Source organism: Strix aluco, chromosome 5 (genome assembly GCF_031877795.1).
Source record: "Strix aluco isolate bStrAlu1 chromosome 5, bStrAlu1.hap1, whole genome shotgun sequence".
Lineage (NCBI taxonomy): Eukaryota > Metazoa > Chordata > Aves > Strigiformes > Strigidae > Strix > Strix aluco.
In genome coordinates this window covers 3,489,365-3,555,665 of record NC_133935.1, presented here as the reverse complement: position 1 = coordinate 3,555,665, position 66,301 = coordinate 3,489,365, and the positions used below count along the sequence as shown (strand labels likewise).

Below are 66,301 nucleotides of genomic sequence, written 5' to 3'. Positions count from 1 at the left end.
TTTCAACAGATAGACCCGTCTTTGCGGCCACTGCCTGAGGAAAGCAGAGGCTAAAGCTCGGGTCAAGACACTCGAGACAGCCTACGAGGGCAGCCAGGGAGGAGGAGGAGGAGGGCGGGTGACTTGGGCTAGTCCTGTCAGCTCGTAGCAGAGGGAAAGGGAAGAGCGAGGCAATGGATGAGGATGGAAAAGGGAGAGGAGAGAGGAGAACGCCAATTTTGGTTCACGAGAGGCCTCACTGGCAATTTCAGGGCGAGAGAGAGGGAGAGAGTGATCAGAGGAGCGGCTGGATAGGTGACTTTGACCGGAGGGGAGTTCAGCCTCCCTGCCTGTCATCCAAGGGAATGGCCCGCAGCCAGGGAGACTCCTCTGTGTCAGAGGACTATGGCACAGGAACCTTTGTGACCAGAAGGAGGGAAGGCTTTGGCTGCCCTGGGAGGACACTAGTTTTATATGCCAGGGCCTGAAGTAAGCGCAGATTTCAGTGGTCACAGCTACCACTGTGAGAGATAAAGACACATTTCACTCTTAGATAGCATCTTACAAGCGGTAATTAAATTTTTACAACACCCATGTGAGGTAAGTGTGTAATTATTGCTCTATTTTAAAGCTGGGACAGGAGAGAGGGCGAGTGGCTTGCCAAAGGCCAGGTGGTGAGTCAGTGGTGGTGCCACCATCACCAACCAGGAGCTCCCAGTTCCCAGGCCGGCCTGCGAACCACCGCAGCGGCAGCATGGCAGCCTCCCTGCTGAGAGATGAAAGTGAGCTGATTTCTTGAGTGCTTTGATGAGAGAAGGAAGGTTAGAAATAGCCTACGGCTGTTTCTAGAGAAAGTGTCAAGGCTGAGGGAGAATTTCAGAGGAGGGGAGAGGGAAAGGGGATGGTGGTGAAGTAACTGTTGATACAAACGGCTACAAAGGGAAGGGAGCCAACAAACCAGAACCCAACAACAGGGGAGGAAAATGGGTCAATAGAGAAGGTAGATTTTCTTGAAAAAGGCCTAGGGGAGAGGAGGGGAGGCAGCAAGAAAGGAGAGAGTGGTGAGAAGGGTATGGAGAAGGAGAAAAAAATCCAGCGAGAGTGTGCATGGCAGTGTTTGAAAGATGTTGTGTTAGGAGGCAGACAAAGAAATGCCACCGAGCATGGGGTCTTACAGTGTCTGGGCAATTATAATCATGCTATTGTCTCTTGCACGGCAGCTGGAGATCTTGGAGCCCTTCGCAGAGTGGGGTAAGCATAATTACCTCTGTTTCACCTACGGGAGAACCAAGGCTCAGAGCAGCAAAGCCACTTGCCTATGGTCACACGGCAAGGCCAACACATTATTCTGGTTTAAACTATTACAATAAATGCAACTTGAAACAGGAGTAGGACAGACTGCAACACACAGGTCTCAGTGGCGTAGAAGAGAAAAAGAGAAGAAATGACTGATGTTAACAGCCCAAATCTTTTTTTTATATCTCTGGAATACATAATGCCAAGTAAAATGACAGGTGGAGGCTGTGAGCTTTGGATCCTCTGCACTTTAAACTACAAACTAAGGAATACTACAGGTAGACAGACCACAAATACGTGTGCACACAGTAGCTCTGACACTAGCATTGGTGTGGTCTGTCCCCTTAAACAAGTTATTTCCTCAGTTTTCCTCCTTTCAGCAAAATTAACGTAACAATTTGTATGTACAGCTACAAAATGGAGACACACCTATACTTCAGAAGACTTTCACAACACCAAGTATTCTTAGATTCCCAAAGTGCTTTGAGATAGAATAGGATAGAATATTTTAATTGGAAGGGACCTACACTTGTCTGGATGCTGCACATGATCACACCATCCTGGCAGGGTCATTTGTTTGTGGTCGTTGTGTGCCACAGGGCAGAAACTACATGTCTGACAGCCTGTGGCTGCCACACCAGAAGGAGCATCATCTGAAAAAGCAGAAGCCCAGAAAATAGCCACCTGTGTTACCGGTGGATTGCGCTGTCTGAAGTAGCATGGTGTTTTTAGGGCTTAAGGAGGTGAGATGCTTTTGTAGAAGCTCCTCTTAATTTCAAAAACCACATTTCCTCACCTCTTCTTCCTGCTTTTCCTCACAAGAAATGAAGAAGCCACAGCTATTTTTACCTTAGTTTGAGGAGGGCGGAGAAGCATCCTCCAGTATAAACCAGTGTAACACATCTGCTGAAGGAATCAGGAAAGAGCAGTATAAAAGATAAGGCCTGGTTTTAGTAACACTCTTTTGGTCTTCAAGTTCCCACCATTTATTCCAACTTCATCACCTCTTCTTCTTCCTCAGGTACTCAGGAGCATCAGAGGCTCCCTCACCCCACACCTCCCTCCTGCTGGTGCAGAGGGCCGTGGCATTTCAGCTGTGCAGTGCTACCACCCTCTGGCCACCGCCAACACCACAGTCCTCCATCTACACGAGCTCCCTGAACTCAATCATCTCCCTCGTACATCTTCTCTGTGAGATAAATGCCGCTTTCAGTGTACCCTGTAAAGAGCGACAGTGATTTACACCTGTTTTGGCCGCTTGCTTTTGCAAAGAGACTTCACCTGGGGAGGATGCAAAGGTTGACACTTCCAAATGTGTTGGTCCTCCACCGGTCCAGTGCATGTGGCCAGTGCGTTCATCTCCTCATGACTCCTTGTAAGGATGCACCATCTGTAATAGAATGGTGGCTGATTCCTACTTTGTGGGATGAGACATTCCTGGGTCATTTTGAGATTAAAGCGTTAGAATTGAACTTCCCATGGTACCATTTATCCCATGGTACACTTTATCTTTCAGCACCTCAGCTGCACAGCTGTAAAATGGAGGATGTAGACTTTAGCTCTTGCACGTGGATGATGCTACGATGAATTCACGAATGGTCTTGATTACATGGGCATGAGGAAATAAAAATGCCAAGCTGTGTAGCAGTCTGTCCATGTCGTTTTGTACCGACACTACCGACGCCGAGACTGCTGCAGAGATATTTGTCAGTGGGGGCACCTTCTGCCCATTGGAAGTTGCACTGAGACCACCAGCTCATTTCCCAAGGAGCCACAAGAAGTTATGGGGTGGGAAGGACTGGAAGAGTAAAAAAGAATTTGTGACCAAAGTCCAAAGTACTTGGATATGAGAGCTATTTTGTATACTTCTACTACATCAGGAGACTGAACTTGTTTTGCTGAAAAATTCCAACTTTTCATATTTTATACAAGAAAGTATGCAATGAAAACAGGCATAGAGAGAAAACCAGTGTCATAAGGAAACAGGTGGCTTCAAAATTCAAAGGGCACATTCCAACACAATGCTTTTTTGTGGCAAGCAAACTACGGTTTCTATCAACCATTAGAAGACAAGGAAGTGTGAGGAACATAAGTGAGAAAGGGCTTTCCTGTGGAATCATACCAGCTTTACAACTCTTTAGGAGTGATGGAGGATCACTCTGGCCATGCCCTGTTTGAAGGAGCAGTGAAAGCGTCCATTGTTCATTATCATTTCCTTGTTAGAGCCTCTCTTTACAGGTGACAGGTTGGCACACCCTTTCCTACAAGTGTTGTGGGTAAGGCTACAAGGAGGGCTTAGACTGTGTAGTGCTCCCTGTGACTTCACCCAAACTTCTCACCTGCTCTCCAAAACCTCTTTGAAGATGCTGTTAGGTTTGTGACAGCAGCATACAGGTGGGAGACAAGTGGAAGCATACAGGGTCACATCTTGGTAACCCTGTAAGGAACCTGGTTCAGTAAGATGTCAGAAATGGCCATTTCAGTCAGGTAAGAATTATCTGCCCCACTAAGTCGTTTAAGCCTATATGTAGATTTTTCTGTTGGTAGAACAATTCATGCTGGAAGTGGGTTTTGGTTTTTTTTTTTTCCCCTTGATGCAATAGCATTATGGTACAACCTTTTGTGTGGACAGTAAGTGTATCCATAGCATATGGTCTATTTTTTGCCTGATAACAGCTATATTGGCATTAGTACTTTTATACAGGTGTTTGCAAATCCATATTAAAGGTTAAACTACTGTCCCAGCAGCAGGGTAGTTAAAGTCCTACAATTTTTATGTGTAGACAACCCCTGAGTGCCAGCAATGCTATTTCATTTCTTCGGTTCAAAGTGGGAGGACTGTTTAGAGCTCCGTGGTATCTTATGATCAGTGTCTCATTTTGTAGCAGTTGAGATGTCCTTGGCAAAGGGAACTATCCTGTGTTCCCCACCCTGAATTCCCCACCAGAAATGGGTCTGATCCAAACAGCTGACAAAAAAAAAAAAAAAGATCAGATCTGGGGTTGCTAGTACCGTAAGTTCTTACTGATCAAGAATCTCTTTGTTTAGAGAGCGTCTGTGTAGCCCTGTGGGCCTGGCATTAGAAAGAAATGGAAATGGGGACTGGTTTGTTACATTCCCCTTCTAGGCCTAGGAAAGTCTCAGAAAGCAAAAGTTCCCAAGCAGCCAATTTCCATGTGGTCACATTCAGACATCACACTTGCCGGTGGTGTGGCGCTCTAAGTCTTCCTCAAAAGGAATATAAAAACGTAAAAATGACTATACTGACTCAAACCAAGGATCCACCTAGTGCAGCATCTTATTTCCAAGAGTGTCCATGAGCAGACACCTAGGGAAGAGTAATAACAGATGAAGCACATACGATGTTTCTCCCAAGTTACTTCCCAGGCCTTGACTATTTTTAGCTCACAGCATCTTCCGAACCTCATGTCATTTGTCAGTAACCCTCAATGGATTTTTCTTCCAAGTAATTGGCTAATTGCTTCTTGAGCTCCTGTAAGGCTTTTGCATGCATCACATGCTTTAGCAAGGAGTGCCACAGGTTTACCAACACCTGCATGACTGCCATTTGTTTGTTCCCAGCCTGGCTCCTAAAAGCATCATCTGATGGCCCCTGGCTCTTCTAATGGAAAAGGTAATTAAGAGTAGCTTTATTCACTCTGTCAACTGCCTTCATGGTTAGTATAGACCTCTATTATACCCCCCTGCCCTTTCCAGGGGCACCAGAAATACTTCCCAGTCTGCCAGGAGTGGGTCTCGTTAAAGCTCGCTCAGCTGATGAGACAACACAAACACCAGCTCATCATTTGTGGCTTCCACACTGGGCAACCGCTTGCACTGTGGGAAGCAAACCTATCCAAATGCCACGACAGTTTTATGTACAGTTGCTCTTCACTGTACCAAGGCCCCTGTACCATACATACGTTATCCCATATATAACAGTGTGTATCTGGGTAGGTCCGTAGTTTCCAACAGGTGGATGTGGGTACACTGGAGACCAACACCAGGACCACTTTTTACAAATTTGGATCACTCCACAAGGAGTATGGAGACTCTGGCCACCTGTGACACATACAGACATAAATTATTTCTTTCTTTAAAAATCCATTTCTCTTTCCTCCTCTTCCAGAGGAGGGCCCTTGTACAGATGTGTAAATTTTTATGCTAGGCTGACATTAAAAAAAATGCTGGACACAAATGTATGTAAACGAATCTCTGTCCATATCTGAATGCTAAACAGCTCACAAATTTTTCCCCTTTGAAAAAAAAGAGAAAAGTCCAGTAGCATCTCTAACACTTCTCAAAAATAAACTACCCCTTCTTTTCCTCTCATCCACCCTCCTGTCCGTAACCAAGTGCTCATTTATTTAAACAACAAAAACAAACAGAAGAAAAACCACATCTACTAAGCTCACCATTTTGCTATGGAAATGTGCTTCACAAAATTAAAACCAAACAACTTTCAAAGCAGCAGCTCTTGACACATCAGAACTCGTCTTTCCCTTTTTCACCTCCACCCACAAAGAGATCCTGGCTACCTGCCCAGCTGAAGAAGGAGCCATGGCAAACGGAGGCATCTTGCATCACGCTTTTCAACGGCCAAAACTGGCATGTGCAAAGGAACGAATTTCAAAGTTGAAGGAACTTTCTACTGTATTTTACCTTTGGTTCCTCTCTGGGGAACCAACAGAAAATGTGTGTCTTCAGGTGACAATATTTGTGGCAAGTAAATCTATTGGCTTTCCATGCCATGGTTTGACTCTGGGGGCAGTGCTGCTTAAGCCATTTTCTAACATGGATGACATGATGCCTTAAATAATAAAAAAAACAAAAAAAAATCCACAAATTAATCATCCAATAAAGAAGATTAAGTTCACCAGTAAAAGATTTCCCATGCTGCAGCGTATTTTCTCAGATGACGTGTGTTCCTTTTGGGAGACAGATGCTCTACTTCATTTGTTACATTTGATGGAAATTACAACACCTACTTGTAACCAAGATAAGGGATTGGATTCCCTTGCTCTGTGACTTTAAATCTCTCACTAGCTGAGTGGTTTAAAAACATGCATAAGCCTGAATGACGCATCCTTGTGCTTCACAGGTAGATATGTTTTCCATCAAAACCTGCCCAGACAGCAGAGGTGAAGAGGGCACGTCCTAGATGTCCCTCCTTGACACAGCTTCCCACAGATGAATCTCCCAAGACAGAGAGTCCTTTCTCAAACTTCCTTACAAGCTGGAAAGCTTCAGAATATCTTTGCAACAGAAATAACACGGTTTTGTTAGGTTTTTTCCCCTCAGCAACTTGTGTCGTTTCTACAATACCTTTGTCTCTGAAGATCCCAAATCAACAGGCTGGTTCCCTTATTGTTTATTGAGCCTCAAATCCTTTAGCTGCCCACCAGCCAGCAAGTCTGACCAACACAGCATAGAAGAAAGGATGGGGAAAATCAGTAAGTATTACAGCTTAAAGATACCAAATCTGTAATGAGGAAAGTGAGGAAAATCACAAGTCCAGACTTCCTCCCTGAAAACACTTGCCACCAGCTGGCTCTATTTAAAATGCCTTGTTTGATGCCAAGTGCCACATAATTATACAAAGAAGAAGCTAATTGAAAGGTTGCTTCCTAGTTTGTGCGAGACAGAACTCAAATCATCTAAAATTCTAGAGGTCAGTGCCATGAGTTCTTGATGAGTGACAAGATTTTTTGCAGTTTGCTTAAGAAAATTTATTTTTACGGATATGTGTGTGTGCTCAAGCAAGAAAAAAAAAGTTTCACTCCAAATGAAAATAAAAATCAGAAGCTGACTTTTATGAGATTTTTCACCTCTTTTTCCAATCAAAAAAGATGAAAGGAAGAAAGTGGGTGGGAAAAGCCCCAACTTAAAAATATTTATTGATTTAATTTAACCAAAAACATCAAGTGATTTAAATCAGTTGTGAAAAATTTGCCAATATTATCAGAAGAGTAAGAATATCAGAATAAAATTTAGCTGCTCTTTTATGAAATAGCACTTCAACTTCTTCCAGAGGCTAAATGGCTGGCACCAAGACCAGCAGAGTCCTACTGGACTCCCAGGGAGAAATAACATTTAATTGTACATACAGGTTGCTGCAACGAGTGGATCTGTATGACAATATAGAACAAGCTTCTTTCATAATTTGACATTTTAAATTACAGATTGTCTATAAATCCTCAGTTTATAGATAGTTCAGTGACAGCAAATGGAAAAGAAGTTACCTCAAGCTGTTTGTAAAAAAGTAAGTTATGTGGATCCATGAAGGTGTACAGGAAGAGATTTCTCTGTGTGCTAAAACTATTATGAATTACATTTGTCTTTGGGAATGAGAGATAGCTTATAAAGGAAAAAATCTTATGTCATTTTCTAGAGAAGGAAGATTGAAACAGCTGATCTTGTCAAGGTATTTTAATCTATTTTGCATATGAGTCTAATTCAATGGACCTCCTTTAATAAATTTAATATTAGTATTCAGTCATTTAAATCATGATCCTTGCCTGTTTACTCTCTAGTCTCCTCCCTCCCTCCTTCATGGATGTGATATTAGCTTTCTTGTGGCAAAGGCCCAGAGCCAAATGGGAATAAATGTTCAGGCAAGAGCCACGGGCATAATGGCCCCAGAGGTGATGTCCTTCAGTAGCCAGATCTTCTGATCTCTTGAGCCTACAGTCACCAAAGTCACGTTCCTGGCCACATGACAGGGCAGGACCCGAGTCTCTCCACGGTGGGTCACTTTGGACCCGAGGAGGGTTTCTCATCATCCCGTCCCCACTGTGGGTCTGCAACTGCCCTGAACAGCTTCAGAGCCCACAGGCCACGCGTCGGGGGTCAGCAGGTCTGTGGTCACCAAGCACACCACGAGGTAGCCCCTGGGCAAGAAGCAGAGAATCAGCTGCTAGAGGGACTGATGAAACAGGGGCATGAATTCCACACGTGAATTGTGAGACTTGGCAGGTCTCTGTCCTTGAACCAGGCCAGAGCCTTGAATTAATTGCCACGGCTCTCCCAACACTAACCTCGGTATTTGCCGAGGCCCTAACTGGATTGCAACATGATGGATATACACATACCCTGATTCTACAGATAAGATAATTAGGAGATAGATCAGGCATGTGCATGTTTCATGTTCCAGCAGTGTTTATGCTGAAACATGCCTATCTGTGGGAGGACCTCCTTGGCCTCTTTGCACCAGGTGATCTGAGCTCCAGGAGCTGAAGCAAAGCGTGTGCTGATGCGGTGTGATGAGGATAGACAGATCCATGTGTCTGACAATTCTATAAAAAAAAGTATCATTATTACCTGGATGCAGTAAGCCACAGCGGGTGTGCCCAGACAGGCAATTGTCCTCCAAATGGCAATGGATGATAAAAAAGATGGGAACAGCTCCTTGGTCCTTTCAACTAGGCACATGATTTTAAATCAAAGCTGCCACTTTGCCCACTGCTGATCATAAATTTGTCCAATGTGCTTGGGGACATTGGTCAACCTCAGAGTGCCAGGCTATACAACTGTCACAGTGTCATCAGCAGCGTGATATGACAATGCCATCCTTACTTCCATGGTCCCAGAAAACTCAAAAGCTTGGAGTTTAGCACCTTGCTGGGGGAATCTGTGCATGTGAGTTCACCTCTCTCTTACAGCTGCCTCACAAAACATAAGGGAGAATAGTGGTAAAGCAGCTGAGCACGTATGGAGGAAAAAGACAGCACGGGAGCTAGATATTATCATTGCGTAGGAGAAGAGGCTTATTTTGTCACTTAATTTACCACCCTCAGAGACACAAATTCAGAACACACATAAGCTATAATACAACCAGGTCACGTGATTTGAAAGGTGAACGTGTTTTTATGGATCTGACAGGTGTTAATGATGGCTTTCAATTGAAAAAGGAATCCTGGAAGAGAAATTGCTAGTTAAACAAGTCTAACAGCATTAATGTTTTCTAACAGCATTACTTTCTGGAGCCAGCTGTTGCAAAATATAGTGTCTTGCTGCCTTTATTTAGGGGAAGATCCTTATGAATGTGGTAATCTTTTAAGGTCCAATTTTATCATATAATATGCTTCAACCCATGTTTCCTATGTATGGTTCATAATGAGATTAGTGGAGTGTAAATCTTCATGCAATTTAAATAAACAGTCTCTCGAGTGTCTGGCATTAGAAATATATTGTTCTGTATTTCCCTACAGGCACTGATGTTGCATCCCATAATTGTAAAGTATTTATCTGTGTCATATTACAAGGCATTTGATTTAATTTTAAATGTGAGGGTTTCATCTTTTCTGTGTTTTGACCATCCTATATTTTGATTAATTACAATTTGTTGGATATTTTTTTCCATTTGCCACAAAAAGGACAAAGTCTTTCATTTAGTATCTCAAAATTAGCCCATATGGAGTGGCCATTGGCACAGTGCATGGAGCAGCCACTGACCCAGTAGAGAGATCACTGTTGTAATGTCAAGTTTACCCCATTAATCTTGTCTTTCCAGATTTCAATTTATATATCCCATTCACACAATCTGAGTGGTTAATCCCCATATTAATATTCTTACCTGTTTGTTCCGACACCTGGATATTTTCTAAGTTTCCTAACTCTATTGGCTCATTCAGTACTGGTCAGTTCTTAATAATTCAAAGTAGAAAAAAAAAACCAAAATCCAGATGCCCTTTTCTTCCTCAAATGGGGTTTAATTCTGATGTCACCCTTACTGGTGGACACCAAGAAGAAAACATTCATTGAAATCTATAGAGCTGGGGGTCCAACTCAGTTGTTCCCCTATCGCTTTGTGGCACTGAGAGGGAAAGATCTTCCTTTAGTGACTGGAAATTCATCTCATCCTACCACAGGTGTCTGAAATGGGTCAGAGGAACAGGCGAATTATCTCTCTCCACTGACTGTAGCAGGAGTTTAGGGAATTAGCCAAAGTCATGCAAACATATATTCTAGGCTGTCCCATTTGTGCTTGCAGTGTATTTGCCTTTGCTTCATGTTATTCTGGCAGGTCCATCACAGCACCAAGGCTAAAAATATATCCAGCGGAGGAAGCGGTGCTGTCTGGCTCCCTCTGAGGTACAAACAGTTACAGGATCATGGTATCTATTGTAATAAGGCCAGTGGCTTAGCATAGAAGGATTGATATCAGCATAAAACTGGAATAATCTCCAATAACAACTTTGTCAATCCCTACCTTTGTTGTGATTATCCTGTCCACCCCAATGCATTTCACAGGATGGATAGATTTGCCTTAATAATTCCTGCACCAGGCTCCAACAGCTTGAGGCTCAAAAAGACCAACTTCTTCAGAAAATTAATATCCCTTCAAAGCCCCCCCGGTGTGAGTTAAGTCTTCCACATCCAAAGTAAGAGTCTCCTATAGCTGGTTGCCCCACTATTAGACATCGTAATAGTATCATCTTGATCCCCAGTAATATCCTGCTGGTGAAAGAAACAGGCGTAAAGTTTTTTGCTAGAATTCATTGTTAATATTGAAGTTACTACAAGTAAACAGGAACTGCAAAGGTGTTTCGCATTACAGAAAGTATTTTTTGCTAAGGCACCACCATGATGGGTTTAAAGGTGTTAACCATCCCTGTGATTATCAATTATGATAGTGGTTGATCAATGGTGAAGGGTTTGCTCCCCATGTAGACACTTCACTCAAAACCAGCAAGCTCTAAAACACCACCAGCAAAATTTACTTCGTGATGTGGCTTTGCCAAATGAGGGATCTGCGATTAACCTGCCCTTCCCTGTCTCCTGCTGCCTGCTTTAAGTGCTCGGAACTCTCCAGTTCAAAGCCCAACGTGACAGCCTGCCTCTGCCTGCGCTGGAGCCAGATGAGGTGATGCAGCTGGGGGAGAGGAGGAGGAAGAGACCTTCCTCTTTGCTTAACTGGATGGCCTGGCCTTCGGCACGTGGCCTGGCAGTGAGGACGATGTTTCCCTTCCTCGTCGTATGACCAGACCTGGCATGGGCCCTTGTCACATGAACTGACACAGACGTTGTTCCTCATCAGATGATCTGGTGTGGGGACGTGTCACCCAGGATATGGCCCTGTCAGCTGTCATCCTCCCCCACTTCACATCCATGCATCTGCCCCTGCTTTTTTTTTTAAAAAAAAACTTTCTCGGTTTGCCTGTTAGAATGAGTATTTCCATGCCTTTATACACAGCTGTTATTATAATTTCTTTTAAAGCAAAACCCAAGTTTCTCAGGTAATTACTGGGCTGTAGGACCTGAGGCTTTAAGAAAAATGAATAACCATGGCAACTGATTGACAACAGATCCACGTCTTCTTTTACCACCGTTAAAGAAATATAACCAAAGCCTTAGAGGGTTTTTTTTTTGTTTTCTGACTCCTCATCTAACCCACTTGTAAATTCTCCAGAGCAACGCCACAAAGGCACTGACCTCTTGAAGCACAGCAAGTTCATTTCCCCTGTGAGAAAAAAGGAATACACACCCGGGAGGACCAGCTGGGGCTGGCACAAGTGGCAAAGGAGGGGGACGGTTTGGGTGGCAAACTTACAGGGATCTGTGCCCAAATAAGATCAGATAGCCAGGGCTGAGGAGCTTGTCTGCATGTGACTCCTCCTTGGCTGGAAAAGGCAGATGCTAAGGAGACTTTGCTAATTTCCCCTGCCTGGAAACCTGTAATGAGCTCAGAGCAGAACAGCAAAAGGGCACATCTGTTAGTTTCTCCTAAGCTAGAAAGGGCTGAAAGCCAAGAGAGATGTCTAGGGGCTAATTTGCTGGCCTGTCTACAGCATAGGAGAAAGTCTGAGCCCTGGAGAAAGCCCGGTGTGCTCTGTCTGAGACCAGAGAAAGCTGGCGAGTGTCACGAGGAGCTTAAGGGTGATACAGCTTATGGGACAGGAGAAAGGTTTGTTTCCTTCATTCATGCAAATGAAGAACTCCAGCCGATCATATCATGCACATTGAGTGCTGCAAGAGCCTATGTTTGTCCACGGATGGGATGCTAAAAAATATGCTACCGTAGCACATGGTGCCAGTCATGAGGGAAATTGCTGGATGCAAAAACCTTCCTGCCCACTGACAGGCAGAAACAATCTGCGTCTGGACGGTGCCTGTCGTGATGGGACATCTAGACATACCCAGGGCACTGCAGGTAATGGAGGTGCTGCAACCTTGTTAGGGCAGTGATTTAACTGGGATAATATCTCCCCTTTCCCAACAAGGTTAATTAGCCAGTGCATCCAGGCTGTATCTGGTACTCTCAGGTAATGTAGTAAATATATAGTATATAGTAATCGTAGCATCCCTGAGACAGTTCTTTGGCCCTGCTGCCAACTGGCAAGGGACAGCCAACAACCTCGCTGTTAAGCTGACCCCTCCAAATCAGCCTGATCGCTCCCAAACCTTCCTTGAGGAATAGTTCCTGACCCACATGAACTCCTGAACCATGCCCAGGCTTTGTTCAGGAGCGTGCTGGTAGGTACAAACCAAAAGGACCGCTCTAACGACAGAGTGGGGTAGGTGACGGTGTCCCCATGGCTGCAGATGTTCCCTGACACTGTTTAAATTTCTACTATCAGCGTAGCCAAGGCGGCTGGTCTTTGTAGTGCTAATAGGTGTTGAACTGACTTAACGGCTGAGCCTCTGATCCTGAACAGCCCTGCTGCTTAGGCGCTACTCACGACAGACAACAAGCGAGGACACCTTTCCACTTAGCCACAGGATGCTCACAGCTGTGGGAAAGGGCTGTGTAAGATTTGCAAAACAGCTAAAAGCTCTTGAAAACAACTCCAAGTATGTCTTCAGATATTTAGGTATATAAACCTGTCCAAGGGATGACCAATTCCAAAGAAAAATTGCAGGAAAACTAAAAACTTCAAATGCTGGTTCTGATTTTGTGCCGCAATCCTAATCCGTTCTACATTACGCTGGCTTGGTGATTTTGTTTATGCCTGAAAACACCACTGTCTTTTAGTCCAGAGTGAATGCTGCCATCATCTTGACGTTGTATTCTTCTCTTTCAGCTTTCTGTACATTCTAACATATGTTCCTACATTAATTTGCATATTTACATTTCCTATCATTTCAGCCTCCGAAGAAGAGAGCGTTGGTAATATTTTTCAGGTAAAATGCTGATTGCTGCTGCATCATCCTCGGATCAAGTTTCTGCATTTTAGAACTGTCAAGAGGTTTCCAGGACTGGTTTACAATTACCACAGTCTTGCTCTCCATCAGTCACTACAGTGTAGAAGTCTGGGCCGCGCTGGAGGGAAGTTAGTGCAGGCAGAAGAATGCAAGGATGAAGACAAGGCCAGCAAAATAAGGCTGGCAAAAACACACAAGAGAGCAGATAAGTGAGAAACATCTGTGGTCAGCAAAAGCACACAAGTCTGAGCAAAACAGGGTATGAGATAAGGGAGTTTTTGGCATGTTTTGGGCTTTATGTACTAATTGCAATTAACCAATGCAAATACTTGTAGGGTGCATGAACAGCGCGTGCAGATAACCTGTAGCCTATTAGAAGATTGATGAGCGTGTGTACGGAACTTAGTAGAATATAAATGTAACCAGGATTGGGAAATAAAGGTGAATGATCTGATCATATTATTGGTGTTGTGTCGTTCCTATTCCCGCATGGAGAAGTAAGAACCCCAGCTAATGGTGACCCCGACACTACAGCATAGTAAAATTTGTGTGCCACCTTTCATTTTTTTTGATGATAACCAATTCAGACCAAAGCTTCCAGTTTTGTCTTTGTTAGTCAACCATACTTCATATTTTATGAGAGAAAGATTTGGAGCTTTAAGGGTTTTTTAGTCTTGATACAGTGATCTAAGGTAGTTTCTTCTATTCATCTTGCTGTTCATTCAGCCTTTAGGGAAGTACTGAGCTCCTCTGTGATACTGTCACTCCCTGGCCGTACAGCACACCAATGATGCAAGGCTTTTCACTTGAAACATCACTCATCTACATGCAAAGATCTGACTCTTAAGATGTTGTTGGCCTCATAACATTAATGTGGAATAGGGTGGAAATTTGCCTCCAGAAAGAGAGACCCGCTTCTAAGCACCTGGCAGTCTCTGTGTGAGACCTAACTAGCCTGAGATAACAGGGTTTTGAAGACATCTGCCTGGGACTGGTGGATGTGGCACAAGGTCTGTGGGAGACCCAGTGACCTTCTGTAGCGATGCTGGAAAGCGGGCGGATAAGGCATGACATCTCAGATGGCCCTAGGTGCCTGGGATTGAGAAACCGAATTGCAGCCCTAGTCAATACAGTCAAAGGAGCCTAGAGAGCAGCTCATCTCACCCTAAAGAAGTCACTTCGTGGCTGATCAGATGAGTCACCTTCTGGGACCCTTCAGCTGTAGCATCTAGAACTATAACTGACTATGGAAACCAGGGAACCACAGCCACCATGCACACCTCCTTGAACTCGGTCCCACCAACACAGTCTTGTCACTGGTCCTACTCCAGTCAGATGGAGCTGCACAATGCACAAAAGGCCTGTGGCAACTAGTGGTGTGAATTCTGATTTATAATCACAACTGATGGTTAAATAGAAAAAAGCTTGACAAAATCCACACCATTTATTTTTTTGTTGGAATCACCAAAACTAACTCATCTCACTCCCATTCTGTTTCTGATCCCAGCACTCGCCATCTTTGCACTTTGTCTCTGCAGGAGTTCAGATCTGGAACTGAAAGCATCCTGGGGATGGTAAGATCACACTATCACAGTATGTAAATGTAACCCCCAGGCAATTTCCATTTTTTTCCCAAGCATGAGAGTAGAGTCCACTTGGAGAAACACATGATCCTATATTTAATTTTTAAACCTGTTGTTGCTTGTTAAACTACTATTTGGAAAACCAAAATCAGTTAGCTACCCTTTCCTGGAGGCAGAACTATCCCAGAATAGATGGAACAGGATTAAACTAAATGTAAAGCCTTAATCACTTGTGAATGTTGCACACCAGTAACAGGCTTTCTTTATACAGACTCGTGCCCTCCAATAAACAGATGCCTCCGTATCACAGAAGATAATCAAGCCCAAAGTCTAGGAAAACTGTCTCCAGCCAAGACCACAGGGATTTTATAATTAAGCATAAATTGTGAATACGTGTCAGTAGTCTCAATCTGGAAGACAATATTTCTGTGTGGTCAGTGTAAAACACAGTCTTACGAAAGTGAAGAAAGAGCTGAAAGGGTATTTATTATTTACTGTCTTAAGAGAATCAGCAAAGAGTCGTTAAAATGTTAGTTACTGTTTTAAAGTTTTGCCACTTTATATCAGACTCATAAAATTTATCATTACAAGCACAGTGTCTTTTATATGCTGAGACTGCTACAACAAGCCTGCTAGTCCCTTTTCACAAGTCATTTGCTTTCTTCATTTCATTTATGTCCTTATTTCCAAGAATACTGCAGAAAGTCGCTGAGGCAAACTGCTTTTTTTCAAAGAGTTGGGGGATGGAGTTGTTCAGTTGTTAGCATTTGTGAAACAGAAGGAGGAGAGCACTGACCAAGCCAGGAAATTCAGAATTCATGTGCAGCGCAAGCCTTCAATAAAAAAACCCACCCTTGTTCAACCTATTCTCAGTCCCAGTACCTTGTTTGACTGATCTTCCTCTAGTCACTAGGACAGCAAAGCCAAAGTTTTGCATCTTGCTTTAATAATACCGCACAGACAGCAGGAAATGCCAGAAGTGGGAAATGCCATGTCCTTAGCTTGGTCTGTGAATCAGGAGGACAGGCTCACCACTTGTACAGCACTCATCCTCTGTCTTTTTCTATACCTTTTTTGTGTGACTGTTACTAACTCTGCTCCGTAATGTCTTATCTGCTGTTTTACTCTCCTAGTTGAACCCCTCCAAAGGAAAACTTCACCAGCTTCAAGTTAGGTTTTGTAAACTGTTCCTGTTAAACCCACAAGCTCTATTTGGAAGTCTAAAAGACTATAAACATTCTACAAACTTATAGGTTACAATTTTGAACTGCTCTACTGCCAATTCATATATTTCCTATATGCTATCAATTAATCAACAAATTAAATTAGGAACTAACTTCTCTACCACTTTCCCTGCACGCTTTTGGCAGTCAGCAAAATGTACTCATTGGAGGTCTGGCTTTTCTTTCTCTGAAGGACAGTATACCAGAGGGACCATTAGTCTCCTACTAATGGAGCAGGCTTTCCTGCTCCATTTTCAATATTCTGGTGACTTTCACTGATTTCTTGGTGTGCCTTTTGTTTATGCATACAAATTGATAAAAATGTTTCTTTTTTTACCTTTAGCTAGATACTTTATAAACATTTCTCAAATAGTTACCAGTTATTCCTGGGTTGCGTTTTTATTTGAAAGTAACTGCTGAGCAACATTTTGGAGCCATCTGCCTCCCATGTGTCTTGAGAAATCAAATATCTCCATATTGCTCTGTGCTGTATGGCTGCTATTAATATAGTCACAATATCACCCTAGTGCAGGTAAGGAAAAATAATCTTTAATGACTTTTACGGGCTGTTAATTCATCCGGAGCGACATATTCAATTAATACACAATGCAATTATCTGATATTAGACAGCAACCTATCACACTGTTCAGTTAGAAAAGACAAAATTTAATCATCAAGCATCACTTAGAATATGAATTATTTTAAAAATTTGTTTGGTAATAGTGAAAATTCTACTTTCCTTCCACCTGACACTCCTTTAAAACCATGAATTACAAATTTTCAGTCTCTTTTTCAGATCTGAAATAGTCTTTCTCCACGTTACTGTGGGCCCATCTAAAAATCCTAGCTAGGTTCCTACAAGCTGCATGCAATGATGATTCAGCTGAGTCCTTGAGGACCACAATCTGAGTCAAGCAAGACACTCTTCCAGGAGCTGGCCAGTGGGATAGCAAGCGCATGAAAAGGAAAGCCTTGTGATTAGGATTCTGAAGATCTGGTTCAACTCCAGGCTAGGCTTTGAATATGACATTAAGACACCTCACCTACCTTAGGCATATCCTCAGCTGGTGTAAATTGCTATAAGCTCACAGCAGCAGTGGTGCTACATCAGCTTTACACCAGCTGCTGAGCTACTCTTTTCCCTCCAAAGTCCCTTACATAAAGGGTGATGGCTTGTTTGCATTTACTAGGGCACTGCTTGCTTTTTTTTGTCCCCAGGTATGTTTTTTCTATGAAGACTATAACCTGCTTAAGGGAAGGAATTCTTCTTACTCTGTGTTTGTACAAGACATGGTACAACAGAGACCTGATATAGCCTGTGGCCTCTAGGCTTTGTAATACTGGTTATTCTTTAATAATAATTAAACATTATAAGCTTTTCAGAAATGAGTGGCAACTCTCCTTTAGTTTCCTTCCTTTAGTGAGCTGTAAGAAAATAAGTCTGGATTTTCCTCTTCCTGCTGCTCAGAAACCTGGAGGACAGCAGCATACAGGATTTGTGGTAGAGTAGCAGTTTCTAGACAACCACGTTTTTGTCTGCAATTGTGTATTGGCATGATGTACCCCACCGAAGAGTATTAAATCATTTCGAGAATACCTCAAGGCAGACAGTTTCAAAAATCACTTTAGCAATGGGGGAATCAAGCCACAGCCGAGTTAAATGGCTTACCCCAAATCACGTGCTGGTGGTCTGTCTAATGGAGGATGTATCCCAGGGCTCTTCATCAAATCATCAGAGGTTTCTGTGCCGTGCAGTCAGAACCAGTAACATTACTAAGGTTTAAACATAAAATGTTCAGGGTCCCTACTGGCTGGAGTGAATGAGTTACTCACATTTTGGGAGTTCTTGATGTGTTTCCATACAAGCCTTATGCTACAGGTGTTGACACTTTGCCACCAGAACCACAGCCTTACCTAAAATCAGGATTAACTCCCTACGCTGATAAGTGAATTAATACAAAGTGTTTGGGTTCCATCTAGTGGTTACAAGCTCACCAGCAGCTATGTCTCAAACGGGATGCTTTTATCCCATGCTCTCTCTCAGGAGCAGCAGGGCAGCCATGACGTAACACATTTTTTACTACATCATCACCACACATTTGGTCCCTTACTTAATTTCTGACCAGTCTTTTACCTTCTGACTCATTGACACCCACCAGTCTTCTGCCTACCAGCTACTCTTTTAGTTTTGCTCTTACTCTTGGGGTCCTGGGCCAGGAAGCATCGCAGGAGGAGAAAAGCTCCAGCCTGGTACCACAGCTGTGTAAAACTGCTGGCTCTGCAGCCCTGCAGGTGGGAAAGGAGATTAGGAAGACCCAAGTGACAAATTCTTGTGCTTTGCACTGACAGCATGAGATTTGGTGGGTCTGATATTAAGCGGAGAACAATCTAGCCTGCAAATTGCCCTGTTGTTCCTGGTGTTTATTTCTTCATTCAGTTTCCATCCTTCAGGACAGAAAATTTTGTGGATTTTTTTTTAACAGTCTAACCATTTGGTTTGCGCTGGAGCTTAGCTTCATTTTCATGAGCTTCGTATTTCCTTCTCTTTAAATTCTTACCATATTCTTCTACTATTAGCTTACTCCACAGGCTCTAAATCACAGTAATCTTTCATCTAGCCCAGAGCTGCAAAGCAACTCCTGCAGATTTTCAGCATCCCACTATCTCACAGCAAGGGGGATTACTGAAGAGAGACTGAGGTGCCCAAGAAACTCACTGTGCTCTGTTCACTGTACTATTAACTCCTTGTGCTAACAACTGGTAAATATCAGGTAATGCTTGTAAAGGCTACTAATAGAGCAAATGAGTGACTGGTTAAAATGACTGTAGCAGAGCATGCTGGGCAATGTAACAAGCACCTTTAGCTGATGACTGCACAGAACTAGAGTGCTAGGAGGAAATTGTAATCTTGGACAATACAGACAAAAAGGACCAGATAAAGGACAATACTGGAATACAAAGGAGAGTCTGTCCTTCAGAAGTTCAATGATAGATAGACAGACAGACAGATAGAGCAGGGGACAAGGTCAGCTGGCCTTGAAAAAGGACCTTTTTCAAGCAAGAGAACCTGGAAGTCCAGAAAAAGGGGTATCTGCAACTAGGCAGGTCATAAAAAGCTACAAGGAGGCCTTAGACAACGCAGCACAGCAAGGCCCAGACACAGATGTGGTGTTGGAGGAGAAAATAGTACTAGAAGGATTAGCCCCTGTAATAAAATGCAGAACATGCTAGACCAGATGGGACTGATAAGAACAACACGTCCATTCCACAGTGTCCTGTTCTCTATGCACCTGTGTTAATGTGACTGCAGAATTGCAGTCCTTAGGAGACTATCTCAGGTTTCAAGCTGAAATCTTTAATGGAAGGTGGAAGTTGCTATCACTCCTCTTCTCCTCCTTAAAGAATCAACTTAAGGCCAACTGAGTTTCAATAAGGCCAAATGCTGGGTTCTGCACTTGGGCCACAACAACCCCCAGCAGCGCTAGAGGCTTGGGGAGGAGTGGCTGGAGAGCTGCCAGTCAGAGAGGGACCTGGGGGCATTGATTGACAGCCGGCTGAACATGAGCCAGCAGTGTGCCCAGGTGGCCAAGAAGGCCAATGGCATCCTGGCTTGTATCAGCAATAGCATGGCCAGCAGGGACAGGGAAGGGATCTTACCCCTGTGCTCTGCACTGCTGAGGCTGCCCCTCGATGACTGGGTTCAGTTTTGGGCCCCTCACTCCAAAAAGACCATTGAATGACTCGAGCGTGTCCAGAGAAGGGCAACGGAGCTGGTGCAGGGTCTGGAGCACAGGTCTGATGGGGAGCGCCTGAGGGAACTGGGGGGGTTTAGTCTGGAGAAGAGGAGGCTGAGGGGAGACCTCATGGCCCTCTACAACTCCCTGAAAGGAGGGTGCAGAGAGGGGGGATGAGTCTCCTGAACCAAGGAACAAGCGTCAGGACAAGAGGGAATGGCCTCAAGCCACGCCAGGGCAGGGTTAGACTGTGTGAGTGCATATGTGCAATTAGAATTTATTGAAATTAGTAATAAAAGCATTTTTAGAAACATGTAGGTAGTTTCTGAGATGTCATAAGTGCCCTGCATTGTGGTTTGTCTGTTTTATCGCCAGTATTGATCCTGCATGTATGGATCACGGATTGCCAGTTAAATATTTGCCTCAATTAGTTTATAAACCCCCTCGATCCTGATTTTTATTTAAATTATTTGAACTGAGCACTTCTTCCCTGAGACAACCCTCACAGCAAGGATTAGCCCAGATGCATTGACCTTCTAGCAATGATCTCTGTCTTCTGGAATAGAAGGGGTCCCAAGCAGCAGTCAGGCCACAACTGGAGGTGTTTAAGCGTAGGGTGGACACAGCGCTTAGGGATATGGTATAGTTGAGAACTGTCAATGTTAGGTTAATGGTTGGACTAGGTGATCTTCAAGGTCTTTTCCAACCTAGATGATTCTGTGATTCTGTGAATGTTAATTAGTATGCGGTTAGTAAATGTTGCTGCTGGGCCTCTGTGGCTCTATCTTTGGCTGAAAGAGGGAAGTGAAACCCCCCCCAAAAGCAACACTAGAATCTAGATACAGTGAAACAGTGATGGCAGAGGCTGCGAAGATGAGGAGGGAACTTCATCCAGCAGCTCATTTCAGGGGAAGACTAATCAAACTATTTTATCTGCCTCACTACACAGAACGGCGTGCTTCAGTCAGCTCTCCCAAGCTCCTCATGTAGTTACCTGAGCATCTAGCTGAAGCACTGTCCAAGAAAGATGCTTTATTTAGATGGTGTGAACATCTTCTTTAATGTCTGCTTGTCTGAAGTATTGACGGTTGGCAGCTCTGCCCATAACTGACTCACCTATAACAAAGACCTGAACAGCACGCAGCTGACAGAAGAAAAGGACTCATGGTTCTAAACTGTGGCATTGTCTGTCATCCCCTGTCAAACTCATGGGCAGAACATCAGTTGAAGCTGTAGAAAGTCCATTGCCTGCATAATTAATACATATCCTGGACATCAGGAGTTCCTCCAGAAAAGCTTCTCCAGTACAAGTGCTCCTCATAGTGGGCACCAATAGAGAAAAGAGAAGTTTTCATTATTAGCTATTGCAAAGGAATTCAGATTTTATAACTGGCGGTAAACAGAAAAAAAATAACTTTCTGAACTAGGAAAACTTGTAGAGAACTGGTAGTCCAGAGAGAACTGAACAGATGAATGAAAAGACTGGTTGGTATGCAATGCACACAATAAAGGTCTCTAAAGACAGCTACAAAAATTCTCTTCCACCATGAAGCCAACAAAAACAATGACTGGAAATAGTTCAAAGATTAGCCAGAGGTTTCTGAACAGACTTCCCCATGAATCGTAGGCTTAAATTTGCACAGTCTTTGCTGACGAAGCAGAGTTTTAGCTACAGTGACTCCAGATTCTGCAGAGGTTGTAGGAATGGTCCCCATGGCAAAGGGATAGGATTTTATAACTAACTCTGGGTAAGGGTAATCCCCCACCCACGAGGAAAGGCTGAAACAATTTAGTGCCAGACTTGGCTGGCCTGCAAAAGAAGCTTCTAATCTGGGACTTCCTGCTAGTACAACTAGGGGGGTGGCTGGAAACTATGTCAAAATTGGTTTTGGTGGTTGCTGATTCTGCTAACCTTTTCAAAAAGTGTATGCTTCGCATGACAATAGGTTTACTTCTGTGGAAAGTTGAGATTGCTGGAAAGAAGACCCTCTTCTGTCTAAAAAAGAATACTGAAAGCCAAAGAACAGGTATGACTGCCACAGCATCTGATCAGCCTGGTACTTTGGGGCCATATAGTTAAATTGTCTTCTGGTGGATTTTTCCTCAGGACTTTAGTTTGCATGCAGTACAACTTCCTTTTTTTCTTGCTGGGATGCACTGGATAGCCATGGTGGACGTCATGGCTCCTAGCTCTAGGAACCAAGCACAGGCACAGTGACAGGGCTCTGTCAGGCACAGGAGATGTCCCAAAGCATGGGAAAGAGGGAGTAGGAAGCTTTTTCAAGAAAAAAAAAAAGGGACTGGATTTCATGGAAGTACCTGTGGCCCAAATCTGGTCTGGGAGATGTCGGCAGGATAGGTTCAGTCTTCACAATGGAAGAATCTCCCTGAATGGCTCAAGGATGATTCACCAGTCCTAACACTGTGATTTATTTTCACTGCTGTCTGTGGGGAGTGACCCATAAAAGCTGCAGTGACTGAGAGTACCACCCACTGTGCTGTTCCGAGGCATCAGCATTAGCCAGACGTGCCCTTTTCCTCGCTCCCACAAACCACCACACTACAACATGCGCAAGAAGGGTGGCAGTTGGGTAGCTTCAGGCTTGAAGCTTGATCATGTTGCTGGCTCTAGAAAGAAGGTGGATTCAGGCTTTTTGGAAAGCTATTCAAGAAAATCCAGGCAACATTAAGCAAGACCTCCAGGCAAACATAAGACATCAGCAGTGCCAAAGGAGTCAAGGCAGCTTTGGTGTAAGAAACAAGTGGCAGCAACAGATTCTCATGTCATGGGTTAGTTTGAGGCCATGCTATATGAATATAGCTGAATAGGGGGGCACTGTTGCTTTGCCTCATTGTTCATAATTTTCCTTCTCCTCCAAGTGAGGAAGAGCATGAACAAACCCCTCACTAGAGCGGCACAGGCTCCTGGCCCAGAACTGCTACGGACAAAGTCACTAGCCACAGCACCCTGACGTCATAGCCCTTCTAGGTGTTTAGTTGGTCACGGGAAAGAGTTTAGCTGGCTGAGTCCAAGGGCAGCTCCTTTGCCGACCAGAGTTGTTGTGAAGAAATTAGGACCTGAGCGCCTGCCCTCCTTTCCCTTGGGAGCTGCTTTTAAGCTGAAGCTTTACCACCAGCCCCCGCCGGTGCTACGCTGCAGCTGAGCAGCAGCTACATCCGTGCTCAGCCTCAGACCTTTGCTGGCCTAGCCCTGACCTGGACCCAGCTGTTCTGCTTCCCAGCTTGAACTTCGACCTGCCCCGTTGCCTGCCCTGAGTTGTGTCTGACCTTGACTGCTGTCTCCAACCCTGATCCCAACCCGAACTTGCCGCTCCGTACTGCGCTGCGCTGCCGGCTCCCCTTCCCGCTGCTCCCCGACGCCTGCCCTGCAGCACGGCAGCTGGAGAGCGAGAGAAGCCCTAGTAGCCCGGTGAGTAGCCACCAACTTCATGCCACTTGCCAGCCGCCAGGCACAGGCAGGCTGCGATGCAGCTGCAGCCCAGCGCAGGTGGGAGTGAGGGATGAGACTCTCAGCTTAAACACAGCTCCTGAGAGAAGCGTGGGGCAGCCCCCACGGAAACGCCTGCCAGCTTTGTCTCAGAGAGCTTTTTTTCAAGGCCAGGCAGCTGCTTATCAGTGTTGGCCAAGAGTCGCGGCAGCCCGGCTTCCCAGGGTGGGGAGTGAATGCTGCCAGAGCTTTGACAGTCACTTTTAACCCTGCAGTCATGGCTGCAGGAAGAGTACAGCGAAACAGAGGGCATGGTTAGATCACCTAGTCTCAGGAACACGTCAAGATACTGTTCCTTATAACACTTACTAATGGCTATGCAAACAGAAACTGGTTTTGTTTGAGAGGCGCTGAGCTGAAGGATCTGCAGAGGTCAACAGTCAGCAAGTTGTTCAGTTGTACAGTTGGTTATACAGTCCGTTTTAATGGAACAATAAGAGCAGTCAACCTTGTAGAGCTTGAACAATAAATTCTGGAGGTGTTTTAACATCAAGTGCTCTTTAAAGGCAATAGCACAATAGTCTGTGTTTTCCAAGATATCTAAAGGTTTTGTCTTTAACAACACCATGCCTCATAGTGATATAATAACTGAAATGCAATGCTCCTATGTTACTGCACTCCCACAGAAAAAGATTTACAAGTCTACTGTGAAGGAACTAGCTGCTGGATTTGGTTTACAAATGCACATGCATAAAACATGTTTAAGAGAGAATCTTTCCTTAGGAGAAAGCTCCAACATACATCCTATCACTTACATTTGCCAAGTCTGTCAGAGCAGTTACAAGTTCTGCTAAGGGTTTGGTTTTTCATGAAAGCTTTCATGATGATTAGAAACTGCATTAAGCTTATGTCTCATTATTTTATTCTGCAAATATAAATACGATACTGCTTACAAAAATGACTGTTGTGCATGTGGATATTAGTTACTAAAACAAACAACTAACTAGTCACTCTTTACCTTCACCTCCCACTGTTTAAGTCTCACCTTTTGTTGTGCTGAGACTATTAACTTTCACCAAAATATTCAGCACATATTTAGTTAAATATTCAGGATATTTACTTAAACTGGTGGACTCTTAATTCGGAGCCTGCTGCCTGCTATGAGTAGTGAACAAGAGAATGAGAGCCATGCCCACAAGAATTGTACAACAGGCTGTGGGCAAAAGCAAATCACCCCCAAGACACGCAAGAAAACAGATATTTAAGATGTCAATCAGACTAACCTGGGAGGGGAAATTCCTCTCCCTCCTCTTTCCTGAGCATCCCCCAAACCTGACAGTCAATGCAGTGTAATGCTTTAATTCTGTAATGCTTCTAGGAAAGAAGATGCTCTACTTAAAAAAAAAAAAAAAAAATCATAACATCACAGAATAATTTTGGCTGCAAGGGACCTCCAGAGGCATCTAGTCCAACCTCCTGCTCAGAGCAGGTCTAATTAGGCCAGGCTGCCCAGGGTTGTGTCCAGCTGAGCCTTGACCACCTCCAAGGATGGAGATCCCATATCCTTTCTGAGCCAGTTTACCCCAGTGTCTGACCATATTCTGGTAGAAGAAAAATAAAATCCTGATATCTAAATGGAATTTCTCATATTCCAACTTGTGTTTTTTGCTGCTCATCCTTTCCCTGTGCACCTTAGAGAAAAGTCTGGCTCTGTGTTCTCTGTGTCCTGCAAAGAGCAATAACGTCCCCCTTTGCCTTCTCTTCTCCAGGCTGGACAGACCCAGCTCTCTCAGTCTCTCCTCATACATCAGGTGCCAGAGCCTCAGCCAGATTGGTGGCCTCGTGTTACTCTCGTGCCAGGACACTGATAGGCCTCTTTGCCACAAGAGCACATTGTTAGCTCACGGTCAACTGGTTGTCCAGCAGGACTCCCAGGTCTTTTTTCTGCAGAGTTTCTTCCTAGACAGTCTGCCACAGCCTGTATTGTTGCATGGGATTATTCCATTCCAGGTGCGGGACTTTGTATTTGCTTTTATTGAACTCCATGAGGTTCCTGTCAGCCCATTTCTTCAGCTTGTCAAGGTTTCTCTGAATAGCAGCTGTGCCCCTCAGCATACTGACCACTACTTCCAATTTGGTGCCATCTGCAGTCTTTCTGAGGGTGCACTCTGTTCTGTGATCAAGGTTTTTAATCAAGAGTTTTAACACTGTGATCCCAGTACTGATCCCTGTCAGAGTCCAATTCTCTCTGATCAGGTTCTTTTAGATATTCCATGTGTGGAGGCTGTAATGTTTAATACCAAATTTACTTACCTGAAAATAGTTACGTTACACAGGATTTCTGATTTAGCAAGGAGATGCAAAATATACTGAAAACGCAATACAAATGAAAGTTACATTTAGCAAAATACAGCAGCTGCAATACACAGTTCAATCACAATACCAATGTGACTCCCATTACCAGTCTCTATAATATGCTCATCATCATGATCCTGTGTGTCCCCAGTCCCCAGGAAGGAATATGTGGGTTGAAGCCAGCTCAAGCCCATTGCTTTTTTTGAAATTCTTTTGTCAGTTGTTTAGTTTTGACTCTCTATGTTGGGCTGAGCTCTGTATTCACTCCCCCCATGCTGGTCTGTCTAACTCAGAGAGACACTCGTGCTCTTTTAATGAACTCAGAAAGAAACATTTACACCACCAGCTGATCCATTCAACAGACATCCCCTTGTCCACAGGGCTGGTCTCCTTGTCAGAGAAGGCAATGAGGTTGGTCAGCATTCTTTGTCCTTGGGAAATTTACGCTGGCTCCCCCCAGACACCTTCTTGCCCTTCTCGTGCCTGGACTTGGCTTCTGTGAGGATTTGTTCCATAACCTTTCCAGGGATCAAGGTGAGGCTGATAGACCTGGACCGTCTCCCTTGCTACCTTCTTGCAGAGGGCTGTGGGATTTGCCTTTCTCCAGTGATCAGGAATCTCCATGGACTGCCAAGACCTTTTGAAGAGGACACAGAGCAGCTTCGCAATGCTGTTGGGCTTCTCCTTCAGCACCCTTGGACCACCTGTATGTCCAGGTGGGTTAAGTGATCCCAACTTTCATCTTCCTCTGCTGTGGGTACTGCTTCATGCCCATGGACTCTGACAAGAGGCTCAGGGACCTGGGAGGTCTGGGGGCAAAGCTTACCAGTAAAAACTGAGGCAAAAAAAAGGCATTATGAACCTTTGCCTTTTCCCTATCACTTTTCACTAGGTCTCCTCCCCCATTGACCAATGTGTGCACACTCTTCTTGGCCTTCCTTTTGGTACCAGTGTCTTTACAGAAGATACTTTTCTACATGCTTGTATTAATCCCAAATAATCTGTGTGCTTCCTTTTTTGTGTTTTGGCTCAGTCTGGAGCTCCACATTCACACACACTGGCCTTCTGCCGTGCCTGCTCGACTGTCTGCACACTGTAATGGACCATTCTTGGGCTCTGAGGAAGTTGTCCTTGTGCTGGTGCAATTCCCTCTCCCTCCTTGCCTGGGCGGCTCTGTGCTTAGTGTGATTCCAACCCCCCTCCTGGGCCACATACCAACCTAGGGCGGTGTGGATTGCGAATGCCAGTGAACCAGAGCATTAAGGCTCCTCCTTAATGTGCCTGGCTCCTGCTCTCCCTATCACTTCGGAGCAGTAATAACAGTCCATCACCTCCTGACAGCCCAGTACATCTGTACCTGGGACATGGCCGAGGGAGCACAATAACAGAACCGCACACCCAGCAAGATCTGGGCCTGTGTAACTGGTGGGAAACACCAGAATATTTCATCACTCAAGTTGGGCCGGAGTGGAAGAGTACCTGGCAAAAGTCAATTAGCTTGGACCCTATAAATAGCGACCCTAAGTAAGACCCTTTGGGCTCTCCTGGATCTCAGCAGGCCTGTGACCAGCATCTCCCCTGGGCTGGGACACCTCTCAGGTATCAAATCCTCAAGGTACCATCAAAGCTGACAAAGGGCCAGGGCGTAGTCAACGCCCTCGAGTCTCAGTTATCACCTGTTGAGGCATGCAGATGCATTGTGAGTATTTACTCTAAACTCGAGAAGAGAGAAATCTTAACTGTGGGCTAGTCCCTCTTTCACCCACCTCTCTACCTAACGATGTGTTTGGGTATACACAGTTATTTTAATGAGTGGGGGTACGTACATATTTCACTGAATCCAAATACTTTTGTCTGTCTGTGTGTTTGTACATCTTGTGTTTATGAATATACATATATATATATTTAGGATACTTTATAGTAAGTTAGTGTGAATCTTGTCATTTTTCAATCTGTAGTTTAGTTGCTATTTTATTCATAACATATTTTACTGAATTATTTTGTAAATCCTTCAACTGGTTAATGATTAAGTGCTGCTAGTCATTAATAAATCTTGATTTGCTGCTAAATCATTACCGTGTTAATATTTCCATCCGTGAGTCCTTGATGATCAACCAGTTCTCCTGGGCTCCTTTGCCCTCTAGGGCAGTTTCACATGGGATTCTGCCAAGCAGGTCCCTGAACAGGTCCAAATCTTGGGAAGTCCTGGGTTGTAATTCTGCTGTTTGTATTGCTCACTCCTCTCAGGGTTTTAAACCTCACAGTCTCATCTTTGGCGCAGAAAAGGCTGCTCTTGACCTTCACATCTTCAACCAGTTCTTCTGTGTCGGTGTATAGCAGGTGTGTAGCCTCCTCTTCAGCTTCCTACCCTGTCTTTTCCAAAAAGCTTCCATCCACCAGTTGCAGCACTCCAGTCAGGAGAGCTATCCCACCATGTCTCTGTAATCCCAATGAGCTCAACTCTGCAACTACGCGTAGAGTTCTGATTCCTCCTGGTTTTTCCCCACACTGCGTGCACTTGTGTACAGGCATTAGAGCTGACCTCAAACTCTGCTGCTTCTAAAGGGGAAGTGTGCTGTCCCCCAGCCATGCTTCTCCTTGTGCCCTCACTTCTCCTCGGGTCACGATAACCTTGAGGAACAGTTGCTGCCATACACTGATGCTTCTGAAGAAGATGGAAAATGCCACATAACAGAACACATTTAGCTAGCAGAGCAGCAGGTAAACAGTAAATTTCCTTGACACCTGCAAGCGACTGCGTGAAGCTCACAAGTGACACATTTATCTATAGAGTTATTGTTTGTATTTATTTATTGATATCCTTGTTGATGTGTAACTGCAGGAAAACCAGCAATTGCCTACAAAGTCACAACTACCTTTACTACTTCAAGCATATTTGGAAGAGAGCTTCCATGTCAGCCAGGACGAGCAGGGTTAGGGTTTGCTTTCCATTTTCTTTGCAGTTACTGTCCTAGATTGCTTCCTAATCTGTCTTTGTAGCCATTGATTGATCCCTTTGCCATGGGTAAGGGAAGACAGCTGGGGAGCTACAGAACAGAGGGAGAAAGAGGGTTTGGGCTTCAGGAAAGACCCTTTTGTTAACAAAGAAAACAAAGAGCAAAGGTTTGCTGTAGGAGCCCGTTCTCTATGGAGTTAAACTGTACAGGATTGCCTGTCCCAGAACAGCCACAGGAGCTGTGTCCTGGGAACACAGGTCTTCACTGGCAATACAGGCCATCCTGCTGTTTCTTCTGGTGCTTTCACATACACGTGTTTCCATTCATGCTGCACCCATATCAATCTGCGTATTTCCATTTAAAATCCCGACACTGGTACAGCTTTATCACAGAGTCACATGGAAAGAGTTTATTCTTCCTCTGGAGAGAAGTAACTTCTCAGAAAAAAAAAATCTGCTAGGAATACATTCACGTTATGAAGCAAAACGTCAGAGTGCCATTCTGGTTTAAAGGAAAGTAATTTCCCCAGCACAGGAAACAAAAGCCTCGAGTATCAGCAATAGCGTGGCCAGCAGGGACAGGGAAGGGATTCTTACCCCTGGACTCGGCACTGGTGAGGCCGCACCTCGATGACTGGGTTCAGTTTTGGGCCCCTCACTCCAAAAAGACCACTGAATGACTTGAGCGTGTCCAGAGAAGGGCAACGGAGCTGGTGCAGGGTCTGGAGCACAGGTCTGATGGGGAGCGGCTGAGGGAACTGGGGGGGTTTAGTCTGGAGAAGAGGAGGCTGAGGGGAGACCTCATGGCCCTCTCCAACTCCCTGAAAGGAGGGTGCAGAGAGGGGGGATGAGTCTCTTTAATGAAGTAACAAGCGCCAGGACAAGAGGGAATGGCCTCAAGCTGTGCCAGGGCAGGGTCAGACTGGCTCTTAGGAAGTATTTCTTTGCAGAAGGGGTTGTTGGGTGTTGGAATGGGCTGCCCAGGGCAGTGGTGGAGTCCCCATCCCTGGAGGGGTTGAAGAGTCAGGTTGACTCAGGAAGAAGGGAGGGGTGGGGGGAAGGTGTTTTTAAGATGTGGTGAGGCTTCTCACTGTCCCACTCTGTCTGTTAAGTGTCATTATCGTTAGTATTTGAATTAAAGTGATATCCTTTATCTTCCCTTAATGAGCCTGTCTTTTGCCTGTGACCATTAATGGGTGAGCGACCCCTCTCTGTCCTTATCTCCATTCCTGATCCTTTTGATTTATTTTCTGCTTCCCAGCACTGGGGGGGAAGGCGAAAGTGAAGGCTGCATGGTGCTCAGTTGACCTCTGGGCTCAAACACGACACACAGTTATGATTTACAATGAAGGCAGCGTCATCCCCTGCGCTGAGGACTGGGAATGAAACCAGTCTGAATGATTGCAGTCACTGGGTGTGTGGGGCAGGCACATCGGGTAAGAACAGAGCTCCCACCTCCCACCAGATAAGCTTTTATCACATAACCTAACAGTTTTCACAGAACAAGAAACACAAAATGACTTTTAAATCCTCAGGCAAATGTATACCCAGCCATTAGGTGATTAAGCAGACCGTACGGAACTGGAGGGTGGGGGTTGTAAGAAATGGGGGAGGAACAAGGAAGCAAAGGTCTCAGCATGTTCTGCAAAATTCTATTTGAAACAGTCTGGGGAAACCAGAACAAGAAAAATAGTTGGTTGTGTGGGAAAGAATAACTTTATGGTGAGCCAAAGCTGAGAGATGGAAGAGGGGTCTCAAGAAGTAAAATGGGCCTGATGAGGAGAAACTGAGCTAGCCACATACCAGAAAAGAGGGGAAATTGGTTTGGCAGCTTCATTCCCAGGGTGTTTCCTGGGTTATTTAGAGGTTATTTAAAGCAGGAGTAGCCTTTTCTTCACACACAGCAGAGCAGTTCCACGGGGTTGAGCATAACAACACTTTCAGACTGCAGGTACATCAGGCAAGGCAAACAATTTTCCAAATCCAGCTGCATGCAATGAAGCTGCAGAAGTTGTGTTTAGGTAGGCACTCATTTCACTCGGTTCCCCCTCTTTCATTCACATTCATTCAATTTATTCAACTTGATCCACAGTGTCAAACCCCACACTCACAAGCACCGACGTGCGTGTGCCCAACGTGTCCGGCGAGGACCCACACTTAGTGTGCAACACAAGGGAAGACGGGCACCAACTATCACACCCTCACGGCATCTCTTGAGTTATTCTTCACGGGCAGTGACAAACTGCCTTAGATGGGGCTTTTATGTGAGTGTGAAAGGTGGTGGGGCCCAGCAGTTAACTGCGGTGGCATCCTTGTGCTTCACCGTCTGGCTACTTCTGCCTTCGCACACTTCAGGCAATGTGTTTGCACATTTTCTGTGTTTCTTCATTTTGAGTTTCTGAGGCTATGGTCTGCTTTCAGCTGGACAAAAAGGAAAAGAAATGGCATTTGTGATGCTCTGTGTCTTCCTACCACGTCCAGCTGTCAGAAGGCAGGGTCTGCAGCAGACAAGTTATGCTACAGCATGCAGGTCTTCCTGCTTTGAGAGAAACAAGGTATTTCTCAATTTTACTGCCTTAAACTAAGCCTTTGGTTATCAACACAGGCCGTTCTTTTAACCTTTGTTCTGCTGTTTCTTCTGGTGCTTACACACACCCATTTCCGCTCATACCAATCTGTATTTCCGTTTCAAGTTTCTGAAAGATGATTCAGCTTATTAAGGAGCCAGGTGAATACCAGAGCCAGGGCAAACAAGGAGCTATTACAGCTGGAAGCAGAGGACAGCAGAGAGAAAGATGTACAGGGAATACATTTTTAGCAGCAGCAAGAGGTTACCTCAACCCAGCCACGTATTCAGTGATTTCTAACTTTAAGCAAAACGGCTTAATATTTAAGACTGGAATCACTCACCGTTCTGTGAAAATAACACCGAGTTTGGGACTCTCTGATGCAGTGATCTCTTCTGCCTCACCCAGTTGTGTTGTTTCACATAAACCATTTGTTTGTAAGGAAGTCAAGTACTTGGGGCATTTGTATTTGCAGAACGTTATACCAACAAACAGAATAAATCCAGTAACGTTTCTTTGTTTGCTTTCACTCAGGACTGATCCAAAACCCTTCTGAAGTGTATATAAGTGTAGAATAGAACACACTTGCCAAGACTGTGTTTGCAGCTTCTTTCTGCTTGCAGTGGTACACTTTACTTTCCTGCTCCCTGCTGTTTCAACAAAGTATCCAGTAAAGCTCCTCTGCCCACATAGTTCGGACTTCTGAGAGGATTAATGCACAAGTGCATGTTTTCACTGGAACTGGCTGGAAAACAGAAGACAAATAAATATAAGCAAATGACTGAAAGGGTTGCCTGATTTATGATTATTATCTACTGTTTGGAGTCAGCAATACAATACTGTCTGAATCATTTTCTACCTTATCAGTCACTCTTGAAACTACATCAAGTATGGATCTGTTTTATCATCCTTGACAACCTGAATGCACGTATGCATGCCTAGAACATAAACCAGGTCAGAACTATCAATTTACTTCTTTAAAGCTAGAACTGATGTGGCAAACTCCTTCTACCTCTCCTTTTCTCTTGTTTTTTAAAAATTACTTCATTTGTTCAAGCATCATAGCAAGAGGGCAAATACGGGGAAATTTGCCCAATGAAAAGATCCTTCCATAACATTTCCTTCAACAAAGAAAGAGCAAAACCACAGACTGTACCACCTTCCTCCCATTCCTTGAGGTGGTTCCCTTTCTATGACCTGAACAGAGATCGTGACAGCAGCTGTGTAGTTTCACATGCCCTTCAAACCAGGCATTAGCACCAGGCGACACAGGCTGGCATTCACTTTATTTTTGAGGTTAACTTCCTGATCCAGAGGGAGCAATTGATACTTACTGTTCCTTAAGCTTGAAACCTCATCTCAAACGGATTGAGTACTCAGCCCTCTCCCCATCTTTCTGGTTCAGGATTCGCCGTGCTTGTCCCCAGTCCCGCAGACTCTCCCAAGCCCTGCTTCAGCATTAACAGGAATCAGCCACTTCTCTGCTTCACACCCCCTGCCGGGACACCCACTGCTGCAACCAGCGCTGATCAGCCGCTGACTGCCAATCTGCAAGAAAGAAAAGGAATGGCATTGCTACATAAATACAAGAATTATTTGGGTATGCCAAGTTTTTCTCCTATGTTATATGCTTAATGCTCTGTACTACATTTGTGTTATTGATATAGTATAATTTACGTTTGTTAGTAGCCATGGTTAATAATTTCACAGAATTTCACAGAATCATCTTGGTTGGAAAAGACCTTGAAGATCCTCCAGTCCAACCATTAACCTCACACTGACCGTTCTCAACTCCACCACATCCCTCAGCCCTGGGTCAACCCGACTCTTCAACCCCTCCAGGGATGGGGACTCCCCCCCTGCCCTGGGCAGCCCATTCCAACGCCCAACAACCCCTTCTGGAAAGAAATACTTCCTAAGAGCCAGTCTGACCCTGCCCTGGCGCAGCTTGAGGCCATTCCCTCTTGTCCTATTGCTTGTGCTAGTTGCTATAATTGTGCTAGTAGCTATAGTTACTGCACATATGGAGACAATTACAAGGTTTTGAAGCTTGGTTGAGTGAGACTTTGAAGTATGGTCAAGATGACCTTGATTAGCGATAAGAAATTCATAAAGGAGGATCTCCAGACCCTAGAAAATAAGCAGAACATCCTGGACCATAAAGAGGATGTCTGGGATTGTGTTGAGGATGAGTTGACAGCCTGGCAAAGTGACTAATCGATTAATTAACTTGGCAATGAAACTAACTTTTGACTGTCCTGCAAGTGAGCTATCTTCAATATATCAATACTAAAAATAACACCCACAGGTCAAAAAGACCCCTGCCCAGGTTAAGACCCTTAAGCCGTATTATAATTTTATGTTAGTCACTAACGATTATATAACAGGCATGTTTGGAAAAGTACTAACCTCTGATTTTTGTGTATAAAAGGAGCATGAAAACCTGCTGTTGGGGCGCTTGATTTGTGGAAAAGTCTACCAAGCACCCAGGCCTGAATAAATAGAGTATCACTTCTGAGTGCGTTAAGATTGGGTTATCGCACACCGGGCACGAATCTGCTTTTTGGATAACATCAGTGTTATGTACAGGTAGTGAGAGCAGAAGGTAGCAGGAAATCCCTCAGTGGACGCCGGTGCTCTGCTCAATGTACACACTCTGTGAGGGACTAGCTGGGCTCCGCACTCGATGCGTAGGGACCAAACCCATTACTACCAGTGGAATTTCACCCCGGGCGACAGCTCAGACCGAATGCAAACGTCAGAAACAGGAAAGAACCCGGCATTTAGAAAAACACAACCCAACCCCCAAAAAACAAAAAAAAAAAAAAAAAAAGAAGAAAACCCCACACGCCTTTCGGTCACTTCTGGCACGATTGGTCGTGTCCCGCGGGTGGTGTTGAGCCGAGGAAGGCTGCGGGCTTCCCTGGCGGCGGTTTCCCGCCTCCCGCTTCCCGCCTCCCCCCTCAGCGCTCCCTCAGCCTCAGGCCCCGCCCCGCGCCTTCGGTTTCGATTCCTCTCGAGCTCGGCGCGGCGGCGGCCGCTACTTCCCGCCCCGCTCTTACTTCCACTCCCACTCTCATTCCGCCGTCGGAAGGGAAGGGGGAGCGATGAGCGACCCGGCGGTGTGCTGCTTCCTCACCAAGACCCTCTGCGCCCACGGCGGGGAGCTGGAGCTGCCGGAGCTGCGGCGGTACATCGGGCTCTCGGCGCAGCAGCTGGAGGAGACGCTGTGGGCGGCGGGCCCGCAGCGGTTCCTGGTGCTGCGGGAGGATGGCGGGACGCGGGTCTTGGCCTTGTCGGGCGTCCGGCTCTGTGTCCGCAAGGAGTGCGGCGGCTGCGAGCGGCTGCACCTCTGCAAACTCCACCTTATGGGCAGGTGCAACCTGGGGGTCAGGTGAGCAGCCCTCGGGGTTGGGGGGGGTGGGAAACGGGGGCACCCCAAACCCCCCCACACACCCGCCCCCCCACTCCCCGGGATCTCCGGGGCTGTCCCGGCAGCTTGAGGACGCCCCGGCCCCTTCTGCCGCGGCTTCCAGCCGGAGGAGGGGCCCAGCACCATCCCCATTACCCCCCCCCCCCCCGCCGGGGTACAGCCTCGTGCCGGGCGTTTCTGGCTCCCGGAGGGCTCGCTTGCTGCTCCCGCTGTTTCGGTAAAAAGCCCGAAGTGACGGCGGTAGGTGGCGGTTTCCGGAAGCCATGTTTTTCTTTGTGTCCTGGGTCAGGCTGGGATAGAGTTTTCACAAGATGAGAGTTAATTTTCACAAGAAGCTGAGGGGATGGGGGGGTGGATCGCGGCTCGGGAACGGGCTGAGCACTGGGCTCCGGGTGGTGAGCAATTGCACTCCCTCTCTGCTTTCTGTTTTCATTATTATTCTCTCATTGTGTTGTCCTGTTAAACTCTCCTTACCTCAACCCACGAGTTTTTACTTTTTTCTTCGAATCACCTCCCCATCATCCCACGGGGCGGGGGGCAGGAGTGAGCGAGCACCTGCGTGGCGCTTAATTGCTGGCTGGGCCTAAATCGTGACACTTTGTCAGTAATACATTTTTTTTTTTTTTCATTAAAGCCGCTTGCCTGCCACACCTGTCCCTCAGCCCCCTGGCATCTGGATGAAATAGTTTACAAATATTTCTCTAATAAAAAAAACGCAAAGTGCTAGCATGTTCTGGTTTTAATCTAGAAAGTTATGAACGTTTACTGTAAGTCAACTACAGCTCTTTCTGTGAGAAGCCGTGTTTAATTTCCCATGCACATCAGTACAGTGATAAAGGAAACTAAAAACAAAGGCGGAAGTGGAAACCGGAAGCATTTCAGTGGCAATCAATGGCAGCTGTGAGCTCTGATGGAAGAATTTGAAGTTTAAGCCCCCAAGACCCAGGTCTTGCGCTGTTGCAGTGTTAGCAACATGCTGATATCCCACCAGGTTTTTCCTCTTTGCCCCAGCAAAACAGCTCGTTATGTGCTCAGGTCTGAAGAGCGTGGAGGGGAAAGGCCATGTCTATCTCAGAATGGTACTAGTGAAGTATCAGGTTGCTAAGATTTTCTTGCTGTTTCTCACTTTATGGACGGTACGATAAGCTTCTGTGTGATTCACTGTTAGAAATACCTTCAAGTGCATGTAGGCACTTGTGCTGGATGACTCCGTGTGAATTAAAATGTGCAGTGAGGCGATTCCCTTTGTAATGATAAGCCATTTGCTCCTCTCAGTAGCACTAAGTATTTACAGTCACCTTTGTAGGTGGTAATAAATAGTAAAACAAAGAGTATGCCTTTTGTGGGAGGGAACCTGATTAAAATGAGAGGGTAGAAATACTGCTAGGTGGACCACATGCATCAAGGCAGAGAACAGTTTTTAACTGATAAGGTAAAATCTAGCTTTGCTTCCAGATCTTGCAACCTTTTTGGTTTAGAATTTCTGGAAAGAAGAATGCCTGTGCAAGTTACTGGGGTCTTCCTATTTAGTGGAATCAGGATTTTAGTCCAGTTAAACTCATTTTTAACTTGTCTGGCAAATAACTTTTTTTTTTTTTCTAAATGTGTTATTAAACTCAGCTGATTAGTTATCATTGTATTTGTGGACTGTTTCAACCTTTGACTTAGAAATATGTACTCAAGTGATGTAGATCACTGTGTGACTGTTGGTGGAATCTGAAGTTAACTGTGGAGGAATGCTGGTGATGGCTCCCACCTTGAATACTCTGTAGCTCACCTACCTTTCATGGCCACTAATTGAGTGCCTACCGAATCTAATATCTTTAGAAGATCGTTTCTCAGCACCAAAGATGGCACACTTCTGCCCTGCAGACTTCGCCTTCTTGCTTATTTGCTTCCAAAGCACTGTGTCCAACAGGCAGCGGGGGTCAGGGCCAAAAGCTCTCCCCAAGGGTCTGTACAGAAGGATTGGATTCAGACACAGCATGAGGTAAAAAAGCTTTCACAAGGAGAGTTTCAAGAGTTAACTAGATGCTAAAAGCATAAAGAGAACAGAGACTTGAGTCTGATAGATTAACAGATGCTTTTATTGGTTATGTCTAGTCTTAATGCTCTATCAAATCACGCCTTTGAAGAGCAAGCCATAAGGAAGGTGTATTTTGCTGCATTGAATTAATGTGCAGATTAACTGCGTTTCTCCTCTTGATTTGCAGTATCTTTTCAAATAGATGCAAAAAAAAATCACAATCTCTCTCTTTCTGTTTCATACTCACTTCAGCTGTTTCTCTTGGGTTAGTAAGTGTCACCAGCATCTTCGTTGTTGTCATTTAATGGCTTCTTTACCAAAACCCAGAAGTTGTTGAACTTTCTTGGTTGGTTTTTTTTTTTTTAACTTCCCAGCCAGCAAAGATAACAAACTGTGGTGTTTTCAGCTTCATTATCTCTTTGGTTTGCTCTCTCAGACTCTTGCATCTTTCTTTACATGGACAACAACCTTTTACATTCACAAAATCAAGGGTGTTGCAACTTCCACCATTGTTGATGTATTGCTCTAAAATTAGCCTCATCTCCAACTGTTTGAGTCGTGTGACTTGACTTACCTCTTACTGGAGGAGAGGAAGGTGTGGGGTAGACAGACTTGGCTTCAGATCTGTGCTGCTAGATTTCTTAAAAGTCTGGTCACGTTGATGTTTAAAATGGGGATAATAACGCTACTGTATGTCACAGAGTTACACGTTTGGTCTATTCTCTAGCTAATTACAGAGACCATCTAAATGTTCACAGAGACTTTTGGCAAACTACCTTTCTCAACATGCAACTTGGGAAAAGCCATGGAATCTGAAGTTTTTCTTTAAATCTGCTTGACTGAAGAAGTAAAAACTGATATTTCTGTGTATTTTCTTGCAGATCTTGCAAGTACTCGCATGACATCCTCAGCGCTGAGAACAAAAAAGTTCTAAAGACCCACGAGTTGTCTGGCCTTGATGAGAATGAGCTGCGAGTCCTCCTTCTCCAGAATGACCCTTTCCTCCTACCTGATGTGAGTTGTACTGATTTCTTAAGAGACGCTTTTGTTAGTTAGGAATGGGAGAGGGCAAGAGAGAAGGTGAAGTTCTGATCTCAGTTTCAAGCTGTTAAGATATGTAGCAGTATTGTTAAGATTAGTCTGAATGAAGTATGAATGGCAATGGCTGTGTGTGAAAGCAGCAGAAGAAATATAGACCCGGGGCTGTGAAAGTGCTTACAACCAAAAAAAAATAACAGCAAGGAAACTGTTAAACACAGAGGGGTGTGTTGCATAAATACCAGACAGCTTGCACTTTGATAAGGCCATGTCATCTATGACTTGTCAAGAGAAGAGCTGCAGGAAGCAGACAGCACGGCTGCGGCCTGTTTTGTGGGCCATCCCTGTCATCCCAACAGCATAGCCATAAAGTTACTCAAAATAAGCAAACAAAAAAAATCAGCAGCTTCACCAGAGATTTACAGATGGTGAAGTAAGCAAGACAGAGGTGAAAGATCACAGTCGTTGTACGTGCTTAGAGGATAAAAGGCCTGACCAAAGCCAAGTTTGTTGGCTCTTGTCCAAGAGATGATGAAGACTAGGAAGCGAGGGCCCCTTTCCTTTTTCAGCCTACCTACGTGTCGTGGTTTAATCCCAGCCGGCAGCTAAACCCAACGCAGCACTTTCTCACTCCTCCCCTCGCCCCAGTGGGATGGGGAGGAGAATTGGGGGGGGGGGGAGTAAAACACCTGGGTTGAGATAAGAACAGTTTAATAACTGAAATAAATAAAATTGAAATAAACTATAATAATAATGAAAAGGAATGTATCAGAAAGAGATGGAAATAAGACCCAAGAAAAGTGATCTCAATGCAATTGCTCCCCACCCGCTGACTGATGCAGGAGCACTGATTGGCCCCTCCCAGCCAACTCCCCCCTCCCCCCTCCCCCCTCCCCCCTCCCCCCTCCCCCCTCCCCCCTCCCCCCTCCCCCCTCCCCCCTCCCCCCCCATTTCTATACTGAGAGGACATTCTATGGCATGGAGTAGCCCTTTGGCTAGTTGGGGTCAGCTGTCCTGGCCATGCTTCCTCCCAGCTTGTACTCCTCCTTGCTGGCAAAGCATGAGAAACTGAAAAGTCCTTGACTTATCCTAAGTGCTTCTTAGCAACAACTAAAACATCAGTGTGTTATCACATTACTTTCACAGTAAACCCAAAACAGAGCACTGTGCCAGCTACTAGGGAGAAAATTAACTCTATCCCAGCTGAAACCAGAACAGTAGGCTTGCACATTTTGGTGCTTGAGGGTGTAGGAGAGTAAGAAAAATCTATGAGGAAATGACCAAATGACTGCAGTCAGGTTTTGTAAAATCTGCCCTTTCCAAAGTGCTCTGAATTTTGGTACACTGATTTTCTACGAGACAACCTTTGTCTGGTTTAGTGTGCAAGTCATTGATTTTGTTAAATTTGGCTGAACAATCCATTCAGGTTCTGCACATGTGTGTAAGGGCAGTGCTGTCTTCAAGGTGTGGCTGTTTCAAAGCCAAGAATACCCTGTTCTGGGTACAGCTGTTCCTGCTTAAGAAATTACCAGAGTACTGCCCGTTTCCCTTGTCTGTTGGAGGTTATAATCTCCACCGGTCTGTTGGCGTAACAGTTCTGTTTTCTTATTCCCCGCTGTGACAGTGCTGGGCTTTGACAATGTGGTTTTTTTTTTTTGGTAGTGTTTTAAAATATGTTGTGCTGGCAGATTCAAGGAATATGGTGGTGATGAGCAAGGAGGATTAATAACATCTTTGTCCCACTCAGCTGCATCTAAAACTTAAGCGTTTCTTGTCTAATTACTCCCAGTAATGAGGAGATAGTAGCAACCATCATTGATTGATATTACACTTAAGCTCTTCTCTATAGATCTGTTCAGCCCTCACCACTAGCAGGCATCTTTAATTAGCTCTAATTGAGCACCTTAACTCCTGTTGTGGACTAAAATAGCAGAAACAACAGAAAGCAGTGATCAATGCAGGCCATTTATAAACCTGAGAGCTGGGGAGAGGGATGGGAAAGCTGCCTTGGTGGTTTCTTTCGTTGAAATGCTGACAAATGGCATGTATGAAGCTCTCGAGCAAGAGGAAACTTTGATCTTCTGTGATCTGAACTGGGGTGCAGGGTGAGAAAAACACAACAGCACCCTAAAATCAGAGGTTTTCGCACTTTCCCTTACCTTCTCTCTGGCTCTTCTTTTTTTTTGTTTCTTGGTGAAGGCAAAGGGCAGTGTGCTTTCTTGATGTAGCTGAATAGTGGATTCCCTATTTAGCTGAGGCAGCGCTTTGTTCTGGTTTGGTAGTTTATTCTGATGCTCCCATGTAAAAATTTTGTCTTGCATACTAACATCATTTTAATGCATCTTCTTCTTGATGCTCTACAAATTCACTCTCAACCAGATTCAGTGTCCTTAAATCTCTGGAAGCTTCACTTAGTAACTTAAGTGTCTGCTATTTTCACTATCGTAAAGTGATATTTTGTGTAATGGATGCTTCATACAAAATGTTTTCAATACAATCAGGTAAAAGCTGAGAGAGTATATTTTAGTTGCTTTTTTTTTTTTCTTACTGTCTTGAGCAGGAAGATGCAAGCACGAAAACAATTCCTGGCCCCCAAATAGCCCCCAAAACCTGTGTCTGACATAAGTCTTATGCTTTTTTTTTTGTGATTCTTAAACCAGCTTCAGGCTGCTTGACAAGCTGGACTCTCTGCTTCTGGTTTTGATTAGCAGTATTCCTGGAGGAGAAGGTTTATAGAGAGGAGAGGATATTGAAGTTAAGAGGGAAGGATTGGGTTGGGGTAAGACCTATTAAGGAAGCAGTGATTTTAAGTTTTTCTAGGAGCATTCAGAGAACTGCATTACTCCTTTGAACCAAAGGACTACTGTATAATTTTATATCAGAGTCCTTAATCTGTGCTTGATTATCTGTCTCTGGGGGATGTTGGACTAACTGTTTTCAAGTCAGGAACTTCACTAGTTATCTAGGGGTAGAAAAACAAATTGCATCTTTAAAGCCTTAACTTATTTTTCTTCTTAGGTAGGCACTCAGATGAGGCACGTACATTTTAGATGGAGGTAACACTTTGAGTGGTATCAGGCCCCCAAAGTAGAGCAACATTCTTCAACTGAGGAAGACCATCCCTTGGCAATGGTGTAAGATTTGAGTTCTTTAGTAACTGTTATTACCTAGCACTTGCATATGTTCTTGATGCATAGGTCTTGGAGTGCTCGGTAGATGATAAGCCTTTCTGCATTCTCCTCGGACAAAGTTGAGAAAATAAAGGAGAGAAAAAGGAAGTGACTTACCCAAAATTCTGGGTAGGTGAATAACTGCTTTGCGTTGGCAGGCGCTGGTGCTTTTGGATCTGACTAGGAAAGGCACGTGATGCTTAAGATAAATAGCTGGTTACTACTAAAGGTCATAATGAGAAGAAATCTTATGTGTCCCTTCTGATGTCATGGGAACCCACAACAGTCTAGCATCAGACAGATCTCTCTGGTAGCCCATGGCTTGCTGTGCAGAATTACCATCCGTGGGGAGGTTCAGCATCCTTGCTGTTCTTCACATCTTTATAGCGTTTTTCGGGGCACACACACACCCCCAAAAACCCCCAAACCTATTGGTTTTCATACATGTTCTAGATGGTACACTGAGGTTCACTGAGAGCATTATGCTCTTATGCATCTCTATAGGAACAACTCTTGCAAACAGTACCTGCAGGTTGTATTGTTACAGGCAGTCCATGCTAATGGTATGTACTCTCATCATGTGGCTGTCGCTAACGATAACGTGTGGGCCTCTGCAACCTACAGGTAAACTGCCTAGATTTGCTAGAAGTTGCTAACTCCTCATTATAATATCTTCCACAGCAGCCCACAACAGAAGCTGAAAACGGGTCCAAAATTAATTTTCCAAAATTTATTTTCCCAGTATGAGAGAGTGATGGAGCTGCCGGAAGAGGAGTTCAGTGCAGCACCGCTAAGGTGGTGACGGGACTGGAGCATCTCTCGCATGAGGATAGGCTGAGAGAGCTGGGTCTTTTTAGCCTTGAGAAGGGAAGGCTCAGGGAGATCTATCTCATCAGTGATTACAAACTCCTGAAGGGGAGGGTGTAAAGAGGACACAACCAGGCTCTTTTCAGTGGTGCCCAGGACCAGAGGTGATGGTGTTTTGCTGATTAAGGATACCAATTAAACTGGGACACCAGAGTGCAAAGAGCAGGCGTATTTTACTGGTGATAACCAAATAATTTAACAGAGTAATACAGAAAACATGCAGTAAGAAAAGACAGAATAATGCACTTAAAGCAAACAAATAGGAAAATACAGGGTAATGCATCAAATCATTACTACGTGAGAGGGAGAATAGTGATTAAGAAAGATCCATCACCACTTGCACCCGTTACCATCATCCAGACCCACAGTCGCTGGGCAGCCCCGGTTACAGCGAGGATTTGGAGAGCCTGTCCCGGCAAGTGGGAAACCCTACACGGTGCGTCCACCTGTAGGTGAGGCATCCAAAGTCGCTGCAAGAGGGTCCAGCCTTACATACCAGAAATCAGCAAGCCAGAATAACTGGCACCTTTGTTTTAAGTGGAAATACCTGTTTTCACTCTCACATTAGATTCCCCCAGAGCCTGGCCAGGGCTCAAGGAGGAAGCGAAGGGAGTTTCCCTGCTTATCTACTTTATATATGAGCAAGGTCACACATCTGGTCACAAGGCCAGACTTGCTCCTACACAAAGAAGGATAAAGATATGTTCAGGATAGACATGTTTTATGCTATCTAAGCTACATCTTTAATTAACGAGCATACATATTTCACTAATGACTACATACTAAGTTAGCAGCTTTGGCTCAGGGCCTGTTGTTCAGGCTTCAGTACTTCAACACTTTAGCACCTTTTACATCAGCATAGGTGGTTTGTTATAACCTAGCACAATACCTACTAGCACAATGGTTATCAGTTATAAAATATACAGGATTCATCTATAGGTCAACTCTGGCTTGGGCCGTTGTCCAAGCCTTAGCACTTCAGATGGGCACAAACGGAAACATAGGAGGTTCCCTCTGAACATCAGGAAATGCTTTTTTACAGGGAGGGTGACTGAGCACTGGCGCAGGTTGCCCAGAGAGGTTGTGGAGTCTCCCCCCTTGGAGATATTCAAAAGCCATCTGGGCACGGTCCTGGGCAACCAGCTGTAGGTGGCCCTGCAGGGCAATCTCTGCTTGGGCACCTGAACAACCTCCTCCCCTTCCTTCTTCTCACCTTGGTGTCTGCAGGGCTGTTTCTCCCACTTTCCCCACAGCTCCCCTTGCAGCATTTTTTCCTTTCCTAAATACATTTTTGCCAGAGTTGCCACCAGCTCAGCTGATGGCCTCAGCTGTGTCCTGTGGTGGGTCTGTCAGAGGCAGCTGTGCCTGATGCGGGTCAGCCCCTGGCCTCTTCTCACAGAGGCCACCCCTGCTGCCAGCACCTTGCACAGGCACCCAACAGATTGTAACACCACTGATAGCATTTGGTGATGCAGCTAAGCTTAAATATATAAATAATAGCCATAATTGCAAGGGGTTAAACGGAAAGTTGTGATACAGTTGCACAAACAGGATGTGGGAAAAGTTGTGGAAGTAAAATCTGCAAGTATCTGGTAAAACTAAAATCCTGCAGAGCAGGCAGGAAGGGTATGTGATGGAAGCAGAATAATCCAGTAGAACAAGCAAAACCAGAACAAGTTCAGATCCCCAAAAGAAGATTCCAAAAGCGAATGAGAGCGTTCTTTGGGGTGTTAGGGGTAGAAAAGCATAAAGCATCCGCAATGACAGAGGGAAGATGGTGAAGAAAGACGACAACTCCCTTTGGTTTCTGCTTCCCTCAGAGGCTAAGAACCATCAAGGCTAGTAGCCATCAGTGCTCACTGAAATTACATCAGTTCTGTGGCTTTGTATGCTCCCACCTAATTTAGAGTAAGTTTGTGAGGGCTAATTGTTCTGTACATGATACTGATAGTGCTGAGGAACTCTCCATTGGCGATGGGTATCGTTGATGAGTATGAATCCAGTAAAGGGTTGTTTTGTAGTTGAAACTGGCCTGATTTTCTTCAGTCTTTTAAACACTGCCATCCCAGCAATCTTCAATTCCCTATTTGATATATAAATCTATCTATATTCAGTTGCAACACAGCATAAAAACTGTCTCTGTTGCTTGTAACAGGGGTTGAGAGGGGATCTGTGACAGTTGAGGCTGGCTGCCTGACAGCTGTGTGTCCTCCTCAAAGCAGCTTTCATGTTACGGTCCGCTCCTCTGTGCTGCAGGAGCAGAAGTGTTGCTGTGGTGCTTCGTGGGCAATACGAAGGAGTTTTTGGTGTGTGATTTGTTCCCTGGGTCCAATTCACTGCATCTCTCTTTTTTGGTGATCAGAGGAATAAAGAAGTGTGTTGCTTTTTCCATATATATTCTAATCTCAAAGCATTCTTCACATCATTTTTAGATGCCCAAATCTTTAATGCAGAATAAGCTTTACAAATGGGAACTGCAAATGCAGTTTCAGCTCCATGAAATAATACCTCATTTGACACAGTATACATGTATTTATGGAGACACTTTGTTACGTGGTTCTTTGGGGTTTTTTTAATAGAATAACTGTAAAAGTCAGTTGTTATGCAACTGTCTTGCTTAGAAGTGCCAAAAAATGAATGCTTGTTGGATTGGCTTTTCTTTTTCTTGGAAAAAAATCTCTGTGCAACTTCAAAACTGAAAATGCATGAGTAAGCTGAAAATGCCTGCTTCTCCGTGCAAGAAATCTGCCTGGATTAAAGAAGTCACAATGAACACAGCCCTTTTAGTCACCATTTTTCTGCTGTTAAAGCTGCATGCCTGTAGAACAAAGAAAAAAAAACCTGCTTCTAATGTGCTCTTCCATTTCCTATTGTATCTATCCTCTCCACTTCTAGGCCTGTCAATTTTACAACAGAAAGGATGATATCTGCATCCAGCAAAACCACTGCAACAAACTTCATATTTGTCGACACTTTCTCCAAGGGGAATGTAGATTTTCTTTGTGCAAGAAGTCCCATGACCTCTTGGATGGCCATTCACTGAGAGTGTTGGAAACTGGAGGCATTGATGGGAGCATAGCTTCAAACATCCAGATTATATATGGTCACAGGCATGAGGAATTCAAGAAGGAACTGAAGAAAGGGAAAAGTAAGTTGTAAGAAACACTGGGTATAAATAGGATTCAGAGTTTGATAGAGGTTAGAAGCTGTTCTTGCCTTACCTGACAGCTAAACCCCATTGTCCTTTCTGTGCTTTCAGTACACAACTACAAACCAAGAGAAAATTTATGGAAAAAACCAGCAGTTACAAGGGGTAAAGAACAGTGTGGAGTGGGCCCCACACTGCATGTGCCACTTTCAGAAAGTAAGTATCTAGGTAAGTATCAACTGCTTTCATGTGGAATCAGCTTTCCTATTTCCCCTATATACATATTTTTTTCCCTTCTGCCCTTCATCTGCTTTTAGGGATGGAGTAAGTCATGGCCGAGTCATGTGGGAGGGGGAGCTGCATTGCTATTGCATAAACTACTGTGTGCAAAATTGCTGTCGCATGGCAGCTGATCACTCCGACTAGCTGGGATTTGTAACTTACTGCTGATCTGTTGTATCAGTGGTGGAGTGCCGGTGGAAAATTATGTGTGTGATGGACATAATCTTCCACACACAAGTTGGGATGTTGCCAGCTAGCTGAGGTTCTGGTCCAGCAGTGCTCTTCATTCAATCTTCTTATGCAGGTCCTGGTAGCAATGTACCTGGGCAGAGCCAACACCAGTTGCCAACAGGAGCTGAAAGTAAAAACGAAGGTATGGATTGGTTTTAACCCTTCAGTCTTGAGGTCAGACTGGTTCTCACTGGGATTTGATTTCACACAGCCCTACAGCTCCCTGGTGTAGTCAGAGTGCAGTTTATGTGCTTACCCTACCGTGTGCTGACAGCCGTAGTACCGGCCGGCCTGCGGAGGAGTGTTGGGATTTCACAGAATTATCTCGGTTGGAAAAGACCTTGAAGGTCATCCAGTCCAACCATGAACCTCACCCTGACCGTTCTCAGCTCCACCAGATCCCTCAGTGCTGGGTCAACCCAACCCCTCCAGGGATGGGGACTCCACCACTGCCCTGGGCAGCCCATTCCAACGCCCAACAACCCCTTCTGCAAAGAAATACTTCCTAAGAGCCAGTCTGACCCTGCCCTGGCGCAGCTTGAGGCCATTCCCGCTTGTCCTGGCGCTTGTTCCTTGGCTCAAGAGACTCATCCCCCCTCTCTGCACCCTCCTTTCAGGGAGTTGTAGAGGGCCATGAGGTCTCCCCTCAGCCTCCTCTTCTCCACACTAAACCCCCCCAGTTCCCTCAGCCGCTCCCCATCAGACCTGTGCTCCAGACCCTGCACCAGCTCCGTTGCCCTTCTCTGGACACGCTCGAGTCATTCAATGGCCTTTTTGGAGTGAGGGGCCCAAAACTGAACCCAGTCATCGAGGTGCGGCCTCAGCAGTGCCGAGTCCAGGGGTAAGATCCCTTCCCTGTCCCTGCTGGCCACGCTATTGCTGATACAAGCCAGGATACCATTGGCCTTCTTGGCCACCTGGGCACACTGTCAGGACAGAGAGGGGAGAAAAAAGCGCAGGGTAAGTGGAAGAAGAAAAAAGAAAACAAAGTGATGCAAAGGCAATCGGATCGGCCAGTCCCTGAGCAAAAGATAGCTAACCCTCCTAAAACTCCCTCTTTTCCCTTTGGTGCTGAACGTTATGTTATATGGTATGGAGTATTTCACTGGTTAGTTTGGGTCCTCTGCCCGTTTGGGTCCCCTCCCAACCTATTGTGCACCCCTCAGTCTATTCACTGGGGGGGCAGGGTGAGAAACAGAGAAGGCCTTGGTGCTGCGCAAACGTTGTTCAGCAAAAGCTGGGGCATCAGTGTGTTACCAACGTTGTTTCAGTCCAAAATCTAAAACACAGCATCGTATGAGCTGCTGTGAAGAAAATTAACTCCATCCTAGCCAGGCCCAGTATAATGAGATTTCTGATGTAGCAGAGTGATGGAAAATACACTGAAAACAAAATACAAATGTTAAGTAACACTTCCCAAACTACAGTGATTGCGGTACACAGTTCAATTGCAATCCCAATGTGATTCCCATTACAGGTCTGTATAATGTGCTCACTGTCATGATGGAGGAGGAAGGAATATGTGGGTTGAAGCCAGCTCAAACCTGCTCTCTTTGAAATTCTTTGGTTAGCTGTTTAGGTTTTATACCTCTGTGTTGGCCTGAGCTCCGTATTCACTCCCCCCATGCTGGTCTGGGGAACTCAGGGAGAAACATTTATACCACCAGTTGATCCGTTCAGCTGACGTAGCCGATTATCTACAGCAAAGGCCACCCGTTGTGTTGAGACAAAGTCAGCTTCTTCGTGACAGCCGCGGTCAATCACACCCTGTGTTACCCCCTTGTCCAACTCCACTGAGACTTCTGCCATCGCAGGGGTTTATTGGTCAGTCACAAAGCCTGCACTCACGCTGTACAGGGGATAGTCAGATCCTGAAAGTGCTTGAGTTGGCAACTGCAGTCGGCTCATTATTTCTGGGATGAAACGCCAAACGCAATGTCTTTGTCTTAGTTGTGTTTTGGTAGGGCAGATAAGGACTGATGCGTTCTTTCCTGTAGCTAAAGAAAACGATTCCTCTGCTAGAGCTTCAAAGAACAACAAAGAAGATAAGTCTGATGAGATATGTGTGTTCTACATCTGGAGGTACTGCAAACATAAAGGTATGCTTTATAAAAAGTCATGTTCTCTTCGGAGAGCAGCGCCTGCAGAGGCACTCCCCGCTCAGTGGCTCGGACTAGCGGCAGTTGTGCCTTCTCACTCATCACTTTGTTCCCAAGTCACTAATAAACACTCTCACAATTACAGACATCATCAGCAAAAAGTCAGGTGGACACACTGAAACCCTTTCTCCTCTGGGTGATCCATCTATGGCTTATTTCAGCCCTGTTGATGGGGGCAGCCTTTGGGCTTTGAGTGTTCAGTGTTACACTTTCTGTAACTATCAGATCAATTTAAGAGCTGGCCTTATGCTGTTGTCATTGACAACTGGCAACAGTATGTCATCCTTTATTCCTGCGGTATCCTATGATAATAGCCATATTCTCCCTCATTAAGTCTTTTCAAAAGTGATCCAGGGTGTTAAAATGTCTTAAGAAAATGCAGTGGTTGTACCAGCTAAGCTAAAGATCAATCTAGCCCATCTGGCAGCGGCTGATAACCGTGGTCTGGGGGAAAAAAAAAAGTATAAACAATTGTATTCGGGGGCTGTCCCTGAGGAGTCGCTTAACCCCCAGGTTAGGCTCTTCCTTGGTTATGAGGAGGTACCATGAGGTTTTCTTTTGGTGAGCTTGTCCAGTCACTTTCTAAAGAACTGCTCCTTTTCTGAGCACCTGGTCATGGTAGGAGATCCACTTAAATTAGATCAGACTGCGTTTGCTTTTGCTTAGGATGTAGACAATAAGCTGCCCGATAACTGTTTGGTCCGAGATGTTTGTGAGTATTTAGTATTTCTGTAGCAGGTTTGTGTTCAGGTAAAGATGCGGTTCTCCCGTCAGAAGCTCCTTTTCTGAGAGGCGGATGAGTAAGTTACTTTAGGCCTTGCTCTAATACCCTTCCTTAACCATTACTTTGAAGAGAGACAGTACTTTGAAAAATAAATTCTCTCTTTTATGGATCACAGAAATGAAATTTGTGGCCAAGAGGGACCAAGTGTGGGTTTGTCTACAGCTTTTCCAGTTAATTTAAGCAGAGTGCTTTCAAGACAGAGTGCTTTCAAGACAGGGTGCACTCCAGCCCTATTAACAAAATGGAGGAGGAAAGCAATGACAGTGTTGTCTCCATAACTGGGGTTAGTTTCCTTATGTTCTGTGGTCAGATACATCAGGGGTCAGGAATGGTAAAACTCCTTTTGCCTCTGTCTGTGCAGCAGCTACTCCAGCCTTGTATCACATTTCTCAGACTCTGCGTCTTTAGGACCAGGCTGAGGCTTAAGTTGATGAACTTTTGGACCAGTATAATGTGAATGGTGGACCCATGTGCTAGCTGTGGAGGTCATGCTCAAAGCAGCTATACCGTGACCACCAAATAGTTAAACTCAGGTAATGGTTGGAGGGTTAGCATGCTTTGCCATGCCATGTTTGGCTCAAAAATTGTAAATAAGAGGTTTGGTCCGTACTGGGATGTGGAGTGTACTTCAGCTTCCCCCCGCAGGGAGGCCTGGGGGTCAGCCTCTGCCTGCAGCATGCACACATGCAGGGGTGTTAAAACAGGTCTGAACTCAAACATGCATTCATACATGTGTTGAAAACATAGATGATTTAAATAAAAAAACAACCCCAAAATTTTCTTCTTCCTGTGTGAAGGGTATGTAGCACTGCTGTAGGTCTTACATGCAAGGCAGTTAAAAGTTGCTTCTTCCTGTTTTCTGAGAAGCAAAGCAACAGTTCTGACTGTGCCTAGCAGTTGTGTTAGGAGGGCAGTGTGCTACCTGTTCAGGGCTGAGTGGGGGGTCCCTCCTGGGGGATGTTTGGTTGGGTATTGCAGCCCTTTATGCTCCCTCATTTGTTGGGCCGGGCCTAGAAAAAACATTCGGGCTGTGGTAACTGCCCCACAAGGTCTAAGGAACTAAGGGAAAGAGAGAACCAAATGTATCAGAGCGCTTACGTGGTGCATAGGCTTGACTTTACAGCTTAGGAACATGGTGGTGTGACACACAGACACACGCTTCCGATCTGTGGCACTGCTCTCCCAGCTGCCAATGCCGTGTCTCAGCAAAGGGAAGGTTGCGGTTTCTTTGAAATATATTTGACAGTGTGAGAGCTTATGTTGTTTTTCTAGATAAGACTGGAGAAACACACATCCTTATTGTTCAGACATTATTTCTATTTTCAGCACTCTGTCTTTACTGGTCATGCCAAAGCCCAGGAGATAAAGCCAGAGTGTAAAAAATGTTTGTTCCTTTTTTTTTTTTCCTTGTCTTACTTTCTGTGTTATGATTGCAGAGCTCTTGACTCTGTCTGATCTCATTACAGATAAATGCAAATTTGTTCATTACCATTTGCCATATCGATGGCAAGTACATAATGGGATCAACTGGAATGACATTTCCATGATGGAGGAAATTGAAAAGGCCTATTGTGACCCAAAAAACATCAGGTATAGTGATGCTGGACTGCTTGCTTAGAGTCCTGTGGTTGAGCCCCTGAGGAGAAACTCTTGTTTTCTTCCTAAAGATGTCTGACTTCCATAACTTCTGATTACTGAGCTTCCCAGAATCTGGGAGGATGTACAAATAGTATTTTTTTTAAAAGAAAAGTAAAGAAAATAAAATTTTTGTCTTCTAAAAATAACACAACGATATCTTGCATTTAAAACCCTACAGGGTAAAAAGAAGCGGGTGGAATTTAGTGCTTGGAATAGTAGTATTTCAGATAATGAATCATTATTTATAATTATTAAGTTTGGCCTTTTAACAACACTTCAGAGCTGGTCCTTTTCTATGGTTATTTCTTTCCTAATACAGCTAGTATATATAATATATATAACAAATAATTATATATAATATACATAATACAATAATATCTATAATGTGCCTAGAGAAATTTTATGAAATGCCTTTGGTGTAAGCAGACTATCTTTTTTCTTTTTTTCCTCTTTTTTTTTAAGACATTTTTTAAGTGTATTTTCCCTTGAACTCCTTTCTGAAAGCCCCACTGTAAGCCACCTGCATTCGCAGGGGACCCCAAGTTTGGCCTCACTAAGATGGTAGTGTCATTACGGCCCATGCCGCTTCAGACAGCGGATGATTTTGATTTGCAGCTTGACTAGGCTGCTGGATGGTGCAAATCACAAGCAAGATTCCCAAGAGGAGGCTGCTTTCAAAATCTTTCTGCCTGAGAGTTAATTTTTCCAGCCTCCCAGGAGTAAGAGCCCAGGTGGCTCCAGTGATGAATGCTGTTTACAGAACTCACAGCTGCGACTGCATCCTCTGTAACCACAGAAATAGAACAAAGTTGATAAGCTGCAGGAGCTTGCTAGCAAACTCGGTTGTGTACTTACCAACTTTAGTTTTATACTGTGAAAAATTGTAACCATGCTTATCTATTGCAGAAATACCTCTTGTATTATATTGTATTATATTTTTTTATGCCATGTTGTACGTGTAGCCCCAGACTGTCTGTAAAGCTGGCAGTGCAACATCTGACTAGTGATTGAGATGGCATTCGGGGTCTCACAGGCCGTAGTTCGCTTCTGAAGACTGGAAACAGTTTGCAGAGCTGCCGTGCACGCTGTGGGAAAGGCTCTTATTTCAGACCTAATTAAGTTCAGGCAGTCACGTTATGTTAAAGAAAATTGCACCAGCTTAAACTGGGGACTAGAGGATAAAATACACACTGTTAACTATAATAAACCTGCATTTGTCCTTACAGCGTAGCAGATAAGAACATTGATTTCCAGAGAATGACCTGCGGTTCTTCTTCACTTCGACGTCTCTCTACACCATCATCAGTCTCAAAGCCCACGCTGACCTTCACCACGCAGTGGATCTGGTATTGGAAGAACAACCAAGGGCAGTGGGTTGAATACGGAGAAGAGGTGAGTCCACATCTTGTGCTTTGAATCCCTTCTGAAGAAACGTGTGGAGCCTTTTCCCTGCCACTCCCCTTTTGTCAGTAAGGTCAATTAAGTAAGTACTTGTGCTTGAATTTGACAGTGTCCAGTAAGGCAGTGAAGCTACAGGTGTTCCTAACAGATGTGATAAAATGATGACAGGCTGGAGTGGGGGGAACACGCCTTATCTCCTTGCATTGAGGTTCAGTATGAACGATTGGCTGTCTTTGTGTCTGGATGGTTTGTTATAATGACTTTCTTGACAAAGACCTTGTTGGCAAATACAGGAAAGCAAAATTCCTTTTTTTTTTTTTTTTTTTCAGCTTGTGTTGATCAGACTGGTTTTGATGATGCATGCTGGCTTCTCTAGTCAGATTCCCTTTTGGAGCAGTCCATGGCTTCTACACAGATTTAACATCTATACACTGTCCTTGAGATATGTTGCGTTTTAAATTATTCAGGACGTAGTCTTGCCTCTCTTCTAAGCGTTGTCCTGCTTCCCTGGACATGCAAGGATTGCTCTGCTCTCTCAGATCAAATCTTACCTTTTTCCTTGGGGGGCCAAATCCTCTTTGAGAGAGTGATCCCCTTGAAAAACGCAGGAAAAGAAATAAATAAGAAATCTCTCCTTCCCCTAAGGCAGCTGACTTTTCCCTGTCTGGTTTATGGTATAGCTGGGCAAATGGCAGAACACAACGGTGATCCAGGGATGCGGAAGAGTACGCAGGGAACGATGATGGATATAGTGGCTCTGGCAAGAGTGGGCCTTGATTTCAGTAGGCAGCTTAAATGGAAAGCATCTCCATCAGCATACCCTCATATTTTACGTTGTTTTGTAGAGAGGATTGTACTCGCATCATGGTTTAACTCCGGTGTTGCGGGGCAGATTTAGAATCTGCCAACTACGCCAGTTTGTCACAGGGGAGATTTTAGACTGTTTAAAGAATCACCACTAAAGGTAACAGCAAAAGTAGTTTTATTGAAGTAGGATGTTGTAAATGTGAGACTTAACAAAGTCCGATGGCAAGGTTCACTCTATTACTGCACGTAGGATGCAATAATAATAATTCAAAGTTACCAGTACAAAAATTTTAGTACGCTATAGCACAAGGTTATGCATGAAATCGGTCACTTACCAAAGGTCTGCAGTTGGTAAGGGGTCTCTTACCCTCGAGAGATGTCCCGGCTCAAGGGGAGATCACTGCTGTGCCACCCGCTCCTTAGCAAGGAGAACTCAAAAAAAAGCTCTCACAGGCAGTCAGATTTATGGAATAAAGTGGTTGGCTCATAGTCAAATTCCATGTGATGGAAAAGGTAACGTGAGACGTGTTCACAGCTTTCTTCCTTGACAAATTAGTCTTGGAAGAACCACCAGCTATTCATGTGTTAATCACAGGATCGGTGTTCCAGTTTCCAAGCTTGTATGCATCAGTGCTCACATGTCACCCTGTTTCTCTGTGGGTTGTCGGAGAACAGGTTGGAACTAGAGAAGTTCACAGCCTGGACATGGCCTAGGCCTTTACTTCCTTTGGAGCCTGAACCAAACTACCATCTAGTTTGGTCAAGGAGTCGAGTGCATCCCTCACACCTGGCCGGCAGCTCAGCCCCACCCAGCCCTTGCTCAGTCCCCCCGCGGTGGGATGGGGAAGAGAATTGGAAGGGTAAAAGTGAGAAAACTTGTGGTTTCACATAAAGACACTTTAATCAGTAAAGCAAAAGCCGCACGCACAAGCAAAGCAAAATCAGGAATTCATCCACCACTCCCCCTCGCAGGCAGGTGCTCGGCCATCCCCAGGACAGCAGGGCTCCGTCACATGTAACAGTGACTTGGGAGGACAAATGCCATCACTCCCAACATCACCTCCTTCGTCCTCCTTCCCCCAGCTTTACGTGCTGAGCACAATGTCCTGTGGTCTGGGATGTCCCTGGGGTCAGTTGGGGTCAGCTGTCCCGGCTGTGTCCCCTCCCAGCTCCTTGTGCCCCCCAGCCACTCGCTGCGGGTGCTGTGAGGAGCAGCAAAGGCCTTGGCTCTGTGTAAGTGCTGCCCAGCGATAACCAAAACATCCCCGTGTTACCAACGCTGTTCCCAGCACAAATCCAAAACACAGCCCCGTACTAGCTACTCTGAAGAAAACTAACTCTATCCTACCCAAAACCAGCACAACTTGTTACAGAAATTTAAATGGGATGCGTGTGTCCATCATTACTAATTATGTATTTGTGTGTGTGTTAGGAGTGTTCGGTAATCGCACTTCAGGCCACGATTGTTCTAATTAGATTCCTTTTCATCCTACTCTTTGCCTCTTCTTTCCCTCCACCCAGACTAGTTATCCAGGGTTTAGCCCTGACTGTGTTTACTCATTACTCTTTTCTCTCTTTTTTTTTTTTTTTTTTTCCCTTCCCTCCACAAAGGGAGAAGATGATAGTATGAACTCACCATCTTCTGCTGTTATTGAGAATTTGTATCTGGCAGATCCAGATGCCATCATACCTTTCCAGGCTGGCTTGTATTATTACGAACTCAATTTTAAAGGTACTTATTTTAAAGGTTCTCATTTACAACTACGCAGTGCTTTACAAAGACTAACTTGCAAGCTCTGTCAGCTTTTAGAAGCTATAACATCTTTTACTAACACTACCAGATTTATTCATTGGAAGGGGAAGTGATGGCCCAGAGGAAACTCCTTACAAAAGTAACCTTTCCCCTTATTCCTTGACACTATTCAGACTCACATTAGACCAGAAATAAAAAGATTCGTAGTCTTTGCATAAAGTCATAGTAAACCTCAAGTAAAGTGAGTTGACGCTGTGGATTGTAAAAATTAAAAATTGAGCATCTTTCTGTGCTGCTGGAGCAACAAAGAGCATGAATGATTTAAGGGAGCGAGCAAGATAGGCACAGGTTAACGAATAGAGTTACAGGAAGGGGAAGCAGCTTACATAGACTTTGTGCAACTATTCTTCAGCAGATAGAATTGACAGTGAATATGCACTTGTCATTAATTAATGACCCCATCTTGTAGACATATTCATGACTTTTTCCTTCTCTTTTCTCCTTAAGAGATGATCCAGACAAACACCTCTTCTAAAACTCGAAGACAGGTCTGCAGGCGGCCAAAGTTTGTGTCTTCTGAAGATGTGCAGAAGATAAAGAGAGGGTAAATGATGCCCTAAGTTGTTGGGTTTTCATATTTTAGAAGCAATTACAAGGCAAAACAGCTGCCAGTGCTGGCAGTAATTGTGCAAAGAACACAACTGTTTTTAGAAAACATCCATCTGACTGAACAAAAACTGTATTGCAAACTGCCGGCTTGGTGCATCACCTGGTTTCTGGGGTGTACGTTACTCCAGGTACTACATCCACAGGACTGGTGTGTCTTAAAAAAGCAAGTGAAAGAGGAGTGTGACAATTAAATGGCAGCATGCAAAGCCCAGCTCCTAGGCTGAGGTTGTTTCCCAGTTTCTTTGTGGTTTATTTTCTTTATTTTTAAATGTAGGAATTGGCAGAGGGGATGCTGTCACTTTGAATGTTCAGAGCAGTACTAGAATTACTAACATCTTATTTTCTGTCTGTTTGCAAACAGCCACAGGGATTCTTCCATTCCAAATCAAGTCTGTCCCACCCACTGGGATCAATCTGCACTGCCTGACTTGGGATACAAGGTATCTTTTTCATTTTTTTTTTACCTCTTGTAATTCTGATGGAAAGGCACGATTCAAAAGAGGAGGGTGCTTAAGTGAAGCAATTGTAACTGGGTAGATGCTAAAAAGGGACAGGAGTGATATCTTGGGTGGGTGTGCTAAAGATCATGGGGATCTCCTAAGAGCTCCTGAAGAAGGTGCCAAATTCCCATGAAGTTCATCTGCATTTCAGGCATCTGTACGTGCAAAACCCCAATTCACCAAATTCAAGACAAAAAGTTTCACTGTTAAAAATGAAGAAACGGCTTACTTCGGTGACTTAGCAGACCAGTGAAGCAAGGGACTTCTATGAAGTATGTATTTCTTCACTAGAAGCTGGGCTGAGACCAAACCTTTTCTGTGTAGACCGTTAAAAAGCCATCCTATAATAATACCGTTATGGCTGATAAAGTTTGAATTGGAGATCTAGGAAAGGAAATCTCTATATGCTCTTGCAAGTCACCCAGTAGTCGCATACACCACAGATCTGAGCACAGACCGTGGCCTCAAGGAATGGCAGAAATAAAGAGTTAAAGCCAATAATATCAAAAAACCATTTGCAGTGATCTCTTCAATGAAACAAACCAAATCCCTGTCAGCCCAAAGTCTATGTTCTTATTTGGTCTACCGAGACCAAAAATGTGCAGGTGTTTTTTAAATTATTAGATCTGATGGTATTAAGAAGCAGTCCTTCTGGAAGAGCAACACAAGAAGTGGAAGTACCACAGTGTACTAGAAAAAAGGCTTTTTGGTGTTACAGTTGTCCTTTTTTATAGTGGATTTGACCCTGATTAAGGAACGGCACATAATGTGGAGCATAAGAGGTTTTCCTTGTTGACTGTGTCACTGAATCTTGTGTTGTACTGGCACAGATATCTTGATGGCCAGGGACAGAACAGAAGTAATATCCTATTTCCAGACTGGGAATTCTTTCTGGCTAGTTTCAGTTGACAGAGAGCTCCATCGCTATTCTCACGCTTTGTATTTTATTTTCCCCAGTGTAGCTACATTGGTAGTGGCATGAGGACCAGAAATATCATGTCTCTGAGCTTCTGTGGGCTGGTTTCTGTCATTCTGCTCTGTGCTGAATGTTTCATTTTACCCTGACTACCCTCTTGTGTTGGATTATGCCTTACTCAGTGTAACACCAGTATCTGGCCATGTGTGTATATAGCAAATTCATCTAAATACAGTTCTGATGAAAAATGAGCGGGTAAAATTTAAGCCATGAGCTCACTTCAAATAGCTGTTTTTCACAATCAGCAGAAAACCTCAAATTTTTCAAGATTGTCTAAGTGTCAGGTGTCTGGCACCTGCTGAACGAACTAATACTGGGTTTGTGTGGGAGCCTGGCAGCCAGATCTTTTGAAGATTTGGGCGTATAATATTTTGAGCTCTGTCAAAATAATAAAGGATATAGCTAATCAGCCTTCCCTTGGCTTAGCAGCAGCTTAGCTGATTAACACAAGCTTAAATTTTTCAAAAGAATGCCAGGAAGACAGGTCGCTCAGTTCTTTTTAGGTCTCTGGGTTGTTTGTACCTAACTGCTTCCCTTATTTATTCTGAAAACTTCAGTCTGAATTTTAGTTGCGTCCATTTGTTGGGGTGTTTCTGGAGTCACTGAGGCGAGTGTGTGAGAGGCTTTGGAATGTGATGTGCAGATCCATGGTACTGCTGGTGGTATTCATGGGGATGTGTGAAATAGAAGGATCATCTTGTTCCCCAGAGCTCAGTTGGCTTGTTGAGTTGGCACTGAAGAAAAACATCTCTTAACTTGTAAACTTTCGTAGGAAAGGAGATGTTAATTCAGTTTCTAAAAAGTGACAAAGCCCACGGTACCTGTTGGTGCTGAAAGTGCAAGCCTGGGCTAGATGAAATATTCCTGTGGGACCCTAAGCTTGTTTTTTTGCAGTAGGTAATATTGGGCCTGGCTGGGATTCTGCATACATGTGGTGACCATCATAAGATCTGACAGTTACGACTTGATGAATTCCCTTCTCTTCAGACATTGACAAATAACCCTGGCAAAATTTGCTGCGCTGGAAGTGATCCATTTTAAAAAGGAACGCCTATATGGGATAGGGAGAAAGTCATCTTCGCTTAAAAAGAGCAGCTCTGCTTTGGTAACATTGCTTATGTTTTGAGTGTTGCAGTGCCTAAATCTGTAAGTCGTTTAGAATCATAGTTTTATAGAAAATAGAGTGTATGAAACGCACGATGGAACTTGGTAACACCAGTTGGAAAGCTGGTGTGAATTTCTTCTTTGTTTAACAAAGTGGAATTAATAGTTGGTAAACCTTTTAAAGGCAAAAAAAAAAAAAGAGTTGATACTGTCTTGGAACTTCATGCTGTGTTTTAAATTGTATCTTTAATGTACACCTGATGAATGTGTGCAACGAATGGGTGGTTTTATGTCAGAGGATTAGTCTTTGTGTTGGCTGCTGTGCTGCCAAAGGTTGCTGTGCTGTAAGGAACAGGAGCTGAGGCAATGTGAAGAGTCTATCCGCGTGCTTTATAGACACTAATTCTGCTTGGGTCACTCGATATCGCAGATATCGTACACAGTGAATTAACGTACACAGATAGTGTACAGTCATACGCTGATAGAAATGACAGTCACAGAATCACAGAATCGCAGAATCATCTCAGTCGGGAAAGCCCTTGAAGATCCTCCAGTCCAACCACGAACCTCACCCTGACCGTTCTCAACTCCACCAGATCCCTCGGTGCTGGGTCAACCCTACTCTTCAACCCCTCCAGGGATGGGGACTCCACCACTGCCCTGGGCAGCCCATTCCAACGCCCAACAACCCCTTCTGCAAAGAAATCCTTCCTAAGAGCCAGTCTGACCCTGCCCTGGCGCAGCTTGAGGCCATTCCCTCTTGTCCTGGCGCTTGTTCCTTGGCTCAAGAGACTCATCCCCCCTCTCTGCACCCTCCTTTCAGGGAGTTGTAGAGGGCCATGAGGTCTCCCCTCAGCCTCCTCTTCTCCAGACTAAACCCCCCCAGTTCCCTCAGCCGCTCCCCATCAGACCTGTGCTCCAGACCCTGCACCAGCTCCGTTGCCCTTCTCTGGACACGCTCGAGTCATTCAATGGCCTTTTTGGAGTGAGGGGCCCAAAACTGAACCCAGTCATCGAGGGGCGGCCTCACCAGTGCAGAGCACAGGGGTAAGATCCCTTCCCTGTCCCTGCTGGCCACCCTATTTCTGATACAAGCCAGGATGCCATTGGCCTTCTTGGCCACCTGGGCACACTGCTGGCTCATGTTCAGCCGGCTGTCAATCAACCCCCCCAGGTCCCTCTCTGACTGGCAGCTCTCCAGCCACTCCTCCCCAAGCCTGTAGTGCTGCTGGGGGTTGTTGTGGCCAAAGTGCAGAACCCAGCATTTGGCCTTCTTGAAACTCACCCAGTTGGCCTCAGCCCATTGCTCCAGCCTGTCCAGATCTCTCAGGGCAGTGATTCTTTCTCTGCCTCAGCCTCCACTCCTTGACAGTGCTTCAGCCAATGCTTGTGCTCTCTAGGATTTTCCATTTTAGGTCTGAAGATGAAATGGGATAAAGAAGTTATGTCATTATGAAGTATCAACCTGCAGTAGCAACGTGGCGTTCCCTTTTATTAGCAGGAGAAGCATCCTTGTGGAAATAAGGACAATCCCACAAAATTTTCATGCAAAAGAGAACTGGCTTTGTTGCTTGGGGGCCATCATATGATAAAAGAATTATGATAAAATGACAAAATAACCTTTCTTACAGGATTAGGCCTTGTACCATGTGGCTGACCTTCCATTTTACCCAGGAAGGTTAGAGTTCCTCAGTAAAATGATGCAACATAGTGAAAGCATGTTTTTAGTCTAAATAAGAATTGTTTATGTACAAATAAATAATATAGTACTGAAATACAGTGCCATAACTTCCAACTCATAGCTGATCGTGAACAACTTGAGCTGTGGTGTCACAGAGCATGCAGATAATAAATACTCCTCCGTCCAAAATGTTTTATGTGTTGTAAAGAAGCTTTGGAAAAAAACCTCTTGTATTAAGACACGGGAAATTTCATTAAACTTTGTAAAAGCTGTTTAATAAATTCAAAGAAATAATTCTTCCATGTGCAGGTGTCTATTCTTAATCCTTAGAAGACTTTCCTATGATAGGCTTTCCTATGATTGTTGTCAGTAAGTACTAAATGTACAAGCTGGACATGGTGTCCAGAAAAACCCTTCTTTCTTTATATGCAGCAGTGAAATATAAGTCCTATTTTATCCCCTCTCTAAACTCAGCCTTCTGAAATGTGAAGCTTTTGCCTGATGGGTTAAGATGTTGATACTATATTCCCTCCTAGGATGACTGCAGCTTTCCTGCTTAAAACATAACTGGTACGTGGGATGTTGGGCATTTCACTTCAAGGCATCTTGAGTTCCCATTTGGCTTAGGCAGTGGTAAAGTGGAAAGTATTTCCCAGTGACATCAGTCTGTCAGCATTATGCATTTTCAGTCAAGTTTATGGAAGAGAAGTGTTTATTCTAGAAGCTTAAAGGCACAGGTGACTTTGGATAAAAAAATGGAAATTTTACCCATGACGTAAGCAAGCACAAGAGCCTGGATCATGTTTTAATTATGTTTTGCACTCATGTTTCTTTGGGAAAAATGTGCATTTCTTGATGGATTTTTAAACATGAAAAGTATGGATAAATAGACTTTGTTTCCTTTAGGAAAGGAGGATACGTGTTTGCTTAAGCAGGTAGTTAGTGTAACTTTCCTATTAGAATCATAACTGTTCTCTTATGTTTAGAAATGTACCTTTTTTTTTTTTTTTTTGTAAGTCTATATTTAAGTGTGACTTTCCAAGCTTTAACTTTGAGAAGTTAAGGAGCTGTGACACTGGCAGGTTCTGTGTATTTTGTTTGTTTCATCTTTTAATTGCTGAAGCTCCCTTAAATGTCTGGTTACAAATGATACTGTTATCTAACATCATTTGTTCTTAATCAGCTTATATATAAAACTAATATTATCTGGAATGATCAGTCAAGCTTTCTTTTTGAAATTTCTGTTTCATTGAGATTTAAAGTTACAAGTGTCAACTCCTACTTGGAGATAATAAATGTTTAATTGATCCTTTTGCTTTCAGCATCCTTCCTGAAGAGAGGTGAGGTGGCCTTGCAAAGCAGGAGTGACCTGTTGATTTACATATTAAGTATCTGTCCTAATTATTCACATAGTCACAATCTAAAGTATTAAATTAACCTTCATAAGTATAGTTTGGGGACCCTTCCAAAAGTGTATCTGCGGTAATTAGGCTTCTGCATGTTACGAGCTAACTGAAGCCTCATGTCTTTTGCTTTGGTTTGTATTTTATAGGCAGTGGAGCTCATTAAGGTGACCTCTGAATACAACAAAATAAAGCAGCTGTTTCAAGAGACTATGAAAAGCTACAAGGTCCTTAAAATACAGAGGATTCAGAATCCATCCCTCTGGAAAGTGTTTCAGTGGTCAGTATTTGCTTCCTCATCCTTATGGGGAGGGAGTCTCCCAGAGCTGGTGTCCTGTATCCACTTCCCAGGAAAAAAAAGACTGTTACCACCTCTGCTTTAACATGACTGGTACTTACTCCTTAAGAGCAGTTTCAGGAGTAAAATTTTAAGTGTCTGAGGCCTTCCAGAGAATGCCAGGCTCCTCGGGGGAGGTTCCCTTTGCACGGTTGCTTGGAAGATGCAGGGAGGGGTGCTGACAGAAAGACAGGAATGACACAAAACTGCTGTGGAATAGTGTATTGTCTCGGGTTGAACAGTAACTGCTGCTGCACACATCTGTCTCTGTTACTGATGTTTATCCATTAGAGTATATAAAATACTTGCTAAAAAAGAAGCGTGCAAGGGTAAAGGGTGCTTGGTCTTTGTTTTTTTTCCAGTCAGATTTATTTAAGGCTCTCTCAAGAGTTTGAATACCCTTGCTGAATGAAGTCAGTGTTCACTGAGAAAGAATCGTTGTGCTTTAACTTAATGACCTCTGAGTTCCAGAGCTCCTTTCTGGTTTTCAGCGCCTGCATCAGTGATGCTGAGCTCCAGGTACTTCTGCCAAGCTAGATACCAACAGATTTGAGCTGGGGCTAGTGCCAATAAACAGCCACGTTCAAGTTAATTTGATAGCAGACTAAGCTGTTGCATAGTACGGTTGTCCAGTTTAAAACAAAAGCACGGATACTTAATAGAAATACTCAAGGACTGTATGGAATGGGAATGGAGAAGAAAAACACTGCTCAAATAAGCACTTTCACCTGCAAACCTGAACCCAGGAAGTTCCCAGCTAATAATTTCATAAAAACTTTTCATCTAGCAAATCTCAAGACACTTCAAAACTTGTAATAGTGCATAATTTTTTCTTTTTATCCTCCTCCAATGAGATAATTCGGCAAAGTTTAACATCGCCAAGTTCTCAATGAACAAATTTCAGTCCATTGCTCTTAACTTTTTGCGCAGTTTACAAGTTGGAAGGATCCTCCCCTCTCCCTGGCTTTTACTTTGTAGCTGAAGAATATTACTGCCTTGTCCCCTTCAACAGCTTCTGAAAACCCGTGGGACGGCTGGGCGCTGTGAAATAGCGATGGGAGATACTAGTTGAGCCTTCTGTTGCGATTCCTTTTTTGATACTGGTCGTGGCTTGGTCTGACTCTGGCCTAAATCAGTAGGGTCTTTGGTGGTGAAGGCAGGCTGGGTTTTTGATCTCACAAGGGACAGGAGCTCAGGGCTTGTGGCACTCTGAGGTCACTGGGGGACCAGACATTAAAGCACAACTAGTAGGACCCTACACAGGAGCAAAAGGTTGGTACAGGGGGGACTGTACTAGTGCCAACGCCTACTTAACCTCACTGAAGAAGGGCAGAATTGCCTAGGATTGCTGGGCAGTGGTATCAGTAAATACACCAATTATAGTTATGTAATATAATCTTGGAATTGTTCATCATACTGCTAGTCTGTCTCATTTTCCCAGCCAAGAGGAGAAAGCAGACTGGGAATCTCATCCAGCTGATATTTACATGTATACTATATACTTTTTTTTAAAAAAAAACCCCACCTTTCTTCCTTTTTTTCCATGGCTCACACTCTCCTCCCCTGCATTTTTCTGTTAGGCAAAAGGAGCAGATGAAAAGGGAGAACGGAGGGAAGGATGTAAATGAAAAGCTTCTCTTCCACGGAACCAAGACGTGCTTCGTGGAAGCCATCTGCATTCACAACTTCGACTGGAGAATTTGTGGAAGCAATGGAACTAACTATGGAAAGGGTACGTAGGAAGTGACTGTTAGACGCCTACTTAGACTCCCCTGATACTACAGCAATCAAAGGTTTGAGGTTTTTAACTATAGAGGGTGAAAAAAAGAGGTAGGAATTGGTTTTATGATCTTCCTTCCCTCTGGAAAGGACAAGGATTTGCTTTGTGCGAGGGTAAGTCTCTTCACAAGGCGTTAAGAGAATTAAGGTAGAGATTTGAAGAGCCTTTATTGCTGTAGGTGGGATCTTCTGAAGGCTCAAGGTCAATGTTTGAACTTGCCAGAGAAATGGCCACTAGTCTTCATGGCAGAGAGCAAGAAGGGCGGGCATTCCCTCAGTAGGATCGTGGAAGGCCCTCGTGTTTTCCTGTCTAACACACATCGTAACACGCATACCTGTAGTGGTTTTATATGTTTTAGTTTTTTTAAAAATTATTCCTAAAATAGCAACTTCTGAATGGAAATTCTGTGGTGAAATCCTTTCTCTTGTAAAAATTACTGTGGTATTATGTAAACTAAGAAGAGAGCTGAAAGGTGGGTCAAATACTGAAAAACTCAGTTTTCCCTGTCACTTTATACCTATTCCTTACAATCGTGTTTTCATACCATTTTCTAGGAAGTTACTTTGCCAGAGATGCTTCCTATTCCCATAGATACTGTCAGCCTGCGGTGAAAACAAACGTCATGTTCGTGGCTCGTGTGTTGGTTGGAGAATATGTTAAAGGCTGCACAACCTACGTTCGCCCCCCAGCAAAGTCTACTGATGGGCTCCGGTTTTATGACAGCTGTGTGGACAACGAGCTAAATCCCTCCATTTTTGTTGTCTTTGAAAAATACCAGATTTACCCAGAGTATATAATACAGTATAAAGAGGAAGATGAAAAATGTATTTTATCATAGAGGGATGGGAGCTGTCTGTATCCCTCATCTTATTTTCCGTATTGCAGGTATTCTCATATTGGGTGACTTTGTTCTTTTTACACAATCCTTTGGAAAGTTAATCCAACTAATTCCTGTATTGAGGAGGGCTGGCAAAGCAGATGTTATACTTGTTGAGACTAATTGCCTTGTCTTCTCCTCTTCCTCTCTTAAATGAAGCATAGACATTTGGATAACTGTAGCAGAAAAATCAGAATCACAGGATGGGGAATCAAATGTTATGACTTCTGTGGGCAAATAATTGTAATCGTGTTTTCTTAAAAATACAGTAGAGAGGATTTCTCTTTGCAAACAGCTCAGTTAAGAGAAAAATTAATAGTACAGTAGTTTGTAAGCAAACTTTCAGGTTTTTGGTAGTCAGAGATTCTTGTCAGTGCAGAATATGGCTGTTCTTGATCCTCTCATCTATCACAATTCTAAACGAATCAGTGTATGTGAGAATGACGTAGTTTTCAAAGTGCTGCCTGTTAATGCTGATACTAGTTTCAAGTTGAAAATGGTTGAACAAAAAAAAATGAAAACCTCATTTTAAATCAGTGGTGTAAGTTCTCAAGTGGAGAAGTTTTATCTGTACAATGGCAGGTACCGTTTGGATCAGATTCTGTTGCAGATCTGCAGTAACTTGCTGTGTGACCTATACGAAAATAGAGCTCAAGCGAAACCGTGAAAGTCACAACCTATGAATAAGCAGGTAGTAAAATTTGGTGGTTTGGCTGCAAATAATGGTCGTAAGTATAGAAAGCCTGTGTCACAAGCGAGAAGTGTATTTCCTCAATGTGAACATTTGCTTGGCAAATCCTATAGGACAGGAGAAACATCTTAAAAAGCATTGCTATTTTCTGTCCTATTTCTATACGTTAATTTTCGTTTTTTCCAGAAATATGACGTGACTGGAAGAGACCAGTTCTGTTGTCTTGAGGCCAGTGGTAGAACTGCTGTCCTCAGACATTTCGTAAATGCGTTTCGTTGTCCACTTGGGCAACTTGCTGACAACTCCCAGGTGTAGCTCCTCTTCGTGTTGGAGGTTGCTGTGGGTGGCCCTGGATGCTGCTTCCCTGGGTCTGGTTTTTGTCAGTGATGTACAACCCTACCAACGGTGGATAAGCCCTTTTTTAGTAAGTTACGTGCTTTTTATCGTCCCAGAAAGAAAATATAAAAACTCTGTGAGAGTTTCAAATGAATTTTAATACGGAGTTTGTAAGTTAATGGAGCTCAGAACCCTCTGTACAAAGATGTCTATTCGGAGGGAAACTGTTGCTGAGGACGGGGGAGCGGTAATTTTTACTTTCAGATAAGCTTTACAGTAACACAAACGGTCTCCTAGTTATTTGTATCTTCAATACTAATCTATCAACCGCATGTACTACTCAGAGTTTGCAAGTTACCAAGAGGACAGGGAAAATATATCAAACTAGGACATCTTACTGAAATCACTGTCTTAGAATTAAATGAAAGTATGTGTCAGTAATGCATTAAAAGGGGAAGATTTTACCACTTTCTAAGATCTCTCCCGTTTTTGTTTGCCTGTAGAATTTCCAAATCACTGAGTTTTGCCGTATTTACAAATAAAAACGTTTTCACTCATTTTTTGCTTGCTAGTGTGCAGTTTGTACGTAAACTTACGGCACAACTCACCAGACCTGGTGAACCAGCCTCTTAATACACGTGACTCAGCGTCTTCATCCATGTCCCTAAAGCGGGGAGCTGCACGGGTGTAGGTTTGCATTTCAGCACGTTTTAGAGTGTGAAGGCTAGAATACAGTCTGATTTGTGGAGAATATTAAATGAGCTTCCTAATAAGATACACTTAATTATTAAGCACTGCGGTAGTTTGGATGGATTCCATGGATTCCAACAGTCGCTCTGATTGTCAAAGCCCTAAAAAAAGGGGAAAGAATAAGAAATAGTAGCAGAACTACTGGTTTTAATATGTATTCAGGTACTGAATGGCAGCACAGGGTGAGGCTGTGGGGGGGTTTAGTCTGGAGAAGGGGAGGCTGAGGGGAGACTTCATCGCCCTCTCCAACTCCCTGAAAGGAGGGTGCAGAGAGGGGGGATGAGTCTCTTGAGCCAAGGAACAAGCGTCAGGACAAGAGGGAATGGCCTCAAGCTGTGCCAGGGCAGGGTCAGACTGGCTCTTAGGAAGTATTTCTTTGCAGAAGGGGTTGTTGGGCGTTGGAATGGGCTGCCCAGGGCAGGGGGGGAGTCCCCATCCCTGGAGGGGTTGAAGAGTCAGGCTGACCCAGTGCTGAGGGATCTGGTGGAGTTGAGAATGGTCAGTGTGAGGTTCATGGTTGGACTGGAGGATCTTCAAGGGCTTTCCCAACCGAGATGATTCTGTGATTTATTCTGAGAATGTGTTTTTTTTCAATACTTAGATGGGTAACTTCTAAAGAATCTGAACTAAGCATCTGTAAGACAGTGCTGCGCTCCGCCTCATCCCTGTAAGCTACAAGTCAGGCAAGTAGATGGAGAATGCCAGCGAGATGCTGACAGCTCAAAATCAGAAAAAATCACAAGATCTGGAGGAAGAACAAGGGAAGAACCACCGTATCCGGGGCTGTGCCTCACCTTGCCAAAACGGCACTTCCATAGCCCTGGCCAGAAGCACCGGTGGGTGGGGGTTGAACTCTCTTGTGCACAGGATATTGGTTATTTCATTGGGGGGGGGGAGGTTGGACCGTGGGGGAGAGCTGCTCTGGGCAAGGAAGGGAGACAAGAACTTCAGCCTGGGTGATGATGCTGAAGAGAGAGGAGAGGAGAGCTAGGGAAAAAAAACCACTCTGAATGCAAGAGGATGAAGCATAAAGAAAAAATGGTTCTTCCACCCGCCGGCACCTCTGCCTCTTCCTAACTGATGCCGAGAAGAACCCCCTGCAAGGGAGAGGCCGTGCTTGCCACAGTGACCCTTTGAGCTCGACACGAGGCCTAACGTGCAAGAGGAAAGGCCTA

At 44.3% G+C, this 66,301-nt stretch overlaps 1 protein-coding gene across 7 annotated transcripts; it reads left to right on the top strand.

The window, feature by feature from the left end:
* The first annotated feature begins 33,823 nt into the window (after window positions 1-33,823).
* LOC141923930 (protein mono-ADP-ribosyltransferase PARP12-like) lies at window positions 33,824-64,933 on the top strand. Of its 7 annotated transcripts, none has more exons than XM_074825646.1 (14): window positions 33,828-34,679; window positions 37,626-37,758; window positions 44,715-44,967; window positions 45,079-45,195; window positions 45,554-45,622; window positions 47,478-47,579; window positions 49,890-50,013; window positions 51,288-51,453; window positions 53,881-54,001; window positions 54,530-54,626; window positions 55,053-55,131; window positions 60,505-60,635; window positions 62,273-62,424; window positions 63,027-64,933. In XM_074825646.1, the coding sequence occupies exons 1-14, from the start codon at window positions 34,393-34,395 to the stop codon at window positions 63,308-63,310; spliced, it is 2,115 nt and encodes a 704-aa protein (XP_074681747.1). In that variant the 5' UTR covers window positions 33,828-34,392; the 3' UTR covers window positions 63,311-64,933. The 7 variants fall into 7 exon arrangements, with proteins under 7 accessions (XP_074681750.1, XP_074681751.1, XP_074681749.1 ...); XM_074825647.1 differs by having other exon boundaries at window positions 33,829-34,679; window positions 45,079-45,183; XM_074825649.1 differs by lacking the exons at window positions 62,273-62,424; window positions 63,027-64,933 and adding an exon at window positions 55,343-55,463 and having other exon boundaries at window positions 33,824-34,679; window positions 60,505-60,613.
* Window positions 64,934-66,301: the final 1,368 nt, after the last annotated feature.

Coding starts and splice junctions, on each gene's coding strand:
- LOC141923930 (XM_074825646.1), top strand. CDS start 34,393: ATGAGCGACCCGGCGGTGTGCTGCTTCCTCACCAAGACCCTCTGCGCC. Junction 55,132..60,504: donor TGCCTGACTTGGGATACAAG/GTATCTTTTTCA, acceptor TGTATTTTATAG/GCAGTGGAGCTCATTAAGGT. Junction 60,636..62,272: donor CTCTGGAAAGTGTTTCAGTG/GTCAGTATTTGC, acceptor TTTTTCTGTTAG/GCAAAAGGAGCAGATGAAAA.